Source organism: Delphinus delphis, chromosome 1 (genome assembly GCF_949987515.2).
Source record: "Delphinus delphis chromosome 1, mDelDel1.2, whole genome shotgun sequence".
NCBI lineage: Eukaryota > Metazoa > Chordata > Mammalia > Artiodactyla > Delphinidae > Delphinus > Delphinus delphis.
In genome coordinates, this window is record NC_082683.1 from 17,292,857 (window position 1) to 17,363,121 (window position 70,265).

The window sequence follows — 70,265 nt, forward strand, 5'->3', positions numbered from 1 at the left end:
GCTGGGTCCCTGGGGGCCTGAGGCCCAGAGCAGGTCCTATTTGCAGTACCTCCACTCTGCCTTTTATTAAACACGTAAAGACTGCAGCCTTCACAACTGCCCAGAGTTCAGCTTTGCCTTTTTTTCCCACCTCTTTAAATGAGCACACCCTTCAGTGGCTGTGGCGTCATTAATTCTCTAGTCCCCATCCTTGGTGAGAGCCTCACGTCAAGGTCTTCTGATGGACGTAGTAGGAGCATTTTCAAGCTGCTAATCCAGCTCGCAGTTGTTAGAACTCTCGGAAGCTTTGCCTTCTCATCCCGTCCAGTGGCCCAGGTAACAACAGAGGAGACTAGTGTTTGTCTTTCCAATTCTGTCCCTGAGACCTAAGTTTCATCTTCTGGACCCTCCTTTCTGGCTGTGTGACCTGGAGCAAGTCCCTTCCCTTCTAGGATGTCTAGTGGTTCTTCCAGCTCAGATGTTCTGAAACCAATAGAAATACGATACAAGCCACAAGTGTCATTTAAAATTTTCTATCAGCCATGTGAAAAGGATAAGAAAAAAACAGGTGAAATTAATTTAACAATATATTTTATTTAACCCAATACATCCAAATTATTTTCATCTTAATGTGTAATCAACATAAAAATACTAATGAGATATTTGACATTTTTTTCGTACTAAATCATCTCAGTTCAGACTATCTACTTTTCAAGTGATCAGTAGCCACGTGGGACTAGTGGCTGCCATATTGGACGGTGCTGGGCTGGAGTTCTCACCTTGTCCTGACCCCCAGCCTCTGCTCTCACGCATCCAGGAGAGCTGTGGCCCCCGCCTGGGTCTGTGGGCTGCCTTCTCTCTCCCCATCCCTCCCCACCTGCTGAGAGCCAGTCTGGACAGCAGCTATAGGGCCTGTGACACCAAGAGCTCCCTCTGAGGCTGGGGGAGTCCTACGAGGGCTTGAAGGTACATGCAGCCCTGTAAGGCTTCTCTCTGCCCGGCATGGGAAGAGAGGACGGAGGGGAGAAGGGCACTGCCTTCCTCGTCCCCAGGAGGGGGTGATGTCATGGGGAAAATAGATCTCAGGACCCGGGTTCCATTTCTGAGTGTGTGTCCCTTCAATTGAGCCAGGTGCCGGGCTAAACCCTTTACATGAATTATCGCATTTACCCTCCCAAGAGCCCGGGGGGATGTGTGATATTCTGATCCTGATTTTTCCCACAGGAGGAAACTGAGGCTCAGAGAAATGAAGGGACTCTTTTCCTTGCGCCTTGAACCCTCTCTCATTCTGCGTCTCCCTTTCCCTCTCCTTCCCGGCCATCATGCGTATGTGCGAGTTTGTGTTTGTTGGGGTAGAGGGGACCACGATCTCCCTGGGACACACACACTGCCTTGGCATTAGGCATGATCATTCCTGCTTGCAAGCTGCCCTTTTGCTGGGGGTCGGGGCAGTGGAGGGAGGATGGGTTCACAGCAGGACTCTGGGATGGGGAGACACAGGACTTAGCTCCCTCAGCTCAGCTAAGGTGTGAGGGGGAGGGAGAACTTTCTTCTCCTGCCCCACCCAGTGCCCTGAGCTACGCCCCTCCCCACACCCGGGATCCGGCACCCCACGTGTTTGCTGGGACCCCAGGGCCCCGGGCCTGGCCCTGGGCGCTTCGTGAACGAGCATCGTCCCAGCGCTCTCATGTGTCTGTTCATCCTGCCCTCCCCGTCTCTTTCCTGCCCTCCCCTGTCCTTGCATCTCTGTCTCCACCTCCGTCCTTGGGCTCAGTGTGAGGCTCTCGCTGGCTCCCTCAGCCTGTTTCTCTGCCCCTTTCTGACTCTCCCTCTCTCCTTCTCTCGCCTTGTTCCCTCTGGGTCTTCCTCTCTTTCCCCACCTTTCAGGGTTGATCTCTGGGGCTCTGTCTCTCCCGAGGTCTCTGGCCTCAGCCTCATCCTCTCCAGCCTCCTCTTCCTCTCCCCCCTTCTCCTCCCCCGTCTCTGCTCCTCTGCATCTGCTCTCGCCACCCCCTTCCCCTCTCTCCCTGTCACTTGTTTATTCTTCTCCTCCCTGAGCTTCAGTGGAGCCCCGGCTCCTCTCAGCCTCCTGTTTCTCCTCCCCGGGAATGTGGGTGGCGGCAGCGGCAGCCAGCGAGAGGCCCCGCTGCTGGATGACAGCCGAGCCCAAGCCTCCCTCGGAGCTGTCACCAAGGAAATCACACACCAGCGCCTGAAATTCAAATTAGAGTTTTGCTGAAGCTGCTAAAACACATCAAATACTATCTTTGAAGTCCCCTAGCAAGCTGGTCATTGCTCTTAAATGAGTCTCTGTTGGAAATGAGGGCTGGGCAGAGGGTTTGGGCAGGGCCACCATCCCCGGGCCTGGAGTGGGGGCCCCACCCTGCCAGGCCACCCCCAGACATGCCCTGTCACATGGTCCCCCCTGGGGGCTCCCTGGGTCAGCCGCCAGCCTCACCAGGCTGAGATCCCACTGCCCCATAAGCTCCCCACCTCTCCCCAGGGGATCAGCCTGCCATGGACTTGTGGAGAGGCAGCAAGAAACAGAGGAAGGAGTCCTGGATGGAGATCCTGAGGCCCTGGGAGGAGGTGTGATGCGGGCTCTGCACAGATTCTTCTTCCAGGGCCCCGTCCCTCTGCTGCTCCCTGGCAGCTGACTCCACCCCTCGGGGTTTCCTCCACGGCCCGGGGTGAGAGTATTTACCCACACGGTGTGGCAAGGATGAAATGAGCCATCACGTGACTAGGGCCAGCACACTGCTCAATAAATAACCACCATCACTTCAACAGTAAGAGCAAAAGCGTGGGTAGTCAACCAGCATCTTCACCAACTTACGCACCAGGCCTGCCTCTCAGAGCTGTGTCTACGTCCACTCGTTCCATCCTCAGAACAACCCTGGGACGAAGCTGCTGGGATTATCCCCATTTTACAGAGTTGTTAAGCAGCTCAGGCTCCTCCCCAGCGGCTCTCCCACACCCTCCTCTGCTGGCCCTCCTGCGTCCCCAATCCCAGGGTCTGGAGCTCTGTCCCGAGCCTGCCCTTCGCCGGTGGCCTGCACTTCAGTTTCCCCGGCAGCCTTCCACCTGCCCTTGTGACGCGAGGTGTCTGCGGGCCCCTCGCTATTCCCGCCGCCTGCCTGGAGCGCCCTCCCTGCCCGCCGGGCCTGCCTGCTTTTCCACCATTGCTGTCCCCCCACCAGTCTGACCTTTCCCACTGCAGATAATCCTTTGAGTTTGGTCTTGTCACAAGCTACCACCGGCAAGGACAGGAAGTTCTCTGCTCAGGAACTTGAAAAGTCCTTGGACTCTTCTTCCCGTTATGGCTGAAAGATGATCCCGGCAAAGGGCAAAAGTCATGAGACTGAGATGGGAAGATTGAGCCCCGAGGCCCTTGAGAATGTGAGACGGGCCCGCTGTGTTTGGAAAAGGCACCCAGGAGGGCATGGCTGCCATTTGGGCACCGGCCCTGTGCCTGGCACTGTAGAGGACAGTCCCCAGCTGAGTGTAGCTCTGGCATAGGGGTGGAGCCCACTGGGCAAGCAGTCCCGTGGAGGGGTCTTGGCCCCAGAAATGGCCACATGTGGCAGGCCCTCGGCTGCCTGAAGAGCCAGGAGGGCACTCAAATCATGCAGTGGGAACCAGTGGGGGGACATGGGTGTATGCCAGAACCCCCCCAACCCTGAGTTTCCCTTGGAGAGGACACCACCCCAGCTCTCCCAAGTTCAAGGTGGCTGGAGAAGGCGCCCAGCATGGACATGTCACAGAGATGAGTTCTGTGATGGCAAAAGTTCAGGAGGCTGAGCAGCCTGAGGACGCAGCCACCCAGGGCGGGGAACCAGGGAAGGCGTTTTGGACACCTGAAGTTTGAGTAGTTTGAAGTTGAGTTCACCAGGCGAAGGGATAGGGCAAGGGGAAGAGGAGTGTGCCAGCCGAGGGACTGGCAGAGGGGCGCAGGGGAGCCACGGCAGACTCGGAAACTGAAGTTCAGTGTGGTTATTGCTTAGTGTGGGGACAGAGGAGTGGTGAGACCTGCGGCTGAAGAGGTAAGCAAGAGCCAGGCCACAGAACTCTCTGTGTGGGGAATTGACACAGAAGAAGGGATTTCTGAACGCTTCTTAAAAATTCACTCTTACAGGAGTTGGTGGCTGAGTTCAGACTAGCCAGACTTCCCTGAGTATCTACTACGTGCAGTGTACTTAGCACTACGTGAACAAAGATGATTGTGAACAGAGGAAACACCCCTCAGAGAGCCTCCTCGGCCCTGAGGCCAGGCTGCAGGGGCCACAGGCCAGCCAGTACTCACCACGTGATTCAGACAACCATCACGGATGCTCCGATGACCAGGGCAGGACAAGGACTTTTCAGAAAAGGAAACTGACACCAAAAAGGGGGACGCCTTGGTCATACAAGAAGCCAAGGTCACACAGGAGTTAGCGTCAAGGCCAGAACTCAGAGCCCAGACTCCCCATCCAGGGCTTTCAACTCAACCAAATGAGCCTCAGACCAAGCGCAATAGGGTCTCGGTTAGGAATCTCCCTGATGGCTGCAGCAACTGAATGCATTCAGCCAGCACACATCTCCCGGTGCCTGCCGTGTGCCGGGCACTGTGCTGCGTGTTCGGAGGCTGTGCTGTGGGACAAGCGGGGGGAGGGGGGGATATTAGATCGCATCTGACCCACATCAAAGCCGTTTCAGAAGGATGCAGGGGATGAGGGAGTGCTATGCAAATATAAAGTGCTATCTGAAAGAGGAAGAGACCACGAGGGATGCAGACTATGGAAAGCTGCCTGGGACCCACCCTGCACCCCTTTCTCCCCATCCTGAGGCAAGGGGACTGCTGAAACCATCTGCCGGGGTTCCCTATCCTACCCTTCTGGGCTGCTCGCTGAGCCTGTGTGCGTGCACGCATTTGCACACGTGTGCACGGCTCGCATGTGCACGTGTGACGAGCAGCAGCTGCTGACAAGTGCCCCAGGTGTATTTCGGGGGCGTTAAAGCTCTGTGTTTAACGGCCACAGTGGTCACGGCTGTCATCCGGGATTTCACGGGCTCGTGACACCTTTAGCTTCCTCCTTCGGAGACGACTTCATCATCGCCAGCACCCCAGCCCCTCGGCAGTGGTGGGGAGGGGAGGTGGGGTCAGAGCGCTGAGCTCCCACGTTGGGGTTCAAAGCCAGACTGACAGCGGTGGCGGGGCAGGGCCTTGGGTGGGACCCCCAGCTGCTGGCGCAGAGCCAGCCGGCTGGAGGTGGGCTGGGCCAGAGGCAGATCTGAGTGTGGAGATGGGGATCCGGGCCAAGCGGGAGACGAGATCCGATCTGGAAGCCAGGAGGTCACAGCTGGGTGAGGTCAGGAACTCCAGAGTCAGCTGAGGGGTTGCAGAAATGGAGCTGAGAGAGTCCGAGGAGCGGGCTGTGAATTCCCGGCCGCACTGGGAAGAGCGGCCCCTTCCTGCCGCCAGCTAGAAGCTGCTCAGATCTGTCAGGGCCCAGAAGCCCAGGGCTGCTGGGAGGGGTGGCCCTGGCTACAGTCTGACTTACCAGGGCTACTTCCAGCTAGAGCTCAGGACCAGCCCCCAGAAGCCGAGCTACCGAGGGTAGGATGTGGGATAGAACGTAGGTGATCAGGATCCTTGAATTCTTGGCTCACAGCAGCCACTTACCAGCTGGTACCTTTGAGCACATCATTCCCACCTGGAGCCCCCATTTCCTCCTTTATAAAGTGGGTGACCATAAGGTGGATGAGACAGACAAACAGGCATCTACCACACTCCGCTGGGTGCCAGGATGGAACGAGGCAACATGGACACAACACTTAGTGCACACCCTGCACAGCTTGAGAATTTACCCCAGTGAGCTGTTAGGATGATGAGGATGATTAACGGGTGAGTGCCAGGGACACTGGGAGGGGGGCACCTAACGCAGACTTCTGGGCTTCAGTTCAGAGAAGGCTTCAAGAAGGAGGCGATGTCCAAGCTGAGACCGACTTGGAGAAGAAGAATTAGGCCCCTGGGGAAGTGGCAGGGCGAGGGGTGGGTGTTAGGAGACAGAGGCGTGTGCAAGGCCCAGTGCAGATAGGAGAAGAGTGCAGGGTGTGGCCACAAAGAGCAGAAGCCAGGCCGCGAAGGGCTTCGCTGCTCAGCCCAAGGAGCCAGGGCTTTCTCCTGGGGCAGTGGGATGGCTGCAGGCGGTAAGCAGGGGAGTGTCGCACTTTAGAAAGATTACCCTGCCAGCAGGTGGAAGCGGGACTGGAGGAGTGGCAAGGAGAGAGGGAGGTGATGGAGTTAAAGAGGGGGATGGATTCACTGGGTGGTCCCAAACCAGAACAGGGATGGTGGCTGGGCGATTCCTTGGGCGTCTGGGGAGGAGGCTCAGAGAGGCTGAGCCCTTGCCCATCGCTGTCTCCAGGCGAGGGACCAGGCTGTCTCCCCCTCATCAGCACTCCTTCCGCAGCCCAGGCCTGTTACCGGCAGCCCCAGGAAATATCCCCCTGGAGAGGCCCTGATGGACCTGTCACCACAGTGCCATCCGCCCAGCCGGCCCCTCACTGGGTAATCTGCTTTCACCAAGAACATTGTCCTTCAGCGTCCCCCAGCTCCCAGCTCAGAGCAGGGAGGGCAGGGCGCACAGGGCTGAGAAGCTGTCTTTCTTCCCGGAACAAATGACCTTGGGCCAGGGTCGGGAACAGCTTGGCCAGAATTCAAACAGCCTGGGCCTCCGGCAGCCCTGGGCTCTTACCCCCTCTTCCAGTCACATCCCAGGGAGTAAATCTGCATCTGGGACAATTACAAACTAAACTGGACCCTTGGGAGCTCCTTCTAAGTGACCCCAGACACAGATGGGTCTCCAGCTTCCGAGTTACACTCTGTCTCCTTCCCAAGAACCCCGCCCCAGGGAGTCATCTGGCCGAGAGTGACATACACTGGTTTGAGCGTCAGATATCCTTGGGTTCACATCTCATTTCGGCTACTTCCTGGCTGGGTGACCTTGGACAGCTTGCTCTCCCTCTCCGAGCCTCCAGGGAGCCTAAAGTAAATGGTATGATACCCCTGCAAGCTCGGTGTGGGGCGACTGGAGAGGGGACTGCAAAGCATCCAGCCCCCAGCTGGCACCGCGTAGATGGCGACCCCTTCTGGCTGCTCGTTTCCCTGCCACTGGGAAGCAGCACAGAGATCCACCCCACCTCTCCCTGAGGCTGGCATGTGAGCAAACCCACGGCCTGGTCCGCTCTCCATGTCCTGGCTGCTCTGTGGTGAGATGGCCTCCTGTGAGGGCCATAGCACTGGACAAAGAGCCAGGAGATTGGGTTCTGGTCCCAGATTTGCTGCTGGCTGTGTGACCTTGGGGAAATCATTTGCCTTCTCTGGGCCTGTGACGCCTCCCCGCCTCCTCCCCACATGCACATCATTACCACCCTGTTTAGCTCTCCCTCCTTTGGGCTCTTCAGTAGCTTGTCGGTGTTGCCACCGTGGCCATGAAAGGATCTATTCTAGGTCTCTCTGTACTGGCAGACAATCAGTTCCCGCAGCCCCGTTGGTGTGCACCCCCCTCCAGCATGCAGCACAGCACTCCCCATCCTAACACTTCTGGGCCTCAGAAAATTGGGTGGAGAGAATGGGATGAAAGTGCACCAGGTTCCTTGCCCGCATGACAGAGGAGCACGTGGGCCCAGGAAGGAGGCCTGGTGCAGCACCGCGGGGCACCCTTCAGTTTGGAGGAGCAGCGATGAGGCTGCTCAGTGGCCAAGCAACCTAGGGCCAGGGCTGCCCCTGTGCTGCGGTGACGGTGGTGAAGGCAGTGGTGGTGGCGGCCGTGGTGCGGGTGAGAGTGGCCTCGGGGCTGGTCACGACCCTGGCTCGGCCTCCTGTAATCAGACCTTCCCAGGCAGTGAGGGAGCCCCTGCCCCTCCCGTCACACCCTCTGCCTCAGCAGCCTTAATGAACATCAGACACAGATCTTTAGAGCTGCTTAGCATTTCAATACATTCAATATTGGGTATTACCAAGTCACCCTCCTAAAGCTATTCCCTGCTCTGGAGAGGGGCCATCACTACCCACCCACCCCTAGCCCCATACTCACACCCACCCCCGGCAAGTCATGTCACCCAGACACTCTCATTCTCCTACACACACACACACACACACACACACACACACACACACACACACACACACACACAGGGTCTCTGTGTGTGTGTGTCTCTCTGAGTCTCTCTCTCTCCCTCCTTCTCTGTCTGACTCTCTCCCGCAAACACCCGCAAACACAGAGAGCTGCTCCCATCTGTCAGAGCGCTGATGTGGGCTCATCTCCTCCCAACAGGCAGAATGATGATAAGGTTATTTTTTAATATCGGGGATATTAATGCTCCTCTTTCTGATGATGAGCCACAGCCCGATCCCTCCTCCCTGAGGAAGGTCCTGGGCCGGGCGGAGAACAGTGGGTTCTGTGGGCTGTGATGCCTGAGGGCCTCCTGTGTGCCAGGCACCCTTTTAATCACCACACCCCTTAAAGAGCAGGCGGTGGTGTCCCATTTTCCAGACCGGGACCTGAGGCTCAGAGGGGTGAAGTGACCTCCCAAAGACACACAGCTCAGGGAAGGGCCAGCACGCCCCCAGGGATAACCCACAAATTGTTGCCCAGTATGGCATCTGCTCTCCCTCGCTGCCAACCAACCCTGAGTCTGGACCTCCCACTCATCTGAGTACCCCCTCTCTCCCCTCTCCCAGCTGCCTCAAGACGAAGCCCGCGGGCTCTGGAACCACAGATCTGGGTTTGAATCCTGGGTCTGCCGCTTTGTAGCTGGGGCATCGTGGACAAATCATGTCCCCGCCACCCCCACCTGATTCTCCTCATTTATAAAATGTAGATAATAATAGAACTTATTTCAAGGGCTGTTATTAAGATTAATAAGAATAGTGAATACCCTGCCACATCATCCTAGATGTTGAGAGGCCCTGGAGGCCTCCCCCACGCTGAGCAGCGCCCCAGAGAGGTAACGTCATTTGCCTGGAGTCACACAGGCAGGTAGTGGCAAAGAGAATCCAGCCCCCCTTCCAGGTCTGGGCCAGGCCCCCAAAAGGTGCCAGGACCAAGGCAAAAATCCTTACGGAGGTGGTCACATACTGGACATTGAGGATTTGGAGTCCAGCAAGAGCAGAGGTGGTCCCTGCTCTCACAGGAAGGTGCAGGTGAGTTTCCTAACTGAGCCAGGGTGTGGAGGTTCTGCAAGAGAGCTGACTTGGGCCAGGGCTCAGGAATGGCTTCCCTGAGGACGAGCAGGGGGTACTGGAGGTGGGGCGTGGGGGCGTCATAAAGACCGAGTTGCAGAGGCAAAGGCTGTGCATGGGAGGGCACACCACCACCGCACATTCGAGGAAGTGCAGACAGGGAGGCGGTGGTGCCTGGAGAGGTGACAGAGTCCACACCACCTGGACAGGGCCTTGCAGGCATGGTAAGGATTGGGGTCTTTATCTAGCAGAGTAGTGGAAGGCTCTGGAAAGGTTCTAATCAGGGGAGGGGAGGGCACGGGGCAGGGCCTGGCCATGATATTTTGCACGGACCAGTCTTTCTGGCTGCAGTGTGGTGCACGACTGAAGGGGCTTAGAGAGTGTGCATGGGGGCCAGCGATGTGGCCCCCACAGTTGTCGCGGTTGGAGCTGATGGGGTTCAGGCCTGGCTGTTGGCCATAGTGAGGGGCAGATGGAGTCGAGATACATTTGAGTGGTAAAATCAGAGGACTCGGGGGTGTCCTGGGTACACAGCTGATGGAGAAGGAGGAAGGCGGATGAAGCTCAGGTTCCTGACACGTACAACTGGGTGGATGGTGGTGTCGGACAAGGACCAGGCGTGGGACAGAGAATCACGGAGTGTGGATCTGGGCAGGGGGTGTTTGGGGGACCATGGAGGTGATAACGGACAAAGAGAAACAGAGAGGAAAAAAATAGGTCCGTGAGGACAGATGATTCCTTCAAGAAGTTTGCTGGGAAGGGGAGGAGAGAGGGATGGGCAAGGGGGATGAGGGATAAAGGAAGGGTTGGTCCTGTTTTTTCAGGACAGGAAAGACTTGAGCATGAAGGATTGAGCAGCCCAGACCTTTGAGGCCCGTCCCAATCTTGTCATCTTCCCGCTCCATTCTGCTGCTGGCCAGTGGTTCCAAACTGTGGAAGTGATTGATTATATGCAAACAGGAGGAAGCAATTAGTCCGTGCATGCCTGGTCATTAATAAGCCTTTTATGTATTTATAACAACACCTCATTTACCCTCCAACCCGAGAATAAACATCCAGAGACCAGCCAGGAATAAGCGGAAGAGACCTCTGAACAGCCCCAACCACTGACACCAATCTCATATATTCTTTACTCACGCGAAAGTCCCTCACTTAGAACCCGTTGACTCTTACTTTACATGCAATGCTAATAAATATTCATTTTTTTAAAGTCCACAATAGATTCGAAGCAGCAATTTAGGGGGCAGTTGGCAACTCTCAGAGGTGGGAGCGCTACGGCAGAGAGCAGAGGCAGCTGACACCCTGAGAGTGAGGGAGGAGACAGAGATGCCATTAAGCAGAGAAGCCCGGGCTCATTTATTGGACAAGGGAAAATAGGTCCACCCACCTCTGTGGCCCTGAAGGCACCTCTGTCTCCTACTGTCCCGCAAGCAGTGGCTTGACTAACTCATCTCTAGGTCCTTTTCCACATGGAGATTCAATGATTCTGTGTTCACAGCAATGACTCTGAGCCCCTGAGAAAGGGCTGAATTACATTCGGTATTTTCTGCTTCAAGAGGACTTTTTTTTTGAAATATTTTAAGTTGTAAATTTTATTTTAAGTTTTGGTGCCTACAGTTCCTGAAATAGTCCCTTATGTGGAGGGGGGTTTTGTAATTGCCTATTTAATGATCTGCTCTCCCGTTAGACGGACACTCTGTGCGGGGGGGCACCCCCATCTTATCCCCAGCATCTGACACAGCCCTGCAGGAGGGGCTCAGTACATAGCTGTTGAATTACTGAATTGATTAACAAAATTAATATTACATACTGAGCAATTGCACTCAACAAATATATTATTACACTTAATTCCACCTGTTTTTACTTTTTAATATAGCTACTAGAAAAAAATTAAGTTACATATGTGGCGCACGCTATATTTCTATCTGACAGGGCTGTCTTAGGCACTCCTGCCCTGGCTCTAGAAGTACAAAGTTTAAACACCTTCCCCGTCGTCCGGGTGAATCTCTCCTATGTAATGTAAGCTACTTCCTCACTAGTTCCTGGGGTGCTGCCTCCCCTCCAGCCTGGGAGCACATCACAGGCAGGGTACTATCTTATGACCTGGGAACCCCAGCACCAGCCCAGTGGAGGGCCAGCTCCACACTCCCTTCATGCCCGTTGCAACTCGGGAAAATGGGTACAGCAGGCACGTCACAGATGGGAAAACTGAGGCCCTAAGTGGGGAAGCAACATGGGTTTCCTGTTAGGAAGCCGGCTAAGATCTCCAATGGCTCGTCCAGGCCTGGGGGAGAAGAAGAGGTTTCTATGCAAATGTGAGGAATGCCCGCCCCCTCGGGTCCCCTCACAGAGTGAGCCAGGTGGAGGGTGAGGTGGGGCAGCGGAGTGGTGTTTCTCTGCAGGAGTCTAGGCCCTGAGTGGACAGTTTGAGGCAATAAGACATCCAGGGCAGGGGCTAGGGTGGCTCAAGGATGAGCGGGGTTTAACCACTGGCCACTGAACCCAACCCCACACACTCACGCACACCCACCTCCCGCCAGACACCTCTTCTACCTGTGCCCAAAGTGACGCCCTGCATAGCTCATCCCTCAGAGTGCAGGACAGCCAGGCTCCAGCCCCCTCCTTTAAAGTACAGAATGCCTTCCAATCCTAGCTGTCTTTCTAGGTATCCAAGCACATTTGCACCTGTGAACTCATATGAGCCTCACAGCAATCCTCTGAGTTGGTGGCATATCGTCATTATGCATTATTCTCGTTATTCTCACATAGTTGGAGAAACTGAGGCTCAGAAAGGTACAGTGAGAAGAAATACTCTTGGGAGAGTATTTATCCCAGGAAATGGAGAATGTAATGGGCTTGTCAGACGTTCCTGCAACCCCCCTTCCAACTCCCAGAAGGAAAAGATAAGGGTCAGGGAGGGGCCCTCAGGTGGGAAAGGACTGGCTCAGTGGCCTCCCTGCTTGGTCAAGTCCAGCCCTTTCCGCCCCACCTCCACCTTGCTCCATAGAGTAAGGTCCCAAGGCGCCAGTGTGCCAATGGGAGGGCGTGAGCGCTGTTCAGATTCACCCCCTGGAGAGTTGAGGTCAAGCTCATGTAGCAGCTGTGCAGCACTCCAGAAAGCAAGGTGTTCTGTAACCAGAAACGGCCTTCCAGCAGCGACGGCCTCAAGCACCGGGTCAACGGGGTGTGGGCTTCTGCCCGTTTGCTCATGATTTGCTGGGTCATTCAGCCAACGTCCCCAGAGCACCTACTGTGCACCAGAAGGATGCAACAGGACCCAGCCGGGACCCTGCCGTGGGCTTTCAGAACCCAGTCCGGAGAGGAGACACATTCCACAACCATCACGGATCCCGCTCGTGCGCCTCAGAGTTTCCCACTCCGTCAGTCAGCCCTCACAAACCTCACTCTCCTTGTCTTTAAAATGGGGTGAGGGCTTCCCTGGTGGCACAGTGGTTGAGAGCCCGCCTGCTGATGCAGGGGACACGGGTTCGTGCCCCGGTCCAGAAAGATCCCACATGCTGCGGAGCGGCTGGGCCCATGAGCCATGGCCGCTGAGCCTGCGCGTCCAGAGCCTGTGCTCCGCAACGGGAGAGGCCACGACAGTGAGAGGCCCACGTAACGCAAAAAAAAAAAAAAAAAAGGGGTGAAAGCCCCAAGTTGCAGGGATTCCATGAGAGAGGGATGCATAGTCCAGCCTGGGAGGTGCACAGTGAGTGAAGTGAAGTGAAGTGAAGCTGGCAGGGGGTGCTAATGGCTTCTTCCTCCCCGTTGGCAGGCTGGCAACTTGCTACTTGGAAACCCCGGACAAGCAAAGGGGAAGGGGTGGGAGGAGAGACCCCAGGAGAGGGTGCACCTGGGCTGGGGTGTCCTGGGAGTATCAGAGGGGCAGAGATACAACTGAAAGCAAACCACTCTTAGCCCGCAGAACGTTTGGTGAAATGAATTTCTTATTTTGTCAAAGAGGATTCAGAACATGGAGCAGGCCCCTGACAGAGACCCTCATGCCCACCAAGTCCTTCAAGGATTCCCCAGATTCCTCACCTGCAAAATGGACAAAACCCAGGTTTGGTTGGCTCCACCTCAACCTGGGGATGCAGAACCCCAGCCCCCAACAAAGCTTCCTCCACCAGCAAACATTTCTGGGAGCCCTGGCCGGGGTACAGGATGCCCATGAGTGCCGTGCTGCACACTGCACGGTCTGCATCTTTCTGCCCTACCTTGCCCACTGCCCCAGTGGCCCAGGAGCGAGGTGCCAGCCAGGGACTTTTCTGTCTAAAAGAAGCTCAGAAGGAAGGTCTAGAGGCCTGTGGCCACCTCTCTCCAGGTTTGCACACACTTGTTATTAAAATGTTTCCGTTAGCTGCCAACTTTAAATATTAAGAGACACCACATAAAAATTCCAGATATACAGCTTCTCTTGAAAACGCAGAATATTGGGCTCATACCCCCAGGGCAACGTTGACTGGAGCTGGGAACACTTCCCTTGGCAGGTTTCATTAGCCTGCCTGCCTGTCTCACATGGGCATTGGAGTTTGCCTCTCCGGGTCTAATCCAATCTGCTCCCCTGAACCCCAGCCCCCCTCACAGCGTCCCTGAACAGTCTCGAGCTAGTGTCGGTTTGAACGCTTCGGCTAACAGGGGGCTTACTACATCTTTGAGGCAGTTGGTCTGAGCTGTTAGAAAAGGGCTCCTAATACGAGCCGTCTTCCCCTTTCTGTAACAAAGAAAGACGCACAGGAAAGAAGTGGGTTTTGGAGTCCAGCGGATCTGGATCTGAGCACCTCTCTAACATTTAACCAGCTGTGTGATCTAACGCGAATGATGGCCTTTCTGCACTTCAGTCTCCTTAGCTGCACCTCCCCTGCGGGGCTGTGTGAGGCTTAAAGTAACGCAAGTTTATAAAGCACCTAAAACAGGGTCTGGTACACAGCACACACTCCCCAAATGGTCTTTATCATCCCATGTAACCTCCAGCCGTTGGTCTAACTCTTCCCCAGTGAGCACAGGAGTGGAAGTGTATTCAGAGGGGCTGAGCAGTGGTCTGCACCAGCTGAAAGGCAGAGCAGCGGTGAGACTTGCCCCAGTGGGCACACACTTGCCAGCCAGTCCCCAGGAGCTGCAGATCTCTTATCTGCTTCCTGGACAGCTTGGCCCACCAGGTGCTCACCAGGCTGGAGGCTGGTAGGTCAGGCTTCAGGAGGGAGCCCCACGACACCGTCCTCCCCCTACAGCCTGCAGCCTCCCCAGGATGAGATCTCTAATCCTGGGAACAGAATTGGAGTGAATGAAGTCAGGGGAGAGGAAAGCAGGGGATAGTAACCACCGTCATCCAAGCTGGCCACTGGCTGTGTGTCTGGCAGTATGCCGGGCACTTTACCTGGGTCCTTGAATATAGTTCTCAAAACCACCCTAGGACATAGACACCCTTGTCCCTGTTTTACAGACATGGAAGTTGAGACTCAGGGAGGTTAAGAAACTTGCCCAAGGCCAGCACTGAAACATCTGTCTGGTCCCTGAGCCTGAGCTCATGATCACTGCACTCTAAGGCCTCCCGGGGTGCCCAGTCATTGGGGTGGGGGAGGGGAGAGAACGTTTAAGTAAAAGTGCTTCTGAGTTTGCCTCTGAGCCTCTGTCCGTGAACTAGTGTGTATGCATCACCCCACGAGGCACTTTCTGGGGACGCGTGTGCCTGAGGGTCACGTGTGTAAGAGAGAGTGCGCCCGCGTGTGTCCACGCGGGGCCTCCCCGGGTGGGTCCGTGGGTCCCGGTGTCGCGTGGCGTCCGAACCGTGGCTGGGTGCGCGGTGGCTGAGTCCACGTGCAGACGTGGGGCGCGCGCCGCCCCCGAAGGTACGGGCGGGCGAGGGCGAGCGTGCGCACGGGCGGCGGTCTGTGGTGTCCGCGGGTCGGTGTCCACGGGTCGGTGTCCGCGGTGCGGGCTCCGTGTCCCCCCCACCCGCCTCGGTGCTGATTGGCTCGGCGCCGTGACGGGCCGGCCCCCGCCCGGGGCGGCGGCGGCGGCGGCGGGCGCGGGTGCCCGCGTGTGCGCTGCGAGTCGGCTTGTGCGCCGGTGTGTGCGCCGGTGTGTGCGCCCGGCAGCCGGGTGTGCGGGTGAGCAGGGAGCGCGCCGACGCGCGGGCCGCTGCGGCCGAGCCCAGGGTGCGCGGCGTCCCCGCCAGCCCGGCCCGGCCATGGCCCCCGCTCGGGGCCGCCTGCCTCCGGCGCTCTGGGTCGTCACGGCCGCGGCGGCGGCTGCCACCTGCGTGTCCGCGGCGCGCGGCGAAGGTGAGCAGCGGCGGCGGCGGCGGCGGCAGCGGGGCGGGGCGGGGCGGGGCGGTGGGGGGGGCGCCGAGGGGCCTGGGGGCGCGGCGCGCGCAACCAGAGCGAGGCTCAACTTCCTTTCCCTCGACCCCGAATGCCAAAGGAGCTGGGATCTCTGGGTCTGGGGGGCAGGCGTGGCACCGCGGGTGAGACCTGGGGTCAAGGGATAGAGCGATGGCGATGGGGACAGGACTGAGGGAGAGGGACCGGAGGGCTTGAGGATGAGGGACAGAGGCACCGGGGCAGGGACAGGAGGACAAGGACTGAGGGATTCGGAGCGGGGGACAGGGAACTGAGGCTCGGACACTGGGGATGAGGAGACAGGACGGGGGGACAGAAGACAGGAGAAGAGGTATAGGGCAGAGAGGAGACAGGGCAGGGGACAGGGGTGGGGACAGAGGATAGAGAGCAGAGGGACACAAGGACGCAGGATGAGGTTCGGGGCAAGGAGGATCAGAGAACAGGACTGGGTTTGGGGGAAGATGGGAATGAGCGGCAGCAAGTGAGGGTCTTGGAAGTGGGCCGGGCTGGAGGGTTGGAGGACTGGGGGAAAACGAGGGACAGCAGACAGGGGGTGAGAGCCGGAGGGGAGGCAGCTTTGGTGGGCACTGGGGAGAAGGAACCAGTGAGGAGGGGGCTGAGAGGGCTGCAGATGGAAAGGCCCTGGAGAGCTGGGTCTTGTCCGGAGTCAAGGCTGGGGCAGTCTGGTCACTCAGGGGACACAGGATGGGCGTGAGGGCTGAGCAGTCGGAACCAAAAGGGTCTGGGTCTCCACACACCTATGTGCAAGCGTTCACGCGCGCACACACACGTACATCTTAGCCCCGCTGGACACTCCAGGTCCGGCTCAGGATGCCACCCTGGGTTCTGCTCCTCACGCCAGCCCCTGCCCTGGACCTCCTCTGCTTTTGCAGCTCTGCCAGAGGGAGGCTAGACCTGGTGCTCTGTGCAGAATCCTGGGACTGACATCCTGGGTCCAGAGCTGTGTTCTCACTCTGGCAGGATGAACTTCCAGATTCCAGGAAGCTCCAGAGCCAGTGTTCCTCATCCACGCTCAGATATACCACAGATCCACCCCCTCACACACGAACGGCTCACAGAGATGCAGTCGTACCCACAACCAGACATGCACAAACAAACACATGTTAGGATTCACACGCCAAGACCCAGGCCTGTAGAGACTCATGTGCATGGACAGCCCCCTCCCCACGCCATAGTCAGATGCACGGAAATGCGGCCAGTACACGTGTGCACACGTATACATGTAAAGATTCATGCGCATGAAAATATGCACATCCATGGGCAGACACCACACATATAAAAAGACCTCAAACTTGCATGCGTGTCCACAGAAATGCATGTGCACAGAGTAAACGCACAGAGACGTGGATAAACTCATAATCTCCAATGAAACAGGGGCCATGCAGGGAGCAGGGACCATAGCAAGGGAGCTGAGGGGAAGAGTGCACAAGGGGCCTGGGAGCTCTTGGAGCTGTGGCCTGAGGACACGGTTTTCCCAGGGTCGGGTGGGGAGAAGGGGACAGATTCTTCACCCAGCAGGATTCTGAAGGGCCCACACCAAGGCTCTGGGCGTTGGGTGGTGCATCCCCCACTCCTTGCTTCAACTCTCTTCTCCAGCGAGGAGCCAGCACCCTCCAGAATCCCAGGCTGGCAAACCCCAGAGCCCCTGGGGAGGGGACTTTGACCAGGCTCCCGAGCAGAGGACGGACCATTAGCCTGGGAGAGAGGATGTGTCCAGGGAGGGGCGACAGTTGGGGAAGAGGCAAGGTCTCAAAGAGAGGAAGGGGGGATGTCTGTCAAGGGTGAGGAGGGAGACGTTGTCCAAGGGCCAGGCCATACCTATCTGATCAACACAGCAGGGTATCCATGGCTGGACATGGGTTACCCACGCAGGTCTGACAGTCCTGGGTGGAGACCTGGGGCATGGGTTCCACATAGAACAGCCAGGAGTCCCTGGGCTGGTGCAGAGCCAGGATCGGCCAGGGAGACTGTTGGAACTCAGGGAGGGGGCTCTTTTCCCAGCTGGGGTCCTGCAAAGGTGACAGTGCCCCAGGCTGCCCAAGTGCCCATATGCCAGGTCCCTCACAGTGCTGGGGACGGTCCTACACCTGCAGAGATGCCCCTGAGCCCCACCAGGCTCGAACCCTCATCACTCTGTGGTGTGGATTATACACCACTTTGGGGTGATCTCCAAGGCATTCACATCTTGCCTGACATCCCCTGGCCACCCTGAACTCTCCAGCCTCACCATCATGCGCTGCATCCTCAGGGAATGTAAATCAATTTAGGTATTAGTCTCAGTGAAATGGAATGGGGGAAGGTGACAGTGCTGGAGAAAAAAAGAAATCGCATAATGCCTTCCACAGTCGAATAGGAGAGGCTTAGGAATTATCTGTGCTTCTCAGAGCAGGAGAGGGACCCGTTTGATCCCCCAGAATAGCCTGGCAAGTAGGCCCAGGAAGGATGCCTACAGACATCTTGCTGATGAGGAAACCGAGGCACAGAGGGGTTAAGTGGTTGCTTCACTGACGGCCCTAAGAGACCATGGGTCCAATCCTCCCACTTACAAGTGGGGAGACAGGCCCAGAGAGGGTCGTTGACTTCACAGATGTCACACAGACCTGCAGTCCAGCAGTGCAAGAGGCAGGAGAGAGCCCAGCCCAGGTGAGCAGAAGGGTTGGAATCTCCAAGGGGGTTCAGGCCCAAGCTGGATGGGCGTAACGCTGGAATTCTCTCCAGCCCTGATGAGCCCTCCTGTGGGCCTGGAGCTTCCCATGAGAGACACTCTGTGTTCCCCCCACAGAAGGGGACATGAGGTAGGGAAGAAGGGGACAGAGGGGGAGGAGGGGAGGGGATGGACAGAGAAGTGTCTGGAGGGAATTGGAGCAAGCAGCCCTGGAATCCTATAACTCCTCCTGAATCCAATAGAATCGACTTCTGACTTATTTTTGGATTATCTGAGCCCCCTGGCTGACTGATCAGGAAGCAGCTGCAGGTGTGGTTGGGGATTTCCAGAGGGGAGGGAAGGGTCTAGAAAGTGGGGTCTGCAGGCAGTTGCCCCTAGAGTCAGGGTGTTCATGGGGAGAAGTCCCAGTGGGGGACATTCATTGCCCCTGGGTAGGGGCAGGTCTGAGCTGTATCCGGGTGATGCTGGCGAAGGGCTGAGACCCCATCTGGGATGTGGGTGGGGCGGGGGAGCCCACACGTCCCCTTTCCCCACCCTCTCCCCAAACTGGGCCCTGCTGGTCTGGGGGAAACTGCAGTGCGGCCCCCTCCCCCTCCCCCCAGCCAGCAGGAGGAGAGAGCTGCCTGACCCAGTTTTCTCTCCATTGCCTGAGAGGGAGGGAGGGAGGGAGGGAGGGAGGCGGGAAGGCTTCTCTGCCTGTGCCCCTGGCATGAGGCCGGCTGGGCTCGGGGAAGGGAGATCCCTCTGCGGACACTGGCTCCATCCCCTGATCCCACCTGGCCCCTGGGGACCCAGGGGAGGACCTCAGAGGCCCCTTCCTGGTTCGGCAAGTCATCTCTCCAGCCAGCCTCTGGGGCCCCTGACAATAGGTGGGGAGGGTGAGAGGAGAAAGAGGAAGAAAATCAGCGAATAAGAACATCCTCACTCCTACATTTCCTGAGGACACTTGTCTCCATCTTTGAGGGGCAGGCGCAGAGCTATGCAAATCTCAGGCAGAAGGACACCCAGCCTTTCTTCGGGAAAGTTCCAGGAGGGCCCCGTTTGAACCCTCTGTGACCTGCCGGAGTCTGCAGATTGGGTTGTTTGGAAGCCCCTGGTTGCTGGCTGGGAGAGGGGGTACATAGAAGAGAAAGTGAAATGAAAGCTGTGGACCTTGGAGCCCAAAGCCCTTTCATCGGCTAGATCAAAGGAAGCAGGGGCCCAGAGAGGGGAAGGGACTTACCCAAGGACACACAGCAGTTAGAGACAGTGCTGAGATTCAAGCCCTGCTCTTCACAGTTTAGTGCATCTTTATCACCTTAAAGTGAGTGGATGGCTCCTAGGTCCCAAGAGAGAGGCAGGAGGGCCAGGACTTAGGGAATAGGAACGAGCTTTAGTAAGGCATTGACTCCAGGCTTTACAGTTTACCCTCGCCCACCCTTACATATTATTATCCCCATTTTACAGATGAGGAAATTGAGGTTCGGTGAAGTGCAGGTCACCTGCTACCAAGTAGCTGTATTGAGATATGAGCCCAGTGATATCTGATTCCGAAGGCAGGCTCTTTTCTCCACCCTGTTGTTGGTACTTTGCAGGGTCCCCTTTGAGGGTCTGGCTTAGAGTAAACTTGCCTTTGAGGCCAGCACTCCTTCCCACCACAGTGACAGCCCAGAGGTTCTGCTCCTTGGGCTCAAGCTACCAGGGCTGGTGGCCTTGTCTGTGGTGCCCTGGATGCCAGCCCTGCAGCTACACCTGTGGGGCTCCAGGCACGTTCCTGATCTTCACCGAGGCTCAGTGTTTTCATCTGGAAAATGGAGATAAGAATGAACACCTTTCAGCCGTGTTGTGGGGGCCGCAGATGAGGCATCTCAGGCTCCCCTAGCAGAGCCCAGCACGTAGCAGGTGCTCCGTACGAGGCAACTCTTCTTCCTCCAAGACCCTCCACGTCCCGTGTACACAGAGGACCTGTTGGTGTGAGGCACCCACTGGGGTACACTGGTGATGGGAAAGCTGGGGCCAGTCCTCTGGGGGGAGGTTTGACCTAACAGCGCGAACGTCGGTGGGTGCTTTTGAACGCCATCATGTCCCATGAGTGGCCCAGGGTCAGGTCATCTTCACAAGCCCCTGTAAGGCAGGCATCACTGTCACCCCATTTTAGGGGAGGAAATGGGGGCTTGGGGAAGGGAGGAAACTTGCTCAGGGACACACAGCGTCTAACTGACAGAGCTGGGATTCTGACCCAAGACTCCTGGACTGCTGAGCCCAGCTCCTAGCCACCCCACTGCACCACCAACCAGGGTAGCCTGGCACTCGGGGCCCCTTGTGTTCTGGGAGGTGAGACGATTATGTTTTGGCTGTGATGGTGGAAGAAGGTTTCAAGGAAGAGAAAGAACTTGAACTGAGCCTTGAAGGATGGGGAAGTGAGAAAGGACCCAGAGACTGGAGCTGGCGTGTTTGGGCTGAGAGCAGACCAGTGTGGCCAGGCTGGGCTGGTCCTATGGGACTGGGGAATGGGGGCCCAGGGGTCTGATGTGCTCTTGTTTCCTGTTCTACAGTGAATTTGCTGGACACGTCGACCATCCATGGGGACTGGGGCTGGCTCACATATCCCGCTCACGGGGTAAGTGATGGGCAGTGGGGCCAGTGTTGTCCCTCTGTGAGCAGGGAGAGGCTGTGACTCACAGTCTTATCATCAGACAGATCAAAAGGAAGCAGAGGCCCAGAGAGGTGAAGGGACTTACCCAAGGACACACAGCAGTCAGAGACAGAGCTGCTGATTTCTTAAATTTAGTGCATGCAGATCTTTGGGATTCCAGAACCGACCCTAGTGCCGCCTCCCGATTCTCCAAGTCTGAGGCGTGGATGTGGGATGCTTATGTCTGTGTCCCAGGCCCATCTGGCCTCCATGGTCTTGGCACTGTGCCTGGCACACAGTGCGCCCTCATTAAATGTATAATCGTTATCATTGTTATTAGTGTGTAGTATGGTTACATCTCAGTAAATTTCCTCCTGCAAACGTGCTCAGAAACGCACACACACAAGCACGCACATCCCCACCATAGACACAAACGCATCATACACCCAGGACTTCTTTCACGAACACTTGGGCAGCCCCCATGCCTCTGGAGACAGAGGGATAATAATATATTGATGACGATGATGATGATGATACTGAGCTGGTATTTGAATATTTCTTTACTTTGGGGTAAGATTGTCATCTGGGCTCTCTGTGGCCTGTGACTGGGGTCAGGATGAGCCCAACTCCTCTCTCTCTGGGGGTCTCGTCCCCAGGTATCAGTAAGCTGAGTCTGCTGTCATCAGCCCCGATGCACCAGGCTTCAGGGAGCTGGAGGGGCAGGCCAGGGACCCCCGAGAGCCCAGAGGACCCCCTTCTCTGCCTGAGGACAAAGGCTGGGTCCTGGGATGTCCCTTTACCCCCCAGGGCTTCAGTCTCTCCCTGTGAAGCACTCTTTTGTGTGTCCCACGTGGCTGTCTCCCAGGGTGAGCGTGGGTGTGGAAGGGCTTTGGCACGGTGAACCGGCTCTGCCAGTGGCAGGGGCTGACCCGTGAGCAGGTGACTGCCTGGATGTCGGTTGGGTCAGCATCTCCCCTGAGGCCCAGCAGCTAGGAAGGAATGGGCCTGGCTCCCCGGCTTGGCTCTGGGTATCTCTGTCCCTCTGTCCCACTCAGAGCTTAGGACTTGGTTTTTAGGGTAACAAGAAGTTGGAAGGGTTTTAAGCGGGGGGTGAGGAATATGGCCAGACTTGGGTTTTGGTCGATCACGTTGGTGATCTAAGGTTCTTTTGTTTACTGGGTGCTGTAAAGAGGGGCTCAGGGAATTCCCTGGTGGTCCAGTGGTTAGGACTCTGCACTTTCACTGCTGAGGGCACAGGTTCAATACCTGGTCGGGGAACTAAGATCCCGCAAGCTGTGTGGCACAACCAAAAAAAACAAGAGTGGCTCAGAGTTACCTCATTTCGTTTAGGAGTTAGAACAAATAACTTATATTCACATAGCTCTTAACAATTCATGGACGTTATCTCATTTCATCCCTACTACCAATCCTGCAAGTGGGTGCAGCCATCCCATTGCACAGATGAGGAAGCTGAGGCTCAGAGCAATGAGAAAAAGCCACCATCAGACAGGTTCCAAGTGATGGACGCAAACTCAGATCTCTCTGGGCCTGGAGCCTGTGTTGAGTCCCTTGTGCCACCTTGTGAAGGGGTGGGAACCAATGCTGCATTATCTACTGAGCCAGGGACCACCTCCCATCCTTATGGGGCCTGGAGATTGGGCTTGCCCAGAGAGGAAAGAAGGTTTCCAAACTCTAGATCCTGAACCTGTGCCAGGCTGGCAGGTGAAACACACAGATGCCCCCATCCAGTGGGTCTGGGGAGGGGCCTGGGAATCCTTTGTTTAATAAGTGTCAGCTGGGTGGAGAGTGATGGTCCTTGAGGTTCCATCCACGCTTCTGATTCTGGAGTTTGTTAAGCACCCTGGGTAGCAGGGTTATCCAGGACTGTCTCCAGCATCACAGAGTTAGCAGATTGTCCGCCAGGCCACAGGCCTAAAGCCAGCGGTGCTGGGTCTGAACGAGCTGGTGCTGTGCCGCCTCTCATCAGTGTGACTCAGGCCAGTCGCTTTACCTCGCCTCCACCTCCTCGTTTATAACACAGGGATGATCACAGAACCTGTTCCACGCAGTTTTCATCCGTGAGATGATGCGGGAAAAGGACAATCGTACTGGCAAGAAACCAGATGCTCTGAGAGGTTAAGCATCTCTGCTAAGGTCAGGAGAGTCTGGCCCCAGAGCTCGTGCTTTTAACCAGGCTGCGCCCCTCTCTTTGGACCCCTCCTTCCACATACTGGGTGGTGCTCCACCTTACCTGGTGAATTAACAGCCATTCGTGAACTTTCCTTTTTTTTTTTTTTTGCGGTACACGGGCCTCTCACTGTTGTGGCCTCTCCCGTTGCGCGGAGCACAGGCTCCTGACGCGCAGGCTCAGCGGCCATGGCTCGCGGGCCCAGCCGCCCCGCGGCATGTGGGATCTTCCCGGACCAGGGCACGAACCCGTGTCCCCTGCATCGGCAGGCGAACTTTCAACCACTGCGCCACCAGGGAAGCCCATGAACTTTCCTTTTTATTGTCTCGCTTGATGAAGTAGATGAAAGGGGCAGGCATTAGCTACGCCCTTTGACCCATGAGAAGCCCAAAGCTCAGAGAGGGAATGTGATATACCCAGGGACGCACAGCTGGTTTGCTGCATTCTGTTCCGGGAGGGGGACAGAGTTCCAGAGTGGTGGTGGGGGCTGGAGGAGGAGTGTGCCAGGGGGCAGAGAGGTGGCTGGGGTGGGAGTGCCCCAGGTGGAGAACAGGGCTGATTCCGCCCTTTCCAGGGATTTATGCCCCTCTGGGTGTCTGCAGCAGCCCCTGGGCTGAGCCAGGCCATTGGCGCTGGTGGAGCGGCTGGAGCAGACTCAGATTGAGCTGATTAATTTATCCAGGTCCCTGGCAGGAAACAGACAGTGAGCAGCTGGCTGGCTCTTTGGTGCTCCATTAATTGTGACAATGACTTTAACCCCAGATGTGACTCAGTGCTGCCCAGAGCCCCAGCTGCAGAGCGGGGTGCAGCGTGGGGGCCCTTCTTGGAGTGGGGCGTGCAGGAGCCACGCAGCCTTTCAGGTGAGGCGGGCACGCCCTGGACTGCTTCCCCAGTGGTCCCTAGAGGCAGGCACAGGTGGGCCCATTCAGCATCATACCAGTCCTGTTCCTCGGGTGCCTTCTGTGCCAGGCCCAAGCTAAGCACTTTGTAGGCATCTCCTTTCATCCTCTCAAGCCTCACTGAAGTGGGGCCTTTCTGAGCCCCTCTTACAGATAAGGGCACTGAGGACTGGCATATATGACTGGCCAAGACGAAGTCAGACCGAGGGGCTTTCGTCAGAAAGGAAAGACTTGAGATGCCCACAGTCCCCACTCCAGAGCTTGTGGGACAGCTCAGGACCCCGCAGATTCTCGGAGCCCCGTGAGGCGTGGTCTTCACCTCCTTCCTCCCCTCCCCGACCCCCTGCTTAAGCAGTAGGATCTCTAGTTCAAGGACAATACACATAGAGGCCCAAGAGAGATCAAGGGGCTACACCTCTGGTGGAGCCAGGATGGGGACCCAGAGCCTGGCCCCTCCCTCTGCCCTTGGCCACCAGCCCCTCCCCCTCCTCCTCCAGAGTCCACTGAGCTCAGCCCAACAGTGACTGCCCCTGGCTGATCAGCATTCTGCAGCTGAGGAAGCTGGGGCCCAGAGAGGAGCAGCAATTTGCCCAACGTCACACAGCCATTTAGAGACTGACCCAGGCCCAGAACCCAGGCTTCTGGACTTTCGGATCATTTCACAACACTGTGTCTTCAGTACGACGCTTCTGTGTCCACACTGGGCTTGCAGAACATTACTTACACCTCCCAGCTTCTGCTGGGGCTCGTCCCTCCCATCCCCGAAGGAGGGTCCTGCTTCAGCCTACAGGAAGGTTCGCCATACCCTATGTGCCCACCCCCTTCGATGTGTCACCCTCCACACCTTTTCTGTGAGGACGTGAGGTGCTTGGGGGCAGGGAGTATTTCTGGTGTATTTCTTTCTTTTTTAAAAAGAAAATTGTGATAAAATACACTTAACATAAAATTTACCATCTTAACCATTTTTAAGCCTACAGTTCAGTGGTATTAAGTACATTCACGTTGTTATATGACCATCACCACCCTCCATCTCTAGAAGTCTTTCATCTTCCCAGACTGAAGCTCTGTATCCATTAAACTGTAACTCCCATGCCCCCTTTCCCCTGGCTCCTGGCAAGTACCACTCTACTTTCTGTCTCTAGGAATCTGACTTAAGTACCTCAGATAAGTGGAAGCATACAGGATTTGTCCTTTTGCGTCTGGTTTATTTCACTTTGCATAATGTCCTCAGCGTTCCTCCGTGTCGTTGCAAGTGTCAGAATTTCATTCATTTTTAGACTGAATAATATCCCATCGTATGGATAGACACATTTTGTTTATCAGTTCATCCACTGATGGACATTCGTGTTTCCACCTTCGGGCTGCTATGAACGTGGATGTGTAAATGTGTGTGTCCCTACAAATAAATAAATATTTTTTAATTTTTATTTATTTTTGGGGTCTTAGTTGCGGCACGAGGGCTCTTCGTTGCAGTGCGCAGGCTTCTCTAGTTGTGGCATGCAGGTTTTCTCTCTCTAGTTGTGGCGCATGGGTTCCAGAATGCGTGGGCTCTGTAATTGCGGTGCACAAGCTGTCGTTGAGGCATGCAAGCTCAGTAGTTGTGGCCCACGGGCTTAGTTGCCCCGCGGCATGTGGGATCTTAGTTCCCTGACCAGGGATCGAACCCACGTCCACTGCATTGGAAGGCAGATTCTTTTACCACTGGGCCACCAAGGAAGTGCCCCCTGCTTTTGTTTCTTTTGGGGTGTACACGCAGAAGAGGAATTTACGGTAATTCTGTGTTTAATTTTTTGAGGAACTGCCATAGTGTTTTCCACAGTGACTGCACCAGTTTACATTCCCACTAGTGATGCACAGGGCTCCTCACCAACACTTGTTATTTTCTGTTGTTTTGATAATAGCTAATGGGTGTGAAGTGGTATCTCATCGTGGTTTTGATTTGAATTTCCCTGACGCTTAGTGATGTCGAGCATCTTTCCATGTGCTGTTTAGCCATCTGTGTATCTTCTGTAGATAAATGTCTATTCAAGTCCTTTGCCCATTTTTTAACGGTCTGTTTGGTTCTTTGTTGTTCAATTGTAGGAGTTCCTTACATATTCTGGATGTTAATCCCATCTAAGATATGTGATTTGCAGATATTTTCTTCCATCCTGTGGGTTGCTTTTGCACTCTGTTGATAGTGTCAGTGATGGTCACTGGTTTATTTCTGAATCAGTGATTCCTGGCCAGCACCTGGCACAGGAGCAATCGTACTCAACTTTCCCACATCCTGGTATCCCCCTGGCGTGGGATCCAGGCCAGCCCGTGAGCCCCCAGCCTTAGGTTGGGGGCAGAGGGAACATCACACACAGCAAGGCAGAGGGAGTCCATCCATCAGACAGTCACTCAACAAGCACCAATGCAGGGGTTGCAGCTGAAGGGTTTGAGGCGGGGGGTGCAACACAGTCAGGTTCATGCATTAGAAAGGTCACCCCACTCTGGGAGTGACGGAGTAGCCGTGTAGAAATGAGGTCAGAGCTTTGTAGCTTTGGCATCAGTTCCAGTCCCAGCTCCATCACTCACTAGCTATGTGACCCCAGACGCATGGCTCTATGTCTGAGCCCCTCTGTTCCTCACCTGTGAAAAGGCAGCAAATAACACTTCCCCAGAAGGATCTCACTCTATGAGATCACTTCTGTAGGGTGCATGGCATCTGGCTGGCAGTCCGCTGGAAGGTCAGCTCCTCGAGGCTGAAGAACATTCCGTCTTCTTCCCCAGGAAGCCACCAGCACAGTGCATGTGGCTTGTGGTGAGAGAGGGCCAGGTGCTGCCTCTCGTTTCAGCTGGCTGTGCTCTCTCTGCCCGCAGTGGGACTCCATCAACGAGGTGGACGAGTCCTTCCGGCCCATCCACACATACCAGGTGTGCAACGTCATGAGCCCCAACCAGAACAACTGGCTGCGCACCAGCTGGGTGCCCCGCGACGGCGCCCGGCGCATCTACGCCGAGATCAAGTTCACCCTGCGGGACTGCAACAGCATGCCCGGCGTGCTAGGCACCTGCAAGGAGACCTTCAACCTCTACTACCTGGAGTCGGACCGTGACCTGGGCGCCAGCACACAGGAGAGCCAGTTCCTCAAAATCGATACCATCGCGGCCGACGAGAGCTTCACCGGGGCCGACCTGGGTGTGCGGCGCCTCAAGCTCAACACGGAGGTGCGAGGTGTGGGCCCCCTCAGCAAGCGTGGCTTCTACCTGGCCTTCCAGGACATCGGTGCCTGCCTTGCCATCCTGTCTCTCCGCATCTACTACAAGAAGTGCCCCACCATGGTGCGCAACCTGGCCGCCTTCTCGGAGGCGGTGACGGGGGCCGACTCATCCTCGCTGGTGGAGGTGCGGGGCCAGTGCGTGCGGCACTCCGAGGAGCGGGACACGCCCAAAATGTACTGCAGCGCCGAGGGCGAGTGGCTGGTGCCCATCGGCAAGTGCGTGTGCAGCGCGGGCTACGAGGAGCGGCGGGATGCCTGTGTGGGTGAGCGCGCCTCTGTGCGGGTGGGCCGGCAGCTGGGCTCGGTCTGGGCAGGGATGCTGGGGGCCGGGGAGCAGGCTTGGCACAGTCAGCAAGCTCCTGGGTGGTGCACACAGCACCTGGGAAGATGCGTGACCCTCCAGCGTTCCTGTGTCACCAGGCCACCCACGTGTGTGTTGTGTGTGTGCTGTGGGGTGGGAGACACACCACAACCAGGTGGACCCTCCGTGGGCATCATGATGTACCCAGAGAGGTACATCTCTGGGCACCAGTGTGATTGGGAATACTACTGGGTACGTGCCTGTGCTAGGGAACAGTGATGTGACCTAACATGTCCAGCATTATTCTAAGCACTTTTCACGTATTAACTCATTTAATCCCCACAAGCATCCAGTGAAACAGGAACTACTGTTATCCTGGCTTTAAACATGAGGGCACTGAAGCACAGAGAGGCAAAGCAACTTGCCCAAGGTGACACAGCTAGGAAGTGGCAGAGCTATGATTTGAACCCAGAAGTCTGGCTCCAGAGTCTGGGCTCAGAACCACTAAACTTCTAACCTGTTGGGCGGGAGGAGGTGTGGGTTAGAATCAGGGCTCAGGGCGAATGTGTGGCGTACAGGGCCATTGTGAGCTTATGCGGGCAGGGGCACCCCGGGAGGACTGTCTGGGGTGGGCATGTCACAGCCTGCCTGTGTTCAGGGGGAACTTATCTAGGGATGTGGGGGAAGGGACGGCCAGGAGCACTTGGGTCATGAAATAACTCCTGTTCCCACAGTGTACTGCTGGGGTTCCTGTGTCACAGACCAGGAGCCGGATCCAGAGCCCAGGCTGTGTGCATGTGTGTGTGGCCAGCAGACCCCTATGTGGGGGCAGTGCAGCCAGGCATCCTGACCGCCCAGGAACCCTGGGAGGGCTGGTGTGCACAGACAGCTGGTGCCCCAGCTATTAGTGGTCTCCACCTGGTTGCCCTTCCTTGATCTCCCCAGCGACTAGACACATGGCACTCAGAGCTCAGTGAAGCCTGCTTCTGGGACCATTGGTTCTCCTGAGGGAGGAGATGTTCCTGGGCAGAGATCAGAGAGACTAGGGCCTGTCCCCAGATAGCCTCAGTGAAAACTGGGACAGGGCCCTGAAAGACACTAGAAATATCCTCTGAGCCCTTTGCTGGTACTACACAGGCCCTGAGACCACAGTTAGAGGGACCTTCAGGCCTCTCAGCATCACCCCTCTGCCCTAGCCGGCAGGAAGGCCCCTTGGTGCTCGCAGGACTGAGCAGGACACAGGCTGACAGTTTCAGGTGATGTGCAAAGTAGCTTCAGAGTCCAGCCTGGTCCAGCTTAGGAGTTATCTTGCCCCGAGATCTCCAGGACTAGATTCTTCTGTCCAGCCATCAGGCCCTTTCTGGCCCCTCTCTGGGGCTCTCTGATTTCCTTAAGAAAGCTTTTTTCATACTTCCAACTGCCACGAGTCTTCACTCTCCTGGACCCTAAACCCCAAAGCACCTTCTGTGACATTTGCCTGTTTCTGGATTTGTTCTACCCTCTGTGGCCTAGTTTTCAATGCTCTCCAGGCCTCCAGCCTCTCCTGGTGCCTTCACAGACATCCCCGTACTTCTCAACTTCCCTCTGGGTAGTAACAATAACAACAAACATCCCTGTTGCCTATACAGCTTGCAAGGGGATTCCTAGCACATCCATTCATTGGCTCGTTGTAGCAAGGCAGGTATTACAATTCCATTTTACAGATGGGAAAACTGAGGCTCAAGAGGTCGTGTCCTGCTTAGGTTCAGAGCTGGTGAGAGGTGGAGCTGGGCTCTGAGTCAGGTCTGTCTTACTCTGAGCCACGTGTGTAGGCTTTTCACCTATCCCTGGCCTATCCGGAGTGCATTCCCCGCTAGAGCCAGCTCCCAACATCCCCTTATTCGGATGGGGATATAAAGTCCCTTTGTGACAATTTTTTGAGTGTTTGCCATGTGCCAGGCACTTTAATGAGCACATAGTATACATTATGTCAGTTACTCATTCTGTTGAGCATCTACTGTGTCCCGGGCATCAGGAATAGAGACACAGGGCATCCCTGCCTTCGGGGAGTTCACAGTTTCTCATCCTTACAATATTCCTCTAAGCGAGGTATTATATCCCCATCTTACAGACATGAAAAACTGAGTCCCTTCAACTTAAGTGGCAGAGTAGGGATCTGACCCCGTGTTGTCTCACTCCAGAGCCCTGAACTGCTTCCTCTGCCCACAAAGCTCTCTGCGAAGCCCCCTGGGGTAACGTTAAAAAGGTTAGTAACCAGGACAGTATAAGCTGTAACAGTCGGGCAGGCTAGCCAGTAGATACCTGCTCAAGGTCAGCTGCCCCCAACCCTGGATTGAGCCAGTGAGCACAGCAGGCCACTTGTTTGTACAGAGTACATCCTTGCCCTTAGGAGGGAGACTGGTCCTCCTGACTTCAGGGTTGGGGCCTCACTCAGAGGTACTGCTCCAGCCTCCTTTTTTGATAGAGATGGGAAGTGGAGCCCAAAGAGGGAATGCGTCTTGCCCAAGGACCCACAGCATGTCAAGGGCAGGACTCTTGGTGGAAACTCCACGGCCTGAGCAGGGGGACCTCCTCAGAGCTGGGAGAAGCCAAGGCCACTCCCATTTCCTGACGCTGCTGGCACATTAATAAAAAATAATGAAGAAATGCCAAAGCAGGGTTAGGGAATTGCAGCATATTATGAATTTTACATTTAAATCACAATACAGTGTAATTATGCCAGTTGCAAGATAATTACAGGTTTTATAAAAAATATTAATTCATAGTGCACACTGCAGGCAGTGACGTTTGGGGGCGGGATGCCGGCGGTACGCGGGCCTTTCACTGTTGTGGCCTCTCCCGTTGCGGAGCACAGGCTCCGGATGCGCAGGCTCAGCGGCCATGGCTCACGGGCCCAGCCGCTCCGCGGCATGTGGGATCTTCCCGGACCGGGGCACAAACCCGTGTTGCCTGCATCGGCAGGCGGACTCTCAACCACTGCGCCACCAGGGAAGCCCAGGGGGATGCCGGTTTTAAATCGCACGAGGAGAGACTTTTCTTAACCCTGTAGGTGGGCTTCTGTGCTTGTCTGTTAACCTCCTTCAAAGAAACAGCACAGGTGCAAAACTGAGGCCCTCCCCCAACGGGAGGCCTGGGCCAGCGGCCCTGCAGTGTCGCCCATCCCCACCCCTCCCTAGTGGGTAGCCTGAGAGTGGGAGAGGGTGGGGCACGAGCAGGAGCTGGATACAGACTGGGGGTGCCTTTGCTGGGCTGCTTGAGATGGCCTGTCAAAGCTGGAGCCCCCTGCCCTGCCTGAGCGGGGCCTCCTGAGACCCGAGGGGCCCTGGCCTTCTCCATCGGGCAGTTCTGTCTGAGCAAACAGGGCTGGGAGAGGGGTCCCGGCTTCCCCCACCCGAGTGCCCCCCCGCCTTCCTTCTGGTGATAGGAGAAGGGACCCAGCGCTTGAGGGCTGCAACAGCGGCCAGGCCCATGGAGAGAGCCACCCTCCCAGCTGCCAGGTTCCCATCTCGCTAGTCTCACCCTCAAGGCTCCCCTCAGAAGTGGCTGGGTAGCAGTTGCTTTTACGGAGAAGACAATAAAGCCCAGGAGAGGGGACCAGCCCAATTACATGGCTTTTTAGCATCCTTATTGAGACTGCACTCGGGCCTCAGGGACCCACGGAAGAACGTCAGAGCCACGCGGAGCTAGTCCAGTTTACCAGTGGGGAAATGGAGGCCCAGAGAGGCGAAGTGACTGACCCAAGGGCACACAGCTAGGAGTGGTTGATTGAATCCCAAATCTCCCAACCCCCTGACCAGAAAGCTCCCCACACTACCCAGTTCCTGACCCAGTGACCTCCCCCCACACGTGGCTGCATCCCCCCCACCCCTTCCAGAGAGAAGAAGGACCTCTCAGAACATCACCCAACAGAGCAGCCCCCAGAGTCTCCTGGCTACTGTCCTTTCTGTCACCTGGACACAGAATGTGAACCACCCTCTGTGGCCCTAATCATCTTTCTATAAATATCAGAGCATCTCATTTCAGAGGGGCCGCATGAACAACGAGCTCTTTTGCCTTCCTGACTGTGTTCAGAATCTGATTTAGAATTAATTTCCTTTGGTCGGCCACCAGCAGACACCTTATTTGTCAAATCTCAAGCTCTTCGTGGGGGAGAGGAGAGAGGTGGCCGGGGTCTCCATCAGCTTGCCGGCCTGACAGGCGGCCTGGGCAAGGTGCCCTCGGCAGGGGCAGGAGCCCCTCCTGGCGCACGGCCGACACCGGGCACTGCAGACTCCGGAAGCGCCCTGGGTCTACGGGCAGGGCCGGGCCCCAGCCCAGAGCCGCTCCATCTGTCTCGGCCATTAATTCCCGGCTCTGCCTCCAGGTCTCCGGGCTCCCCGAGGCCTGGTGATTAGTATTCTTATTCAAGATTATTTTATTTTCATTGAGCGGATTAATCTAGCCTTGACACTTTATAGCCATATGGGTATTAGCCGAGCGTGTGAGAACCGCCCACCGGTGAAGTGGCAGGATGGCGGGGCCGTCTCTAAGCAGAGGCCGGGTGTTGAGAGGCTGGTGGGGGAAAGACTGGGGTTTGCATCCTGGCTCAGCGGGGACCCTGGGGTGAGGCACTCAAGCTCCCCAGCCTCTGTTTCCTCTCTGCCAGACAGACGTATACATGCTGACTGCGTACAGTGGTAATGAGTGCCAGGCGCTGTGCTCGTGTGAATTCACATGTATTCACTCTTGTCATCCTCACAACAGCCCTCGGAGGTGGGAACTATTATTGTCCCCATTTTCCAGATGAAGACACAGAGGCCCAGCAACTTGCCTAATGTCACTTAGCCTAGGGGAAGGGGCTAGAAAAGAAAAGGAACCCAGGCAGCCTGCTCCCAAGTTTCTGCTCTTTAACACCCGAGGACTAGCACAGCTCTGAATGGTCAGGGACTCAGAAAACAAAGGCTGGGGCTTCCCTGGTGGCGCAGTGGTTGAGAGTCCGCCTGCCGATGCAGGGGACGCGGGTTCGTGCCCCGGTCCAGGAAGATCCCACATGCCGCGGAGCGGCTGGGCCCATGAGCCATGGCCGCTGAGCCTGCGCATCCGGAGCCTGTGCTCCGCAACGGGAGAGGCCACAGCAGTGAGAGGCCCACGTACCGCAAAAAAAAAAACAAAAAAAACAAAGGCTGTCATGTTGTGCCTTGCATCACACCAAGATGTCACCGCACGTGTCCTGGTCTGCCCCTCGCTGCTCTGACAGCTCCTTGAAAGCAGCACTAGGTCTTATTTACGTCCGGTCCGTGGCTCAGTAACTTTGGGTGAAGGAATAAATAAAGGACAGAATAAGCAAACGGTTCCCGAGATTTTGATCAAGGTGGACCCGATCAGTACAGTGAGGAAGAGCGTCATTCAGTTCAGCCACAGGTTCGGTAAATGTTTGCTGGTGAAGTGCAAAGCCCGTTTCCTCTGCTTCTTGGGCTCAGAAGGAAGCTCTTAGGCTGTGCCCGGGCTTCTGGGAAGAGGAGGGGAGATCACAGGGTGTCAACTAGGACCCTCTCCACAACTCCAAGCACCCAGCCCCCAGTCAGGCCTGAGCCCTCTTGGGGTCTCCCCAGGGGGCAGGAAAGAGGTCTCAAAACTGAGGCACATTCTCACTGACTTCCCAGCCTATAAGCCCCTTCTGGCTCCATGGCCTCTGAGTCCGGGAAGCAACTTAAGGGCATCATCATTTCTCCTGATTTCAGGTTTTCTCTCAAGTTTGTCGAATTTTACAAATTAACCTAATTTTAGCTATTACGATAAAGAGGTACAATCAAATAAGTGACATAGCTTTGCAAATGAAGCTTCTCTCAAGCACTGAGTTTTCTAGAAAGAGACTTATCGGAGAGAGATCCCAGGGAGTTTCCTGGTGGTCCCTGTTGCAGAGGAGTTCAGTTCCACAGATGGAGCTGGGAGCTGCCTGGCTGGGCAGCATTTGGTCCTCCTGAACCCCTGGGTTGTCTTTCTGCCCAGAGCAGATAATGGCCGGATTAGCTCACTTTGAACACTCCCACCAGTGTTGACAACTTCTACCCTGAGCCAGACCCTAGGAACTTGGAGATGAATAAGGCGGCCCTGCCCTGTTCACAAGGATCTACCCACAAGGAGAGAGAGTCAGACACACAGATGAAAAAGTCCAGCCATAATGTTGCAGGTGGTGAGACCGAACAGGGCTGCAAAGATGGGGAGAGGAGTGGTTGCTTCTGTGTGTGTGTGTGTGTGTGTGTGTGTGTGTGTGTGTGTGTGTCTGTACATGTGGAGATGTGGAGCGGTCCAGAAAGGTTTCATCAAAGGCACAGTTAAAATGAATCTTGAAAGAGTTCGACAGGGTGACAAAAAGAGAAAAGGCACAGCATGTGCAAAGGCCCCGAGACAGGAAACAACTCCTGAGTGTGGGGAATGGCCAGTCCTTTAGTTCGGCCTGAGGGAGGGGGAGTGGCCCTGAAGGAGGCTGCAGGGAGGCTTTGAACACCAGGCTTTATTGTTTAGGCCATGCGGAGCCTGTGAGGGATTGGCCCAGCAGCACTGTCATTTTAGAGAGTCCCTCAACCCACAACATCGCACTTCCTGCACGACTGACTCGTTCTCAGCCTTTAGGCCACAACTCAAAGACCTTCTCAGGGAAGGTCGCTCCTCCCACCATTTACGCTTTGCCACATCCTCTGCTTTATTTCCTTCTGGAAATGATCACAGCCTCATTTACTGTGTCTCCCCCGCCGCCTTGAAAAATGCCAGCTTCTTGAGGGCAGACGCCATGTGGACCTTGCTTGTGGCTGTGTCTCTGGCACAGAATAGGTGCTCATAGTTACTGGCTAAAGGAATAGTCATCTCGCGGGCAGTGGGGCTGGGGAGGGGGTGCTGGGGGCCAGGTTTGGAGGCTGCTGTGGTCATCAGGAGCAAGATGTGTGTGCCTCTCAGAGGCCAGAGAGAAGGTCAGATACGAGAAACATATCGGGTCAGCCACGGTGAGACTGGGAGGGTCAGGAGCCTGCAATTCCTGGACGATCAGCATTGTTCGGGGCGCTTGTAAAACACAGATTCCCAGGCCCCACCCCTGGCTCTTCTAACTCAGTGGCTGTGATGGGGCCGGGGTCTGTGTTTTTATAGGGATGGTTCCACGCCTGTCCGTGTTTGGGAACCTCTGGTCTCATCACACACGTCTCTTCCAGTCACGTTCCTCCCCCACCCCCATTCCCTCTCTGGCTTTCAGGTCACACCCCTGGGGTTTCGGCCCCCCTCAGATTCTTAGCCTTGACCCCTGCCCCTGAGGCTGGTGTCTCGCTCAAGGACAAGTGCCCTGTGAACGACAGAGCCTGGGTGGGAGGGGCCATTGGAGGATTCAGAGAGGCTCCGCCCTGTGCTGACTATGGGGCTGGGACTCAGGTGTCAGGGTCCCAGCCTCAGCTCTGCCTCCGACTCGCTGTGCAACCCTATGTAAGTCAGAGGCCCTCTCTGAGCTTCAGTCCCTCCATCTGCAGATGAGAGTAGGAACAGGTGATGCTGCAGGGCTGCACCTCTGTCCCTCAGGGGATCCCCCAGGAACCCCGGGGCCAGAGAGCTGCCCCTGAGGCCCATCAGGGTGGCCCGGCAGGCTCACCTGAAGCCTCCTTCTCTTCCACAGCCTGTGAGCTGGGCTTCTACAAGTCGGCCCCCGGGGACCAGCTCTGTGCCCGCTGCCCTCCCCACAGCCACTCTGCAGCCCCTGCCGCCCAGGCCTGCCGCTGCGACCTCAGCTACTTCCGTGCAGCCCTGGACCCGCCGTCTGCAGCCTGCACCCGTGAGTACCACCCCGTGGCCCCAGAACCCTCGAGACTAGGCTAGGACCCCATGCTCGGCCCCTCAAGCTCCCAGGGAGCCAGGTCTCAGTGGGTGAGGCAGGGACAGGTGGCTCTCATGGGCCAGGGGCCAGTCTGGGGATGGGGGGTGACTCTGACCCCTCGACAATGGCCTTGACCTCTCTGGGCTCCCAGCTTCTTGTCATAGGTCACCTGCCATCTCTCCAGTGGAAATCACAGGTCACCTGCCATCTCTCCAATGGAAATCTTTCCATTCCTCCCTCGGTCTCTCCGCTCTGCTCCAAAGGGCAGGACAGAACTGGACTCATGCCCTTCCCAGCACCAGGTGGCTTTGGTCATCTTCTGACCCAAGGGTCATGCCAGTGTCCTGGGGGCTGGGGTGGGCAAGCTGGGGGACTGCCCGTGCGGCAAGGCGGGCATCAGAGGAGCCGCCCCCACCCCTGCCCCGCCTCACTGCCATCCTTGAGAGACTGGGGGGAGCTGCAGAATTCGGGGAGCTGCTGTAGTGGGGGGGGTGCATGATTGTGTATATGGAGTGGGTGTGCCTGCGTGTGTCGGATTCTGTGTGTGCCTTGGGAGGCCTGCAGCGATTACGACTGTGTGTGTCCTTGTCGGTAGCAGTTCATGCAGAAGATGCCTGCATAGAGTGTGAGTGTTCAAGTGCTTGTGCCCACGTGTGTAAAGTGTTCTTAGAGGGGTGTGTGCACACGTGTGTGTGCATCTGGGTACCTGGAACAGACTCATGAGTCCCCGTGGAGCTTGAACGAGCCTGCTTTGGGAGCTCAGCATGGGCACACCTGGCCCTGCAAGGGAGGTGTGCGCCTGGAGAGGGTGAGGCGGCAGCGCGCATGCCCCATACCTGAGGGGACTCGGAGGGACTCCGGCGCCGTGCCTGCAGGGCTGCGTGACTGTCTTGGCACTTCTGCTGATGCAGCTCCTCCGTGGCCTCCCCTCCCCTGGCCCAAAGGGGCCTCTCACTCCCACCCCCGCTGGGGAGGAGCTGCAGCCAGTTCAGCCCACGCTGTTCACCAGCCTTGGGCTCTTGTGACGGGGTGAGGGGTACTTTACTCGGTGCTGACGGGTTTTGCCCCAGAATTTACCCCAACCTGATCTCCATCTCCCCCTCCCCCAACTTCCATCACCACCCTTCCCCAGACCCCCTGCACAGGGCAGGTAAGGGCCCAGGTGTATTCACATTGCTACACACACACATACCACACACGCGCGCGCACACACACACACACACACACACTACACACAGATACACACACCACACCACACACACGCGCGCACGAGTAAACCCTTCTTCCCTCCCTGTCTCCCTCCCTCCCCTGTTGTGCCCAGACCTGTGCCTTTGCCCCATGTGGGACCTGCTGGGGGGCATGGTAACTGCTCTGGGCTCCTCAGGCCAGGTGAGCCCGGCTCTAGGTCACAAACATTTGCACTCAGCTGGCTGGACTCCAGTTTCTCTCCAAATCCACAATCCAGTGCCCTCCAGTTCTAGGAATCTTAAGATTGTAAACGACTAGGCTTTTAGTATTCCACACCCTGCAGAGTCTAAGATTCTTTATGATTCTGAGATTCTACAATTCTATTTTCTTAAGATCTAAGATTCCCAGCTTGAGATTCTGAGAGTTGGAATTCCATCGCCCCTCAGGCCCTCCTGGTTCAAATCCCCACGCCCAGGATCCTACCCCAACTCCCAGCCCCCAGCCCCGCCCCTCTCTCCAGTGTCCTTGTGCTGCCCAGACTGGGGCTCCCGTCCTGGGCAGTGGGGAGGGGTCACTTGGCACACGGGGCTCTGCTTTTCTCCACCACAGTGTTCAGTGTCATTGACATTAAACCCAGCCAGGGGGTTAAGGAGTGGGGTGGGGGATGCAGATGACTGGGGCATCTCACTCCCAGGGTAGCTGCTATGTGCAGACTCTCCCCAGCTCTGGATGAAAATCTTGTGAAGCACAAACCCCAGGATCCAGGTGGTGCTACATGGGGTGGGGGAAGGGTGGCTTCTGTGCCCAGACCCTGACTGTGCTCCCAATCTGATGGCAGAGACACTGCCTCTGCCCTCGGGGAGCTTCCAGAGGGTGGAGTAGGTGTGCCCTTATCCTTAGGGAGCCCCAAGTATCATGGGGGAACCACAGCCCTTCCCTGACCTGCTGGGGGAGACTAGACCAGCCCAAATACATGCCCTCCACGTCCACCTGTCATTCTCTGCTTTCCAGGCCCCCCCTCGGCACCAGTGAATCTGATCTCCAGCGTGAATGGGACTTCTGTGACCCTGGAGTGGGCCCCTCCACTGGACCGGGGCGGCCGCAGTGACATCACCTACAATGCCGTGTGCCGCCGCTGCCCCTGGGCCTTGGGCCACTGCGAGACGTGCGGGGGCAGCACCCGCTTCGTGCCCCAGCAGACCAGCCTGGTGCAGGCCAGCCTGCTGGTGGCCAACCTGCTGGCCCACATGAACTACTCCTTCTGGATCGAGGCCGTCAACGGTGTGTCCGACCTGAGCCCAGAGCCCCGCCGGGCTGCCGTCGTCAACATCACCACGAACCAGGCAGGTAGGCGGAGACGCCCGTCCCCAGCTCCCGGGCCCTTTGTCCCCCCTGGCATCCGAGCACTGCGCGGACTCGCTGTGGCGTTTGGGCAAGCGCCTGCCTCTCTGGGCTCCGCCTTCCTCACCAGGACTCTGAGCTACAGGCTTCGCGCCCTTAGAAAAGTAAAACATGTTCCATAAGTGGAAGGAAACCAAAAAGCACAGAGGCAGGCTAGCATGACCATCCCAGGCCTGGGTTCTAGAATTTTCCCTCTCTGCCTCTGTCTCCTCCCTGTTGTAATAGGAATAATCATACCTGCTCTGTTACTGAGGCTTAAATGAAGGAACTGAAAATGCTTAGCCCGGTACCTGGCCCACGGTACGTGCTCAATAAATGTCATTAAAATATCAAATCACTCTGATGATCATTTTCCAGAACAGCTGCCACTGCTGCCCCTGGGACGGATTTGGTCAGACTGGTCTGGACGACAACCACTTATCTCTCTGTTTCTAGCCAGTTGTTGGACTAAAGTTAGCCCCTTTCTTTCCAAATTCTGGTGCGTCCTGCCTGTCGAGTGGCAGCCTGACCCGAGGGCCGCCTGTGGCAGCTTCCCTGTTAACAGCGCCCCTAGCACGTGCCCTGTGGCTCCCCACCCCCGTCTCCTCCCAACACCACGCAGGCCTGGCTCAGTGACTCCCTTCCCACCGTGTCACAGAGGAGGAGCTGAGGCCCGGAGCCAGCCAGGGTCACCACATAGAAGCGGCAGGTCAGGATTCGAACCCAGGTCTGCCTCACTCCCAAGTGAAATAGGCTTCCCAACCCTGAACCCAGGGCACCCCATCCCTGACGCCAGGGCTTCATCCTCCCAAGAGACCCTCATTCCTCTGGCACCTGTGGAGCACCTGTGAGATGCCAAGCTCTCTGCTCAGTGCTAGTGACGCAATGAGGACTAGGCCCTTGTGCGTGGTGCCAGGCCCCACCCCTGCCCACGTGTCTCTGGGGTGGCCAAGACAGGTGTCCGGCTGGTCAGGGGTGGAGGGCGGAGCAGAGAACCTACGGCGCTCACACTGCTCCGTGTGCTCCATCATTAAAAAGAACAGCCTTGGGCTTCCCTGGTGGCGCAGTGGTTGAGAGTCCGCCTGCCGATGCAGGGGATGCGGGTTCGTGCCCCGGTCCAGGAAGATCCCACATGCCGCGGAGCGGCTGGGCCCATGAGCCATGGCCGCTGAGCCTGCGCATCCGGAGCCTGTGCTCCGCAACGGGAGAGGCCACAACAGTGAGAGGCCCGCGTACCGCAAAAAAAAAAAAAGAACAGCCTCCCGTGAGCCTGCACACCCTTCCAGCCACGAGACTCCTTCACTTACATGGAAGCTTCCTTAAAGAGCTGCCTTGCTCACACATTTGCGTCCTCTCCTCTGTGGGCCTCTTCGGGCACCTCCAGTCGGGCGCCTTTGCCCACCTATCCCCAGAAATTCAGTTTGCAGTGGGCACTCCACCCTCCCACCCCCAGCTCTTCTTTACTCCTTCTTGGAGTACTTTTCTCTTGCCTTCCATGCCCAGCCCACCCCCCACTTTCCATCCAGCTCTCCGGCCTGTCCTTCTCCATCTCCACCAGCCCCTTCTCTCTGCACAAATTCCCAAAAGCTGGAGGACCCCAGGCACGTCCGGACCCTCCTCTCTTTCCTACTTACCCAGCTCCATCTTGCCAGAGTGACATTATCAGGGCCCACGGCTTTGAATTCCACCTTCGTGCTGATGTCCCCCAAGTGTGTCACCAGCACAGGCCTCTCCCCTGAGGTCCAGCTGCCCACTCCCATCTCCACTCGATGTGTTTCAGACACACAGCACCCCCAAACCAGCCCCTTCCCCAGGCCCCCATCTCAGGACGTGGCACCGCTGTTCGTGGGGTTACTTGAGCCCCAAACCCAGCCGTCATCCTTGGCTATCCCTCCCTCGTGCCTCGTCCACCCACCAGCCAGTCCCACTGGGTCTCCCTTCAGCGTGACCCCCTCCACACTCCAACCCCTCCACCCCGTACACACACATGCCATCGGTCCTAGTCAGCTCAGGCTGACATAACACATACCATAGGCCGGGGCTTAAAGCACAGACGTTTACAGCTCACGGCTCTGGAGGCCGGAAGTCCAAGGTCAAGGTGCCGGCCAATTTGGTTCCTGGTGAGAACCCTCTTCCTGGCTTGCAGACGGCTGCCTTCTCGCTGTGTCCTCACATGGCAGAGAGAGAGAAGGAAAGAGAGAAAGAACTCTCTGGTGTCTCTTCTTAGAAAGGCATCAATGCCCCCATCTACACCTCATTATCTCCTTAAGCCTCCATCTCCAAATACTAACGTGTTGGGGGTTAGGGCTTCAGTAGACGAATTTTGGGAGGGGGACACAATTCAGTCCATCTCGTGTTGCCTGGACAACCCTGCACCATGATTCAGGGGACCCATCAGACCCTCCCCTGCCCACCTCCCCAGCCGCACCCCATCCACTGTCGCCGGGCTCTCTCCCTTCCAGCCACACTGGCCTCGGGTCCTCATCCTTGGACACACCATGCCCTTCCTTGCCCTGGGCCTTGGCCTTGCCTCTCGGTCGGAATGACGTGCTCCTCCCCGTGACGTTCCCCTCGCTGCCTCCTTCAGTCCTCGGTTAGCTGTCCCCCCAGCCTCTGGGAGGCCCACCTGGACCACCTCAGCTGAAATGGCCCCGTTCCCTCCTGGGCCCCTGCAGACGTAACGTTCTCTCCATAACGGCACCCTCTTCATGTCTTTCATGCACCTAGCATACCTGTAATTATGCATTGATTCGTTTTCTTATTAACTCTGTCTCTCTTAACTAGACCATAAGCTCCTTGAGGGCTGTCTTGGGCACTGCAGTATCCCCAGGTCCTAGCCCACTGCCCAGCACGTGGGAGTCATTCAGGAAATTCTAGGGCGATGATGCAGTGGACACCCACAGCTCTGGGCTGGGGGCCTGGGGCAGACAGCAGCCCTGAGCAAATGCGGGAGGTCTGTCCTCAGAGACCACTTGCCCCTCCCCCTCCCCAGGCCTCCCCGTAGCCTGTTCTCTACACCCCCCTCCTCCCTGGAGCCCTCTCTGGTGCTCCGCCCTGTTCCGTCCCACCTCTGAGCCCCAGCCTCCCTCTGTGTCTGCCCCACTCACACAGCACCTCTTACCTCGCAAATTTTTTGGTTTTTAAGAGGCACCCATGTGTTCTAGCACTGGTGTCTGTCCCACACGTACAGTGGTCTTCTCTGAGCCTCACCTCCGCCTGGCAGCTGGTGCCCAGCAGCTTCACTTTCTGGGTGGAGAAACTGCCCGGAGGTAGTCATGGGCCCAGCCAGCAAGAGACGGGCCGGGTTGTGAAGCCAGACCTGATTCCCAGGCTGGTGGGCTCTCCCCTGTTCCACACCCTCCAGCTTAACTGTGGAGTCGCTTCTTAATTTTTCATGTCAGCATCGTCCAGCAGCATTTATTGGGCATCTGCTATGTGCAGTCCCTGCCTCGGGGAGCTCCCACGTGTGCCAGAGAGATGGGATGCCCAGTTATGAGGCCAGAGCTGGTCACATGGGGCAGGTGGGGGGCACGGGAGGAGTAGGGCAGAGTCGGAACTCGGGTGAGCAGAGGGGAGGGCTGCGGCTGGAGGGGTCAGGGAGGACGGGGTTGCAGCTCTGAGGGCAGTCCCTTCGGTTTGGCTGTGGCTGGGTCGACATCCGACCCTTCCCAACAGACTCACCTCAGGGGTAATTGCACTGAGCACAGGAGTGGGGGAGGGAATGAGCAAGGGGGCGAAAGGGTGACCTAGTGTGACTTCTAGAATACTTGAGCTCACATGGGCCTCAGGCTCAGCTCATGTCCCTCCAAGCCCAGGCAGTGAGGGCGTTGGCTCCCTTGATTCTTCCCCTCCCTTCTCCTTTTCTTCCTCCTTCCTCAGTGCTCCTGAGAGCATGCTCCACACCAGGCGCTGGGCGGGGGTGGGTGACACGGAGACAGAGACATCAGGTGATGGGGCCTCAGGGTCGACAAGTGCGGCTGCTTGATGGGGCTGGCGGGGGTCCAGCATGCTTCCAGTGGGTGGGCTTGGCCAGAGAGGAGGAGGAGACAGTGGAAGTTGCGGGGTCAGGCCTCATCTGGGTCAAGCCAACCCCGGCATCCCAGTTGGGAGCCAGGCTGTGCCACCCCCAGATAACTGACCAGGGTGGCAGCCAGTGATTTGCCAGGAAGAGCAGAGGGTACTGGCTCTCCTGGGGCGGCGGCAGGACAGTTAGCAAGGTGAGTGTGGCCCAAGCCAGCATACCTGGGCGGGGCCTGAGGAAGGAGCAGACAGAGGCCCTTCCCCATCATCACCCGTCCACCCATCTGACCTGACCGAGCTCCCTTCCCTCCCCCTGCCCCAGCTCCGTCCCAGGTGGTGGTGATCCGCCAGGAGCGGGCGGGGCAGACCAGCGTCTCGCTGCTGTGGCAGGAGCCAGAGCAGCCCAATGGCATCATCCTGGAGTACGAGATCAAGTACTACGAGAAGGTACCCACAGGGAAGGGAGAAAGAGGGAGGCCACCAGGCCAGGGACCCTTGGCTGACCACCCCTCCCACGGGCAGGACAAGGAGATGCAGAGCTACTCCACCCTCAAGGCTGTCACCACCAGGGCCACCGTCTCGGGCCTCAAGCCGGGCACCCGCTACGTGTTCCAGGTCCGAGCCCGCACCTCGGCTGGCTGCGGCCGCTTCAGCCAGGCCATGGAGGTGGAGACCGGGAAACCCCGTGAGTGCAGGGAGCGGGGAGGGCGAGGGAGCTGGGCCAGGCGCCAGGGCCAGGGCCAGGGTCGTGGTGGTCAGAGGAGGGGAACGAGTGCATGCTGAGCTGGTGTGTGGGCCAAATCAGCATTTTGACAGGTGAAAAGACAGGCTCAGAGAAGGAAAGTTACACGCCCGAGGTGACAGAGCTCGTCACAGCCCATCAGCTGCAGGCTTTCCCCGAGCATCAGCGTGACTTGCAGGCATCATGGTGCCCTTTGCTAGCAGGACTACCTTATAATCGTCCCAGAGACCCTCTAGTGAGTTGGCAATATCTACATCCCCATTTTACAGGTGAGGAGAATGAGGGTCAGAGCAGTAAAGCGATTTGCCCAAGGTTACCCAGCAGAGCAAGACTTGAACCTGGTCAGCTTGGGGACAAACTCTGTGCCCTTCCCCAGTATCATCCTGCCCTGCACCCCCTGCCTCCAGAACAGCGGTTCCCACAGTGTAGTCCAGGACCAGCAGCAGCTGCAGCCCCTGGGAGTTATCAGAAATGCTGATTCTCAGGCCCCACCCCAGACCTTCGGAAGCAGAAACCCTGGCGCTGGGGGCCCAGAAATTTTGGTTTGATCATACCTTCAGGGTGATTCTGAGGCACATTGAAGCTTGGGAACCCCCTGCCCCCATCTCCAGCCAGTTGGGGTCTTCTCCTATACTCAGCACCCTCCAGGGGGGCAGTGCTAAGACAGATGGTTCAAGGCTGACTTGATGACCTTCCTCAACCTGGCACCCCCTTGGCACTTGTGTGTCTCAAGTGCTCTTAGGTCTGATACCATGTTGAGACCGCCCGGGTAGGAATCCTGCCCGGCTCCATCCCATTTGCTGTGTGTCCTTGAGTAAGTTCCTTGAGTTCTCTGGGCCTCGGTTTTCTCATCTGACAACTCACGATAATACTGGGTTATCCCTGGAAGGGATGTGGGTTACTGGCTGGAATGTGCAGCTCTCGGTATATTCAGCTTTGTCGCTGTTACAGTAACGGGCAGGACAGGCGTTTCTGGACTCACACTACAGGTGAGAAAGCTAAGGCTCAGAGAAGTCTAGTGACTCTGCCCAGGTTACACAGTCCCAGGAAGTGGTGGCACCAGGTTGGAAAGCAGGATATTGAAGGGGAGACTTGTAGAGGGGAGGGTGGGGCAGAGGAGGATGCGGCCTGCGCCCCAGCTCTGGGCTGGCTCACAGCCGAGGAGGCTGCCGCCGGGCCCCAGGAAGGCCGCCAGACCTCTGGCCCTGAGGCCAGGGCTGAGTGGCTGGCCCCCCAGCCTGCTTTCCCCCCACAGGTCCCCGCTACGACACCCGGACCATCGTCTGGATCTGCCTGACACTCATCACTGGCCTGGTCGTGCTGCTTCTCCTGGTCATCTGCAAGAAGAGGTGGGTGGTCCTGGCCCCCGGCCACCCCAACCCCCTCCCCTGGAGCACTGTGTCTCCTGCCTGTCCCCAGCCCTGCTGAGCCAGTGATCCCCTGTGCCTGGGCTCACTGACAGATATACCTGTTCTTCCTTCCTCCTTCTTGGGACGCTTTTCTCTTGCCTTCCATGTCCGGCTCACCCCCCACTTTCCATCCACCTGTCTGGCCTGTCTTCCATCTCCTCCAGCCCCTTCTCTGCACAAGTTCCTGAAAGCAGGAGGGCCCCAGGCTGGTCTGGGACCCTTTTCTCTTTCCTACTTACCCAGCTCCAGCTCTCCCGAGTAACCTTATCAGGGCCCACGGCTTTGAATTCTGCCTTCGCGCTGACATGCCCCAGGTGTGCCCCCAGCACAGGCCTTCCTCCTGAGGCCCAGCTGCCCAGCCCCATCTCCACTCGGATGTGTGTCAGACACACAGCACCCCTAAACCAGCCCACCGACTAAGTAGGTGTCAGAAGTGGGACAGGACCCAGGTCTGTTAAAACTAAAGACCGTGCCCTTAGTTACTCTCCCCCTCCCACTCTGTTCCAGAGGAAGGTGGTGCGGGCTTAGGGTCCCACTCAGCGAGGATTGGAAAGAGCATCCGTAGATGGAGAAACTGAGGTCCAGGGAAGGGAAGGCGCTTGCCAAGGTCACACGGCGGAGCTGGCCTCAGAAGCCTCATCTCCCAGCCCCTCTACCCGGGGTGCTTTCGTGTAAAATTGAGCTAACAATGCCATGGACTTTGCCGTGAGGGCCAAGTGGACTTGATTTTGTAAATTATATAGTGTTTATAAGTGTCACAGTTCAGCTGGGTTGAGAGCCTGAGGTTGGGACTGCCCCCCTGCAGGGGCAGGGACTGGGGTGGCAGAAGCTGACCTGAAAGGGGAAGGGGGGTAGAAGGGAGGAGTTTGGACGTGTTCCTGAACGGGGTCAGGGCTGAAACCAGGGACAGTCCACTCTCCACAGGCACTGCGGCTACAGCAAGGCCTTCCAGCACTCGGACGAGGAGAAGATGCACTATCAGAACGGGCAGGGTGAGTGCAGGGCCCAGGGATCTGAATGCAAAAGCAGAGGTCACAGTAGGACCCAGTGCTGGTTTGGGGGTGGTGCAGGTGGGAAGGGGAAAGGCGCCCACAGAAAAGACTAGAGCCCCAGAGAGAGACGGCAGGCTGTCACAGAGACCTGAGACCCCAAGGTGCAGTGCTGTGCAACTTGCCTGGGTTTGAAGAGGATGCTACGGACCCTCTCTCTCCCCAGGCAAATGCACAGATATTGGCATTCACGCACAATTTCACGTACACCTTTGGGGGGTCATATACTCTTGGACAAGAACCCCTGCTACAAAGAACTTTTTCAGGACCCTGCAGAAACCTCAGAAAACAGGGCAAATATGGGGATGCCTACCTCAGTGCCCCACTTCTTTGCCCACGGCAGAATCAATCATGGTACTGATTCCCGTGGAGCCTGAATGCGGTCTCAGAATCCTTCTTAACACAGTCTTCTAGAGACCCGCTTTCCATCAGTCTGAGTTGGCACTGTGATGTGACCTTTTTTGGTCACATTCCTACCCTAGGACAATTGAGGAAGGTCTTAAGGACCCTAAAAGTAACCCCAGAAAAATGACAGACAGGCTCACAACTCACGAGAAATCCCAAAGTCCCCTAGAGAGCTCAGAGCTACTCCACAGAGGCCCTGCTTACACGTGGCAAGCACTTATTGGGCACCTGTTTGCCACCACATCCTGGGATTCCCGGAGACACTTCTCACTCCACCACCAGTCCCGTCCCAGGCCCAGGGAATGCTGGGAGAGAATGTCCTCATGGAGCCCACTGATGGCCCTTCTCTCCTGGCCCCTCAGCGCCTCCACCCGTCTTCCTGCCCCTGCACCACCCTCCGGGGAAGATCCCAGAGCCCCAGTTCTATGCAGAACCCCACACCTACGAGGAGCCGGGCCGGGCGGGCCGCGGTTTCACCCGCGAGATCGAGGCCTCTAGAATCCACATTGAGAAGATCATTGGCTCCGGTGAGCTTCAGGGATTGTGAGTGTGGGGACATCACAGGGGGTGCCCAGGGGAGGGACACCCAGTGCAGAGGGACGGGGGAACCAAGATGCCCGGCATGGCCAGACACTCGGGTGTGTGGGGCTGGGAGAGTGCAGAGTCTGGGGTGAGGGGAGGAAGGTCCCACCGCCCACCCCCTGCCTGCCCCACCTGGGTTCACAGGAGAGTCCGGGGAAGTCTGCTACGGGCATCTGCAGGTGCCGGGGCAGCGGGACATGCCCGTGGCCATCAAGGCCCTCAAAGCCGGCTACACGGAGAGGCAGCGGCGGGACTTTCTGAGCGAGGCATCCATCATGGGCCAGTTTGACCACCCCAATATCATCCGCCTTGAAGGTGTCGTCACCCGTGGTAGGTGCCAGGCGACAGCAGCCTCACCCTGCAGGGCCCCTTCTGCTGCATCCCCAGACCACCCTGCCCTGCCCCATCCCCCTGGCTCAGGTCCCCAGATGACCTGGCATGGAAGGGGGCCCAGAGCCTGGAACCCCAGTGGAAACCCTACGTTCCCTGGGGCCCTGGGTGCTGGCCCAGCTCCTGGCAGCTCATAGCGGGGGCGAGGGGGCATGTTCCTGATCCCCCCACCAAGAGCCACCTCCTCCCCGGCGCCGTCCCCAGGCCAGCTGGCAATGATCGTGACCGAGTACATGGAGAACGGCTCTCTGGACACCTTCCTGAGGGTGCGTGCCCCGCCACTCCTTTCACCTGGGCCGGGGGAGGGAAGTTCAGTCTGGGTGGTGGGAGATAATGAGAGACCTCCAGATACCCCCTCCTCCCCAGAGCTTGGACCCAACAGACCTGGGGAAGGCGAGCCAGGTGTGGGGAGGGGTCTTAAAGGTCAGCCCATCAAACTGCCTTTCAGCCCCCCATCACGTGGAAGTCCCTCTGCTGCACGGGTCCTGCTGCCCTGTCCTGCACACAGGCTAAGAGGGGTGCCTCTGTGGGGACCCAGGGCCTCAGTCAGCTGGGAGGCATGGCGGGTGGTGGTGGAAATCCCTAGATGCCCAGCCCTCGCCGTGCTGTTCATCTGCTGGGTGCTCTTAGGCACAGGGCGAAACCTCTCTGGGCCTCCATTTCTCCTTCTGCAAAGTGGATGACCAGTCACTGCCACCCTACGTACCTCTCAGGGTTGCTGTGAGTGTAAATGAGACGTGAGAACAAACCTTAAACAGCAATATGCTTCCTAAGCAGTGAGGCACTTTGTAAACTGCAAAGAGCCTTCCTGAAGCCCAAGCCACGTCCCCCTGCAGACTCACGATGGGCAGTTCACCATCATGCAGCTGGTGGGCATGCTCAGAGGAGTGGGCGCCGGCATGCGCTACCTCTCGGACCTGGGCTATGTCCACCGCGACCTGGCTGCCCGCAACGTCCTGGTCGATGGCAACCTGGTCTGCAAGGTGTCTGACTTCGGGCTCTCGCGAGTGCTGGAGGATGACCCCGACGCCGCCTACACCACCACGGTGCGTAGCCCACACCCCCTTTCCAGCAGGCCCTGGGATGGAGCCCCCCACGTGTCATTAGGGAAGTTGGACGTTTCAGGGTTGTCTTCAACCTGGGGCGAGTCCTACCTCTTCTCTGCACCTCAGTGTGCACCAAAGCTTTCCCACCTCTGCTCCGTCACTAACTGGCTTGCGGAGATACCAGGGCCGGTCCCCCCATCACTCACTCACTAGGATTTTTGGGGAGAGTTGGCATCTCTCTGAATCGCCTCCACTCCACGTCTGTCTCTAACGTTTGACTAAAACCCAGCATTTTCAAAATGTGTTCTGGGGGGATTTGGGCTTCTCTAGCAGTGCTTTAGGGGCTGCCTTAAGGGTGGAGGGCCTCCACCCCTGCCTCTGTCAGGACCTTCCCTTAGGATCTCGCCCACTGAGACTCCAAATAAGGTTTCACTTAGAGAAAGGATTTTGTGACCAAAAAAAACCCCTCCAGGGGAGCTAGAAAATTACTAGACCACGTTCTCCGAGCTTCATCACTTGTTCAGGCATCAACCTGTTGACTGATACTTACCGAGCATCTACTGGGTGCCAGGCCCTCCACCCACTGTCTTTTGTTCAGTCTCCACACCAGCTCCATGTGCAGGTCTCCCCCATCAGAACAGGTGCTCTTGGAAGGTGGAGGCCGTGTCTCTCCAGCCAGCCTTCGAGTTTCCCAGCCCAGATCCCTGCCTTCAGCTCCCTGACGAGCTGGGGAGAAGCTCTCAACACTCGTGTGTCCGTCGCAGGGAGGGAAGATCCCGATCCGCTGGACGGCCCCCGAGGCCATCGCCTTCCGGACCTTCTCCTCGGCCAGCGACGTGTGGAGTTTTGGGGTGGTCATGTGGGAGGTGCTTGCCTACGGGGAGCGGCCCTACTGGAACATGACCAACCGGGACGTGAGTGCCGGAGCCTGGCTGGGCAGAGGCGGCCGGGGCCTCGGAGGGAAGGGCCACTCCAGCCCATTGCCGTGTTCCCCCCACAGGTCATCAGCTCCGTGGAGGAGGGGTACCGCCTGCCCGCGCCCATGGGCTGCCCCCGCGCCCTGCACCAGCTCATGCTTGACTGCTGGCACAAGGACCGGGCCCAGCGGCCTCGCTTCTCCCAGATCGTCAGCGTCCTGGACACGCTGATCCGCAGCCCTGAGAGTCTCAGGGCCACGGCCACTGTCAACAGGTGCCTGGCGCCCACCCCAGCTCTGCCCATCCCAGCTCCGCCTGCCCCAGCTGCCCTCCCCGCTTGCCCTAGACAAGGCCCAGACTTAGTCCAGGCCTTGGGATGGCTCTGCCCTGACCCCTGGACCAGACCCAGCCTGGGCCTCTGACCCCTGTTCAGAGCTCTACTTCCAAGCCTGCGGTCTAACCCTTCAGACCCTCCTTGCCACTGCTGAGCCTAGATGGAGGCTGAGTGGCTGGCGCCAGTGTCTCCTGGCAGACCACTTACCAAGGGCCCCTGTGCCTCAGGTGCCCGCCCCCCGCCTTTGCCCGGAGCTGCTTTGACCTCCGCGGGGGCGGGGGTGGCGGCGGGGGCCTCACCGTGGGGGACTGGCTGGACTCCATCCGCATGGGCCGCTACCGGGACCACTTCGCTGCTGGGGGTTACTCCTCTCTGGGCATGGTGCTACGTATGAATGCTCAGTAAGTGGTGGGCCCCTGGGGACGGGAGCAGGGGGAGAGGCCAGAGGTGGAGCCGCTGAGGATGGCAGCTCCAGGGATGGGTATGTCCCCGTCTCCACAGCTCCCAGACTCCCAGGTCAGCACCGCCTTCCTTTACAGGGATGTGCGTGCCCTGGGCATCACCCTCATGGGCCACCAGAAGAAGATCCTGGGCAGCATCGAGACCATGAGGGCCCAGCTGACCAGCACGCAGGGGCCCCACCGGCACCTCTGACCAAACCGAGCCAGGCCCGGGTCATGCCAGCCGTCAGAGGACTCGCAGGGTTGGCCACCCCAGGCCTCTGTCCCTCCTCCTTGACTGCCTCCCCCTCAGGTGCCAGGGAGGCCAAGGACTCCACCACAAGACCTGGAGTTATCTGGGGTCAGGCCACCTGGGAAGGGACCTTTGGTGCCCAGGAGGGAGGGGACACCTGCCCCCAGGGCAGAGGGCCTTCTCTTTCCCAGAGGCTGGAGCCTCAATGCCACTGAGCCCAACGGCGATATCGCTCACCTGCCTCTGTGTTTGTGCGCCTGTGCGTGAGGGTGCCTGTGTGCACGCACTCACATGCTGTAGGGATGTGTTCTCACGAGGTCACAGGAGCCCTTGTGAACACGTGTGATCATGTGTGTGTGTGTCCACCCACGAGGTCCCCCATGGATGTGTGCCAGTTATGGTGAGTGTGCTTATTCGTTAATGCTGGGGGCACGTGTGTGTGACTGTGGATGGCATGTCATGAATGAGGATGCGTGTCACAGCGTGAGGATGCGTGAGCAGGGAACTCGGTGTGACGCTGCCCATCAGCTGTGGGCCCAGGTCCCAGCACCCACAGGGACTGGGGAGAAGCTCCCCCCAAGCCTGGAGGCTGGAGCCAGGGGCTACTTCCAAACCACACCAGCACCAGGCCCACCCTTGTCTCCGCCCAGGTGAGCCCACCCCCGGCTCTATCTCAGGTCTGAGCCCTCCCTCTAGCTGGTGGGGGGCCACCTGCATCCTCCACCTGGCTCCCACCACTGCTTCAACAGGAAAACAGGGTTCCCGGCCAGCCCCTCTGGCCACCTTCTGTGTAGGCATCAACACAGGGTACGTGAGATGCCCTCAGCTGAACTTGGCTACCTGACCAGGGGCCAGGGCCCACCAACTTCCTTCTAGTCTCTGATGCCCCTGCACAGCCTAGGGCTCCTCACTTGCAAGTCCCTCTGCCAACCTCACTGCTCAGCCCTGGCCTGCCCCCCAGACCCACCCCTAGGAACAAGGACCATAACATCCTGGTTTTTCAGCCCCAAGTCCACCCCTCCTGCACCTTCCGGGCGGACCAAGGGAGTGTGCCTTGTCCAAGGTCACATGCAGCGAAGTTTCAGAGCTGAGCCTCTTCCCGGGGCTTTTTCCCCACGTCCTCCCGCACAGAGGAGGAAATCGCCCCCCACTCAGAGTTGACCCTCCCTCTAACGGCCCACCAGGGTATGTAAATATCTTTTTCTACCATGTCAGAATATTTTTTCCTCACTCCTGACAATGCAAAAATGGTCTTCAAAGCACATAAGAAGCACCCAGGGTGAGAAAGCCCCATCCCAGGGGAAGCTGGCGGGGGCCCAAGGGACCCCACTGGGCAGGATGCCAGGTTACCCCTGCCGGCCCCGAGGGAGGGGCAAGCTCAGCCCCGCCCCCTGCCCAGCCCTCCCAGTAGCCAGCACAGCTGTTCCACGGAGACACCAGCACTGAGCCCCCTCTCCCTCCTGCAATAATTCGGGGAGTCTCAGCCCCGCCCAGGTGCCGCGGCCAGCTCTCTACACCTCTATATATTATATTACTATATAGCCGAGCTGTTCTTCCTTCCTATGGAAGTCGGAAACATGGTCAGGACACGATCCGGGGAGGACCCTGTCTTCCTCCCACCCCCACCCCACTCTCACCCAGTTCCTGGGCTCTGTATCCTCACAGCCAGGGGGAACAGAGTGGGCCTGGCACTTGGGAAAGTGTGGTCCCTGCCCCCAGTGTGAGGTGCCCCTCACAGTCCCAGGGATCCGCCTCTCTGTGGTCTCCATCCTGAATCTTGTACTTACCCACATTGAGAATAAATTCTGCCTCATCTTTGCCTGTGGCCCCCGTTTTTTCCCATTCCTACAACCTTGACCTCTCCTGGTAAGGAAGGACCAACCTTATGCTGTGCACCTACTGTATGCATCCCATACATACTTTTTCCCCTCTCTGGTCTTCTCATCTATCCTAGGAGGTAGGATTCATGTGCCCATTTTGTGTAAGAGAAGGCTGAGTCTTATAACTTGCCTAAAGTCAGTTTTGGGGGGTCTGAATCGGAACCCAGGTTTTGTCCAACTCCAAAGCTCATGCTTTGCTAGGAAGCACCCCTATGGGACCCCAGTTCTTTCCTCTGTGAGCTACAGATGGTGCTTAACACTGGAGCTCAATCCCTTGTAGCTGGGCATCGCCCTTGCCTCGCGTTCTCTTGGGGAAGAAGGACAGCCCTGGAGGAGGAATGCATGAGAAAAGAGCGTCTCATGGGACAACTTCCCTGGGAACAAGGGACCCATTGAGAGACCTGGGTCCTATGGGGCAGGGAAGGGAAGACAGGATGCAAGCAGCTTCCATAGTTACGTCAAGAGGCAGAAGACCCAATTCTGCTCCCAGAGAAAGGGGACAGCAGCAGGAGAGGGTGGTGGCAGCAGAGCCCAACTGTGTCCATTTGAGTCAATGGCTCAGACATTTGGGGAAGATACCCCTGGGGTCTTGCTGATGAACAAGTAAATGATCTCCAGTAGCCCCTCCAGCTGAGGGAAGTGTCCTCTTTCCTGCCTCTCCCTCAATTTGGGAAAGGGGGACCATGGAGAAAACACATTTAATGTGTTTCCTACAATCTCACTAATAATCATGCTCAGGCCAATGTCCCACGTGGCGGAACCATCATGTAAGCTAGATCTGCCTGAGCTCAAGCCAGATGTGTTTCCCCCTGGAACTCTAAACTCCGATCTAGGCGCCACCCCTCGGAACCAGCTGTCTCCTATGAGGAAGAACCTGTTATTACATAACTTCTCTTCCCTAAGGACCAACCATCTCGGTAGGACCTACAGAGCACCTACTATGTAGTGTGTGCCACTGGGGATACAAAGCTGAACTCTAGGCGGAGGTACAGAGCGCACAAAAATGGTTCCCTCAATTGGATCCAGGGGGCTAAGCGTCCAGAAAATGGTGCATGCAGAGGGGTTAAAGGAGGTTAGAGGAGGAGTGTGGGGGAGATTGAGCCTGGAGGACCAGGGCTGTCACCAAGGACTTCCTGGAGGAGAGAGAATTCAGCTGGGCACTGGAGGATGAGAAGGGTTTGGAGATTCATTTCCTAGGCAGCGCCCTGTGCAAGGATGGAATGCAGAGGAGATAAAGAATAACAGCCACAGGAGAAACAAATCATGCTGGTGGATGGGAAGCCTCCCTGCTATAAAGTTGACTAGTAGCTTCCAATTTAATCTATACATTTTATTCCCAGTAACACTTGCAATGAGGTTTTCTCTGCAACTCGACAAGGTCATCCCAAAATGTAGATGGAATAATAAAGAACCGAGAATAGCTAAGACAGTTTTGAAGAAGAAATAAGAGGAAGAGGAAGGGAACTGCACCCCGCCAGATCTCAATAATTACTCTAAAGCTTTAATAATTAAAATCATTTGACTTAGTCCCAGGTATAGAGAAACAGATAAAAAGAACAGAATAATGTCTAGGAACAGATCCAAATATATATGAATGTTTGAAACATGGCAAGGGGTAGTCAGTGAGTGATGTTAGGACAATTAAATACCCCCATGGAAAAAGATAAAAGTAGATTCCTGCTCACACCACTCACAAAGTAAGTTCCAGGTTGATCAAAGTCCTAAATGTGAAAAAGCAGACTATAAAGCTTTTACAAGAAAACAGGAAAATAACTTTACGATCTTAGAGTAGAAAATAAGACACAACAAGCACAAATGATAAAGGGAAATGATGATAAATCTTCTTTCATTAAAATCAAAAACTTCTACATGACAAAAAATAAATTTGTTAAAGCCATGGCTGGGAGAAGATATTGGTAAACTGTGCAACCAACCAAGAGAGAATTAGTTTCCAAAATTTAAAAAAAAAAATTTTTTTTCCAACTTCAAAGAATCAATTTACCAAAACATTCCAAAGCAATAGGAAAATGGACAAAAGCTATAAACAGACAAATAACAGAGGAAGAAATTTGAATGGCCAATAAAGATATGAAAAAGATTCTCAACATCACTAGTAAGCATGGAAATGAAAATTAAAACAAAAATTAGATAGCATATTACACCAATCTGATTGGCAAAATTAATCTATAACACTAGTATTGATGAATGTGGTGGGGGGGAATAGCAATATTTATAAACTGCTGGTGGGAATGTAAATTGGTACAACTACTTTGGAGAGAAATTTGGAAACAGTAAATTTTAAGATGAGACCCAGCAGCTCTGCCTTAGTGTGTGCCTGTCCTAGGTTAGGTCCCCTAAGCAGTGCCTGAGATTCTTGTGCAGGTGATTTATTGAGGGAGGGCTCTCATGTGAAGAGAGAGAGGCAGGCAGATAAGGTAGGAGGAAATGTTAAGTAATGGTGGGTTCTCAGTTGGAGATTAGCTTCAATCTGATCCTGTGGGGAGGTCTGGAGGATTAATAACATTGCAGAGCGAATCTGCCTTAAGGCAACGGGGCCAGACTTTTGCACCCCCCCATATCCATCAGTCATTGGCTATGGGCTGCCCAATGCAGGGGGGCAACTTATAACTTCCTGGATGAGGACATTCCCAAGAAGCTGTGAGCAGCTGTGAGCCCTTAGCAGCCAACACACAGCAGCTGGAGGATGAGTGCACCTGCAGTTCAAAGAACCTGGGTGGAGAACCCAGAGTGTTTTCTATGCATCCTAGAGAAACTCATATGAAAAAGGATACATGGACAAGGATATTCATTGCACCTTAGTATGTGATAGAAAAATGAGGAGCAGCCTAACTGCCTCTCAGCAGGAGAACAGGAAAATAAGCTGCTTTATAAATATAGTGAAATCATCTATCACAGTTAAAATGAACAAACTAGATCAACATGTCCCAGTATAGGTAAATCTCAAGAACATAAACATGGAGTGAAAAAATAAATGACGAAGGAATGTGTACGGTACTATACCATTTATATAAACTTTTAAAATTTATGTAACAGTAGAATTACAGGTTTTGCATGCATAACTAGATGAAGACAGTACACGTCTGGAACAGATAAACACAAGCTTCAGCTCAGTTACATCTGGGGAATAACGGCAAGGAGGCGGGGGTATTGAACTGTATTGATAGGTTTCAGTTATTTTCTTTTTTAAAAAGAGAGGGCTCTGAAACAAATATGGTAAAATGTTAAACACCCATTTAATCTTGGTGGACACATACCCGTCTGTCACATTATTTTCTGATTTTTTCTGAATGTTGACATGTTTTATAATTAGAAAGTAATGAGGGCTGCTTTCAGGGATCTCAGCGTCTCGGGAGAAACCGGAACCAGCCCTTCGGAGAAGTGGAGTGCGCTGTCCAGGGTGCTGGACTCCAATGGCTGGGGGCTGGCTGTGCAGCAACAGATCAGCAGGTCCTGTCAGCTCTCTCCGAACTGCACTCTAACCCTAACCATGTATCTCCACTTGCCCCCAAGTCTGAGCCACCACTACTCCCCTCCCCTGGCGGTCTGCGGGAGCCTCCTCATGGGTCCACCTGCTTCCTCTCTCGCCCCCATAATCCATTCTCCACGGATGGCCAGAGGGATCTTAAAAATTTTAAAGAGATCATGCCACCTCCCTAGTTATAAAACCCTCCAAAAGCTTTCTATCAAGTTGATAATGACATCTAAAACCCTCACCTGGCCTAAAACACCCAACACAACCGGCTCCAGCTGGCCTCTCCCACCTCCCTCCACTCATCCTCCCCTCGCTCACGCCCTTCTTTTTACTTCTTGAACGTGCCAGGCCTTGGCATTAGCTCTTCCTCCTTCATGGGACGCTCTTCCATGTCTTCAAAATGTTCAGCCCGACAGTGACTGCTTCTTCCTGGGTCACTTTCTACCATGTTACCCAATGTTATTTTTTTATAGTCCTTAAAACCTGTTGAGGTTATACATGGTCTATTTACTTATTTTCGGCCCCCATCATTCAATACATTCTAAACAGCAAGCATGGCATCTAATTTACTCAGTGCTTTAACCCTAACACAGCACACTTGTGGCCCTCATTTGTGTGTAACAGGTGTTTGTTGAATGAATGAATGAGTGAATGAATGAATGTATATTTACTGAGCACTTCTTCTGTGATAGGTCCTGCCTTGAATCTGTGAATTCTGGAGTATATAAGATAATTTTTGCCCTCAAGATGCTCACAGGCTAGAGAAAGCATAGAAGCCAAATCATAGGATCATAGAATGTTGGAATAAGTTCCTTTGTTTTATTATAGAATTAGAGGGCTTTGAGGAACCAGATTGTTCATTCTCCACACCCTCTAGGTTTCTTAAATAAAGAAACCCAGCCCTTCCCAGAGAGAGAAAAGGATTCACCCAAGTTCCCACAGCATCAGAGGCACAGTCTGGGTCTGAACCCAGGCCACCTAACTTTTCATAACGTGCATTAAAGGAAGGCTTCCCAAAGCAGCTTTGGACTGTCTTCTACCTCCTGGATCTTGGTACCGCCATTCTAGGACCACCTGCAGAAGGGAAAAAAATTCCCCAGAGGAGCAGTTTGATGATCAAAAGGAAATCCTCAGACATATGAACACCTTACACTTTAATCAGATACAATGCCTGAATTTTCACCATTAGTATCTCATCTCTTTGGAGCAAGCCTTGCTCTACTTGGACTCCCCTGAGGAAACAGAAGCCCCCTGGAAGAATAACCCTCTGGGCCCTGAGTGTGGGCAAAGCTGGCCAAACCCTCCCAGCCCTCTGAGGGAGCTTATGGGGAGAGGAAAACAGACGGCACGACTGGGGGTTAGAGGAGGTGTAGGAAGAGGTGATCCAAGGCACCAAGCAAAGGTTTCTAACCTGGCTCTACCCCTGTATCTTGTCTCATTCCTTGTGCCCACTCCCCAGAAAACCCACAGAGGACCCTACAGCCGCAAGAAAACACCTGCAGGTCCATAAACATGCTCGGCCCTCTCCCATGGCTGTGGAATATGTATGTTTTCCACTAGAGAAATGTTCTTCCTCTCCTTCCCCCTCTGGTTAATTCCTCCCCTACTGAAGATCCCAACCTCTGGTACCCCTCTCCCTAACTTAGGGATGGATGCCTCCCTTCTCTGAGCTCCCACAGGCCCCCAGACCTCCCATTAAAACACTTATATTACACTGTGATAGATCCCCCCCCACTCCCTGTGGACTGAATAAGGCCAGAGCTGTTCCTATTTAGCCAGAGAACCCCAGTGCTCAGCCCAGGGCTAGATCGTGGTCAGAATTCAGTGAATGAGAGAGACACAGACAAATACCCCTTACTGGGGCCCTGGGTAAGTGCCCTATCTTGGGATCAGTTTCTTCATCCTTCCCTTCCATGTGACCCTGAGCCCATTACGTAGGGTCAAATACTATACACACCACACAGGCTTGTCATGAGGATTAGAAGATGATATGAGGGTAAGATACAAGGGGTCGTGTCTGGTGTTGGTCACTATAGCTGAAGGAAGGTGGCTGGGTATCTCTGGGATGGTGCAAGGGTGAGGCTGTCGGTGAGCATGGGTGAGGTTTTGGAAGCAGGAAGGGGTAGGCTAGCATCCTAGCCCCACGGAAGGCCCCTCACCATTTTTCCTCTATCGCTCATTTCACCTAGGGGATGATGGCCTAGGCCCGTGGACCACCACCTCTCAAACTCCATTCCCAATTCCCCGGGCACCTCATTAGGACACCTCCATCTCTCCCGCCCTCGGTGGCTGGGGAAGGGTCAGCTACTGGCGTGAAATTCGCAGTCCTTGGAGGGCTTGCATTTCCATGTCTCCTGTGTTGGGGCTGGTGGAAGATGATGAATAAAAGATGGGAATGGGGGGAGCGCCTGTGGCTTTAAGAGAAATGTGATGAGCATTTAGAGTGGAGAGATTATCACAAGAGCTCCTCTCTGAATACCAAAGATGAGGGGTCCAGCATCAAATAAAATAAACCAAAATAAACCAGAAAGCCACCTTCCTGCTTTGAGGTGGCAGGAGCCCAAGGGAAGAAGAAAGGGGCCCAGGGTCTTGGCTGGGCAGAGGGTAGGGGTAGAGGTGATGCAGACTCAGGTGAAGGAAGCCAGGAACCATCGAGGGAAGGTTCAAGTGAAGGCATGGCCAAGGTGACACAAGGGCTGGGGCCAAGGCGGTGAGGGGAGGGGAGCCCAGCTGCAGTCCCCTCCTTCCCAATGCTGACATTATCTTTGGATGCTAAAAGGTAATTATTCCTCCCCCGCTCCCCGGCCACGCACTTGTGTGAAAGAGGCCATGAAAAGAAGGCTGTCTGTATGGCATCTATTGGAGACCTATGTGGGTGGCTTATTGTTCTTATTAATACTAATGAATCACTATTTACCACAATTTTATCATGTGTCAGACACAGTGACAAGTGCTTTCCATGCATGATTTCCAGTCCTCACAGCAGCCTTATGAGAGTGTTACTATTACTATTCCATTTTTACCAGTAAGGAAACCAAAGCACTGGGAAATTATGTAACTTGCTCAGAGCTGGTGAGTGGTGAACCAGGATTCAAACCAGGTCAACCTGACTCCTTGGGGAAGAGCAGTGGTGAGGTGTGCTGGAGGGAGGGGTTAGGGATGTGGGCCCTGTCCTAAGCTCAGGAATCACCCAGTCAGTCAGCAGATCACACCTGGGAAACCCTCCCAGTCTCACTGGACCAAGAGGATGAGTGATGGGACAGAGTGGCGGCGGGGTGGGGGGGGGGGGGGAGACGCTGTTATGGATTTGTGTTTTGATGACTCTGAGAGATCGTGCAAATATTTTTGTGCATGCGGTAGCAAGTAACTGTGCAAAAGGGTACGTATGACATTATCTCCAAGGGTATGTATGACTGTTGGTGTAGGATTGTGTGTGCATGTGTCTCTGCGAGCATGGCTCTGATGAGTAAGTATATGCCATGAAGGTAAAGGTGGCTGTGGTTAATGGATGTGTCTTTGTATGTAGAACCCAGCGAGTAAAATACATAAAACACACAAGTGTGTGTGATTGGTGTTGTTGTACTATTGTATATGCAATTGTATGTGTGTGTGTGTGATATATGCATTTCCATGACTGTGACATGAATCAGTGCATGACTGAGTGTAGGAGTGGTGTGTCACTATGTAGAGGGTAGTAGGAGCATGCGTGTGTGTGTGTGTGTGTGTGTGCATGTCTGTGTGTGTCTGTGCGTGCAGGGATGCCAAGCTCCGATGGTCACCTCTGATTCCCTCCCTCCCCTAATCTCTCCTCCAGTGACAGAACTGCATGTTTGTCAAGATGCTCAGAATAGGAATCACTCTGCCTCAGTGCACGGATCCTCACAGGAACATCGTGGACACGTAGTGTCCAATTTCAGATGCACAGCAGAGCCCCAGAATCCAGTTTAACACATGCATTTGGCCCCTCCTCTGAGATCCTCCCAGCGTCACTCACAGGCCAGGCAGACACTCCTGGCACTATCCTCAAGAAAGGACAAGTCTCGGAGGGATTATGTACCAGGCCCTTTATATATATCTCCATCATTCTTCCCATCCTTTCACAGCTGGGGAAACTGAGGCTCATACAAGTTAAGACTCTTGCCTCCAACTTCAGGCCAAATTGCTTTCCCCCAAGGTCTCCAATTTCTGAACTTATGCTCCATAATTTCTCCTAACTCTTGTCCTGCCTGAAACCAACACTTAGTAAATGATTTATTCAACATTTATTCAGCACTTCCACCCTGTGACCAGATAACCTGGCCTACCAGTCTTTAGCCAGTGGTCTAAGGACTGGAGCTGTCACCTTCCCTGGACTGCACTGAGCCTCAAACCCAGCAGGACACTCTTGCAGCCAAACACTATGGAGCTGTCCTTGGTGCTGATTCTGCATCTGCAGGCGCCTGACTCCAGGGCCTGGGCTGGGGCCACCTCTGGACTTTGAGAGGAGCTGAGGCTGGATTATTGGAAGTATTGGGTCATAGTCAGGGGAAGTGATTTTCCTGCCATGCTCCATGCTGGCTTGGCACGTCTAGAGCCTTGCTTCTCTTCTTGCCTAAATACTTCTTTTGGAGTTTCTCAGGGACTGGGTGAGGCTGATGCAGCCTAGGTCCTGGTTCAGTAATATTTGCTAGACTGTGCTGAAGGAGGTAAACAGAGCCTTGGGTGTGTCAAGGGGAGGAGACCATGCTGAAAGGGGGATCTGGGAGCCATGGAAACAGGAGATTGTGTCAAGACCCTAGTAAGGACAGGGGAGCATCGCCTATCATTGTCTTCAGATCCTGGAGGGGCTGTCCTGGGAAAGGGATTTGGGATATTTCCTCCCACAATCGGAAGCTTGAGACTTCAGAAAGGCAGATTTCAACTCTACTTAAGAAACTCTTCTTACGGTTAGATTCCCCCCCCCAGTGAAGTATAATTTTGCCTCAGGAAGAAATGAACTTCCAGACAGTGAGAAAGACAAAACATCCCATTTTTCTAGGGTCCTCGTGAGAGCAGACCAGCCCTTAGGCACAATGGATGCAATTTATTGAACACCTATTATGTGCCTGCCACGACCTATGGGCATGTATTCATTAGCCTCATGTTACAGAAGAGGAAACTGAGGCTCAGAGAGGGGAAGTGGCTTGTTCAAGGTCACATGACTAGTAGATAATTGAGCTGAAATCATGACGACGCATGTGATTCCAAACTGTGCTATTAACCTCTGTGCTACAAAGTCTACCTGAACCAATCCAGAAGGTGTGGAATTACTACCTTCTCCTGGACATCCCTCCACAGCCTTCTCTCAGCTCCCTCCCCACCTCCTCCTCATGGGTTAAGTTTTAAGGAAGAAATAAATTAAAAATGGATGAGGCGCCCGGCACAGGGTGTGGGGCCTGATCCGATTAACACTGATGTTTCTTTCATGAGGGATGGGACAGTGATTCTCACCTGCAGCAGCCCAGGGTGTCTGTAAGTCACCAAGGCCGCCTGCCTCCCAGCTCTGCAGGTTCTCGGACCCGCCCTGCCCTACCATCTGCCACCCCCTTCCCCTCCTCCCGTGCTCCCCGTGATCCAGCCATGGCTCTCGGAAGCCCCACCAAGCTCTGGCTGCATCTCCAATCCTGCCTGGAGCAGCAGAATGAGCCCAGGCTTTGGATTAGACCAGAAGCTAGATCCTGACTCTGCCTCTTACTACAAGACTTTAGAGAAGCCACGTAAGTTTGGCTTTCTCTCCAGTAAAATGGGGAGGATGCCTGCCTCACAGACTCACTGTGAGGTGTGAGTTAACCTATCTAGAGCTTGGAACATAGTTTATCTTCTCTTAGTGAACCCTCCTTCGAAGGCTGTTGCTGCTACTACTGCTGCTGCTACTACTATCATTATATTGATGAATGGAAGCATTTCTTGTCCTGAGTGCTTGATGACCAAAACGAGAAATGGATGAAAATCAAGGAAGCGGGAGTTGAGGCTCCATTCATGGAGGAGCAGGGAGCTCCTCAGGGAAGCCCCAAATTTCTCCCCAGCAGCCATGTTTACAGAGCAGGGAACAAGCAACAGAGTCAGACTGACCAGGGCCCTGATTATTGGGGGTTTGCCCCACCTAACTCTGCAACCAACTGAGAGGCAGATGGGAGGCCCTCAGATGGAGCCCAAAAGCATCTTGATCACTGGAAAAGCTGATACTGGAGGAAGTGGCCTCTGTCTGAGGGCTGGGAGGTTTCCTATGGCGACCCCAGGGGCTGACAGACACACTGCCCAGCCACAAGGGCCCTGGACCCAGAAGCAGCCTCAACCGCCAAGGAATAGCGTGTATGTGGGCTTCCTGTGCGCAGCCTGGCTCCCACCACTCAAGCTGAGCCCTTGGCCTGGGTGCTTCCCCTATCTGAGCCCCAGTTTGCTGCTCTGTTAAATGGGGGTAACAACAGAACCTTCCACACAGAGGTGTGGCCAGGGTTAGAGGGTATAAATGAGGCAGAAGGGCAGCGGACCAGAAGGCTCCCTCCGGGGCTTTGAAACGCCCCATGTCCCCAGGGCTAGGACCTTTCACTGGATCTGAGCCCCCTACAGTCACCTGGGCCCAGGTGACCCAGGGAGGGGTCAAGTCACTGTCCGCAGCCCCCAACCATGGAGCAGGTCGCAGCGGTAGCTCCGAGCCTCCTGCCTTGCGTGACAGACACTGCATGTGGCTGTGAAGAGAAGGAGGGGAAGAGGCCGGGAAGCCTGGGGCCCAGGGGAGCACCCGGCACGCCCGTCTCCCTCACGCAAGTCCTTGACTCGTGAGATGAAGGCATCCACCAGGCCTCCTCCTCCCCGCCCCTCCCCCCAAGCACATGTAGGGGGGCTTACCCACCCCAGCCTCTGCCCCAACTCCAGTCTCCACTCCCTGTGGCCCGTCAGTCCTTCTGTCCATCTGTCCTCTCAATGGGCAGACTGGCCACCTGCCTCTCCCTGATCTGCTTCTTGGACTGTCACTGTGCCCGTCTGTCGGCCTGTGATTCTGTCAGTCTGCCTGTTGGTTGTCAGCCTTCTTGTAGGTCAGTCTGGCTGTCCATCTGTCTGTCAGTCTGTCTATCCACTGGTCTTCCCCTCTGTTTTCCCACTAGGTCTATCTACCTGTCCTCCCAATGGTCAGACTGACCTCCCACCTCTCAGTCCACCTGTAGTCTGTCATCACAATCATCTGGCAGTCTGTCTGTGCATTAACTCCCTTATCGGTCAGGCCGGCTGCCCATCTGTCTCTCAGTGTCTGTGTGCTTTCCTCTGTCTACCTGGGGGTCCATCAGTCCTGCCTTTCTCTCTGCCCGTCCATCCACCTTTCTCTTCCCACGCCTCATTTTTCTCCGTGTGTGGAGCTGGGTTCACTCATCACCAAAACCCACCTCTGTCTGCCATGGACCAGGGCTGGCTGCCCCCGGCGAAGCAGAGCAGACTGGCCGGCCCGCCCAGGAGCCCCTCCAGTCCTCCAGCTCCAGTTCCCCCCCACCCCACCTCCACCGCAGAGCCTCTCCCTTCTGTCGGCATCCACCCCCTCTCTCCAGCCCTGGAGTGTTATAGAAAGATTTAGCAAAAGGTATTTAAGGGAGACTAGGTTCAAATTAATGGTGAAAATAAGGTTTTATGATTCCATTTCAGTTTTATTCCTCGACTGATTTTCTCCATTAGCACTGAGCATCAATTGTGGATGGCTGTTCTCTGCAGTATTTATGGTAATGCAGGTTAATGTCTGAGTTGGAGGAGCTCAATTAGCAAATTCATGGACAAGGGGGTCTGCTCGCACTTCTCTCGTGAAGCCCAACGATTCATTAGCCACAGGGAGACTCTGAGTTTCATGTCCGCATACAAAATGCAGGCTGCCGTTCTCCCACGGGTGTGGTGCCTGACTCAGAGCTGGTGCTCAGAGAGCCTGTGGGTCTATGTTTCCTGCACCAGTCATAGTGCTTGGCACAGAGTAGGACCTCAGTATTTGTTTGACACTCTGCACAGGGAACATGGTAGGTGTCTCTAAACATCGAATAAATCAACTAATCACTTTGTCCCCAGTGCCAGGCACAGAGGCTTAAAGAAATGGACACACCCTTGATCTCCTGTACCTAACATGGGGTTGCCACATGGTAAATGCTGGATGAGTGTGTGTTGGGTGACTGCTAACAAACAAATAAATGAATGAGTGAATATCACTGGTCTTCTCCAGCAACAAGGCTGCCTAGATCCCCAGCATCCCACCCTGAGGGTGACTAGAAGAAACAAGATCTCGAGGTCCTAGTCTGGAGGCTCTAGGGCCAGAGGAGACATACAGAGCTCCTGCCCCCACCTTAGGGCCAGACTTTAACAGGAGGGGCAGCCACTTCCAGGTCTGTAGCTTTGGGGTATGCTGGGCGGGGCGTCCAGGTTGAGTAGAAGTGCGGCAGGCAGCACCAACCGGTCCTCTTTTTCAGGGTAAGGAAGCTGATCAGGAAGAGGATTCTCCTAGTGCCTCACTGGAGACGCGTCTCTTGGTGATGCAAGGCTGGGCAATTACTTCCTTTTTGCAAATGTGGAAACTGAAACCCAGAGAGGGGAAGCTCTTTGTCCAAAGTCACACAGCAAGTTCGTGGCTGAGCCAGGATTTGAACACAGGTCTTCTCTGTCCTTTCTTCTACTTCTTGCTGCTGCGCAGCTCCATCCTTTGTCCCCTCTGGACCACTCCCACTAGAATGTCAACTCCATGAGGTCAGGGACCTTTTCTATGTTCACTGATGTCTCCCCGTACCTGGAACTGGGCTGGCAAACTATATTAAGTGCACAATAAGTCCTTATTGAATAGTAAATGAATGAATGGATGGATGAATCCCATGCCCAGCGGTGAGGGCAAGAGCATGACAGTATTCATAGCATCTTCCACCTATTGTGTTCCTAGTGCATGTGTCGGGTGCTGGCACTAGAAGATTGTTGCAGTCTTCCCAACAGCCCTGTGGGGCGCGCATTAACCCTGTCCCCACTTTCAGTTGAAGAATCTGAGTTTAGAGACCTGCCCAAGGTCACCTAGCTAGTGAGTAGCTGAGTCAGGGTCAGGATTCCAACTCAGTTTATTCTGTCTCCCAGCCCTGAGCCCACACCCACCGGGCACCTGCCCTGTACACCCCTTGCTTGAGGCTGAGCCCACCCAGCTGCCCACCCACTAGCTACATTTAAGGCCAGCCCCCGGACTGACGGCCCCCCGGCCCCAGGCAACATTCACGGCCACCTCCCAGGGGCTGGAGCCAGTGCTGTGACAGGGAGACCAAGAAAGTCTAGGTCCAGGGGGAGCAAGGCCGGGCCCTGGGCCGCTACCTGCCCACTCTGCCTGCCGGAGGGGTCTCATCAGTGTCAGCAGAGACCTCTTAGTGAGATGAGGTTGACATTTCCTGCACAGTCTGCCGTGGGCTGCCTGTCTCTCCCAGGAAGGGGCTCTGGTGGGAGGGGTGTGGCGTGAAAGGCAGATGTGACAGCCAGGCCCTGGAGACTGGCCCCGGGTGCCCTCCTTTTCCAAGTGCTTGACGAAGAAACAGATGTTGCTCCAGCCCCAAGCTAAGGACTTGCAAGAGGAGCTGCCGGTATTTAGGGAGGGCTCCTGTGTGCCAGGAACCACATCTGATCCTTTATTCTTACAGCTGTGCACAAAGGAGGCACACGGAATAGCCCCATTTTACAGTTACAGAGACTGTCTTGGAGACATGAAATTGATTGCCTAAGGTCACACAAACGGAGCGGTGGATGCAGGGCCAAATTCTGTTCAACCCCAGAGTCCTCACCCTTAAACTCCCCTCTCAGAGGCCTCAGCTGAAAAAAGTAAGTCACATAAATGTGGCCCCTGTTCTCTGGGAACTTCCTCCTACTATTTAATGAGGTAGGAGAAAAAGCCCCTGGCTGGGGAGCTAGAAGACACAGATTCAATCCTGCTACTACAGATTCCCTCTCTGTGTGACCTTGGGCAAGTTACTTAACCCCTCTGATCCCCAGCTGTGACATCCTCAAAATGGAGACTTTTATGTACCCACGTCTGAGGGGGACCATCCTGCCTGTCTGATCCCTAAAATCCCCTCCACCCTCTCACTCTCTGATTTCTTGGGCTGAAGAAGACTTTCATATTGAGAAGGAGGAGGTGGCCTGTGGCAGTCAGTCTCGGAGAAAAACAAACAGCACAGCCTGTAAGAAGGCTCCCAAAATGTGGAGTGGGGCAGAATCGGTCCAGCCCTCATCAGGGATCTGATGAGCAGAGAGCAGTGACTTGCCCAAGGTCCCACGGCACATTAGCATCATGAAAGGATTCCCAGTCCAGCACCTTCTCCTGTGCAGCTGCCACAGCAGTTAAAATGTTCAAAGAAATTTAAGGCTTTACCTTTGGCCCTTTTTTTTTTTCTTTTTTTGCGGTACGCGGGCCTCTCACTGTTGTGGCCTCTCCCATTGCAGAGCACAGGCTCAGCGGCCATGGCTCACGGGCCCAGCCGCTCCACGGCATGTGGGATCTTCCCAGACCGGGACACGAACCCGTGTCCCCTGCATCGGCAGGCGGACTCTCAACCACTGTGCCACTAGGGAAGCCCATTATTATTATTATTTTTAATCCTTATTCTTTCTCTTTGAAGAGAACAGCACATTAGGGTTCTTGGAAACTATTTTTTTTTTTTTTGGTCCTTTTAAACAAAAAATAAGCAAATTCAGTCTAGAAGACCCTGAGGGCAGAAATGGCATCTCGGCTTCCTCTCGCTGCCCCCCTGAAGACCCAGTGGCTGTCTCCCCGAGTCCCTGGCGGCTGGCACCGTCATGGAAAGGCCCGGCGGGGGGTGGGGGGGGAACTTGCTGGACCAGCTGCTGCATAAACAGCCAGTGACTTCAGACAGACTGGAAAATCAGGCATCACTTCAAAGGCTCAATGACAGTCGGCACCGGTGGTGGGAGCACAGAGGTGGCCTCCCCTGACGACCAGCTGTGAAGGGGAGGCTGGACTCACTGCTGTGCTCTCACCAAGAAACAGCCGACAGAAGGACGGGCACCACCTTGCCCCACCAGTGAGGAAGTTCTTATAATATTTGTCAAACCCTGAGCTCCAGGGTGGGTGGATGGTCCTGCTTGAGGAGGCGGAAAGGGGTGGGAGCAGAACGGAACACTGGCCCTGGGGTCCAGGGCCTAACCCCTCCCAGAGCCAAGCATCACCTGCAGAGCTGAGGCCTCGAGCCGCTGGGGAAGGAGCAGGGGAGGGTGGCCATGGGGCTGGGAGCCGGGCTGAGATGGAGGAAGAGGAAGGGCCCAGCTCCCTCACCCAGGCCCCTCGGGGTGCCGGGCAGTGTGCGGCCACCGCAAACCTCAGGCCACGCGGTTCCTGTCCGCCTTTACAGAGGAGAGGGGGCTGGACCCACTGGCTGCAGAGAAGCAGCAGGAAGCCCCACTAGAAAGGTTAGAGTGAAGCAGAAGTAGTGGCGAGTGTGCATAAGTGTGCATATGTGTGGGTGCACCCATGTGTGTGTCCTCAGCACCACCTCTTTCACACTCACACCTGCTGGGCGTATTCCCGACGGGCTCATCCCACCTCAGGCCTCCACTACCCTTTCACTTCTCTCTGTCTTCCCTCCCCCTCCTCCACATCTGCTGCTCAGAGAGACGCTGGAGTGAGACAACCCAGGTTCCAGACACAGTTCAGCAACCCCAGGCTGTGTGACCTCAGACTAGGCGCCCCGCCTCTCCGAGCCTCAGCTTCCCTGTCTGTAAAATGGGACATATCGCTCTGCCTTCTTGGAGCGGTGGAGGTGTGTGAAGCCCCGAGCTTGTGTCTGGTGCACACAAGCCGCCAGTGCACACAGGTCCTTCCTCTCCAACCCCCATCCTCTTCTCCCCTCTCCCCTCTCTGTGCCTCTGTTTCTCCATCTGTAAAACAGGGATAACGCTGTCTCTCTCCAAGGTTGGTGGTGAAGATTAGGAAAGATATGTTTAAGCAGGTGGTTGCATCACTCTCTGGCCGTGTTCTCGTCATCCTGTCCCGGTGCCTGGCCCATAAATGTAAGTTGTTAGTACTGAACGAGGGAGGGACATTGGTCTCGCGTGTTTAACCATTTGCACTGATCTTAAGTGTATAGAAAAATGGCTTAGTACATAGGTATACACCCATGAAACCACCACCCAAATAAAACTGGAGAACATTCCCAGCAGCCCAGAATGTTCTCTCTTCCAGTCAGTACCTCCCCTGACCAGTACCGGAGGTAACCAACCACTATTTAGGATACAGCCAAAGTTTTAACCTAGAAAAGCTGCGGGTTTAGACTGCAGGGAGGAGAATGGATAGGAGGACAAGGCATCTGGGCAGAGATCTAGTGGTGATTGCATTTGGAGAGGGGTACCAGGAAAATGCTGGCTGTCAGAGAAAGCTCTCGAGCCTGGGGTCTCAGGGGGTCCCGTCTCCAGAACCCTGCTGCCCGAGGGAGAGGCAGGAAGTGTGCACGGTGTGGCTTGTGGTCACATGCATCTGGGGGTTCTGGCCTGGGCTGGGCCAACAGAGCCAGAAATGTGGGCAGCTGCCGCCCCCGGGTCTCTGATGTGACAGAGACGGAGACACACACGTGCTCGACAATTAATTAATTGTGACTTTCACCGTGCAGTGGCCGCTTCCTATTGATCTACACCCGTCTGGAGTGAGAGAGACAATTAAGAGGGAGCGCAGCGGCAGCCGCTAATTACCCACAGAATGAAAACCGTGCCTTTCAATTTATTAAACTTTTATCACAAAAATAACCTGGCCACCCCCTCCTGCTGAGAAGCCAAGGGGGAGTGCGCTGGAGTGGCACCCCCAGTTAGCCCTTCACAGAGGCTGAAGGCCCTAGGAAGTCACTACACCTCATTGCCACAGAAGACCCTGCACACACCTGGGTTCTGGGAAACAGAGCTGGGAGGGGGGGCCAGAACCAGCCCCGGGGACCTGAAGCCTGAGTTCTGAGTAAAATCAGGCAGCGGAGCAAATGAAATCAGGCAGAGGCCTTCCAGGAACCCAGAGGCTTAGCTAAAGGCAGGGAACATTCAAGCCGAGCTGCAAAGGCTCTTGGAAGTCACCCAGCCCCACCCCTCAGGTGACAGAGGCACCCTGGCGTGGGAGCAGGTCCAAGAGGTCACACAGCCCTGGTTCAAACCTCAGCCAGGCCTCCTAGGACTTATACTGCCTGCCGTTAATTAGTGCCTGCACGGAAGAGACTGCCACTCCCATTTTACAGATGTGGAAACTGAGGCTCAGAGAGGCAAAGGTGCTCACTCAAGGCCACAGAGCTGTATACACTAAAACCCAGTTTACACCTCTGCTCTCTTATTCTCTTAGTGTTTGGCCTGGGGCAAATGACATCACCTCTCAGAGCCCCCATTTTCTTATTTGTAAACTAGGAATGATACATGTCCCAGGCAGGGAAGTTGTGAACACTGAGATTTTTTTTTTTTTAAATATCCCTGCCTGCCCTACAGGGTGGCTAACTGCCATCGCCTTTGGCAACAGGGAAGCTGAGGCCCCGAGATGGTGTCACGGACTCAAGGCCAGCACGCAGGCTGCAGAGGGAGCAGAGGCTACCCAGCCAGCACTCTTTCTGTTCCAGAAATGTGTCTAAGTTCAGACCCAGCTCTGCCTATTGTGGGATGTCTGTGGGGGACCCTGAGCAAGTCACCCGCGAGCAGAACTTTGACACCCTTAGATCTGCCTGGCTTTGGGGATGCTTTTCCTTGACCATCACCCCATGGAGTCTGCCCCCAGCCCCACGAGGCAGGCAGGATGGTGCTTGTTAGAGGTGAAGATACACCCCAAGAAAGAAGGGAGGAGCTGAGGTAGCATAGACAGAGCCTGGCCGAGCTCTCCAGCGCCCAAGCCAGGGCCCCCTCTAGGTGCCTGGGCAGAACTAGTGCCCCAGCCTGACGCTAACAGCAGCCTGGAACCCATACCCAGGCTGGCCCCAGAGGCCAATCCAGGAGTTTTTGCTTTGTCTCTTCCCCACCAGGTCAAGCCGGCCTCCGGAAAACCCCCCAGCAGCCTCGGTTCCTGTGGGAGATGGTGGGAACCAAGGGAAGGGTGCTGATTCCACCAGCCCCTACCCCAGTGTGTGCCAACTCCCACCAGGGTCTCCCAGCGACTGCTGTCTGCTGGGAGCCAAGAGGCTGGAGAAATCGAGTGGGGCGGGGGGGTGCCCAGAGAGGGCTGCTTTGAAGTCCACTTCCCAGGGGAGAAAATAGCTGAGCCGAGGCCGTTTGCACTGCTCTCCTTCCCAACCCCGTGCCTTCACCCCAAGCCCCCCACTCACACCCACAGCAGCCTGGCAGTGTAGGCAGCAGGCGCATCCTTTACTTCGTGGAGACAAGGAGGAGCCAGAGGCTAAGCAGCTCTCCTTGCTTAAGTTGCCTCGAGGCAACCAGGCACCTGCTGACTTTGAGCCCAAGTTCCTTCTCCATGCTCCTTCCCATTAACTTGGCCAAGTTTCCCTGAGCAAGCACTATGTGTTTCTGGAATGAATAACATCTACTAGTTTGTAAGCACTTGTTATGTGCTTGGCACTGTTCTGAAGACATTACTGTCTTGACCCCACTCAGCCCCAGCCCAGTCACGTGAGGTGGCTTCTATTACTATCCGCATTTTACAGCTGGACACACTGAGGTGCAGAGAAGTGAGGAATAAAGTGACTTGCCTAATATCACACAGCTGGGGAGATGCAGGGTCAGGATTTGAACCCAGGCTCTCTAGCAAGTGAGCAAGGGTGGTGGGTGAGGGGGCTGGGTGGATGAGAGGGAGGAAATGGTGGAGGAGTTTCCGTTCATGGGCCAGGTACTGTGTTAAGCTGGGAACAGGTGACTCTCACCTGCCCCTGCCCCTGTGCCCCAGAACTAACAGTCTGCTGGGGCTTCTATGTGGCTCAAACAATTCAAAGTCCATTGTGACCCTTCTTGACCCACCACAGGGTCCACGCACAAGGACCCTCCACGCCAGGCATCTCAGAACGGACAAAAGCCCTCTTACCTGGAATTCAGGGCCTGCGCCAGGGAAAATGGGGGAGTCCATGGCCCCTGTCCCCCACCCCTGCCTTCCCCCATTTTCTCTCTTGAGGAGGACATGGTCCACAGTCTCTTGTGGGTGGAACTTGGTTATGCCTGGGCTCCCATCTTCAATTGTGTGTTCTCATGGAGAAGCTTCTGCGCCAGGCCAGGTCTCAAATCCCCAGCCAGTAGAGCAAGAAGAGGCCACGGAGCTCAGCCCTCTTGCTATGATCCCTCCCCACCCACCTCCCTTCACTACAGCCTTCAAGCTGGGTCTGGTTTCCGGGGGGCTTCCTATCTTTGCCCCCCCAGGGCTTGTTCGGTTCTAAGACCCACTCAGAAAAGCAGTATTTAGTTACTGACTCTGCTGCCTCTTCCAGCTTGAAAAGTCAGA

At 55.7% G+C, this 70,265-nt stretch overlaps 1 protein-coding gene across 1 annotated transcript; it reads left to right on the forward strand.

The window, feature by feature from the left end:
* Positions 1-15,395: 15,395 nt before the first annotated feature.
* EPHA8 (EPH receptor A8) lies at positions 15,396-49,595 on the forward strand. The gene is made up of 17 exons (XM_059996861.1): positions 15,396-15,489; positions 20,767-20,831; positions 26,781-27,444; positions 35,119-35,274; positions 37,516-37,851; positions 42,227-42,351; positions 42,427-42,589; positions 43,902-43,995; positions 44,980-45,047; positions 45,872-46,036; positions 46,236-46,421; positions 46,686-46,747; positions 47,318-47,527; positions 48,292-48,441; positions 48,528-48,718; positions 49,006-49,179; positions 49,318-49,595. The coding sequence occupies exons 1-17, from the start codon at positions 15,396-15,398 to the stop codon at positions 49,430-49,432; spliced, it is 3,018 nt and encodes a 1,005-aa protein (XP_059852844.1). The 3' UTR covers positions 49,433-49,595.
* Positions 49,596-70,265: the final 20,670 nt, after the last annotated feature.

Bases quoted from the DNA above. Each gene is read 5' to 3' on its own strand.
- EPHA8 (XM_059996861.1), top strand. From the start codon at position 15,396: ATGGCCCCCGCTCGGGGCCGCCTGCCTCCGGCGCTCTGGGTCGTCACG. The intron at 46,748-47,317 runs GTGCGTGCCCCG...GTCCCCCTGCAG, and splicing joins CTCTGGACACCTTCCTGAGG to ACTCACGATGGGCAGTTCAC. The intron at 48,719-49,005 runs GTGCCTGGCGCC...CCTGTGCCTCAG, and splicing joins GCCACGGCCACTGTCAACAG to GTGCCCGCCCCCCGCCTTTG.